The sequence below is a fragment of the Pseudopodoces humilis genome, chromosome 19 (assembly GCF_049639895.1).
Source record: "Pseudopodoces humilis isolate 2021_Gansu_Grassland_sample_001 chromosome 19, ASM4963989v1, whole genome shotgun sequence".
Taxonomy (NCBI): domain Eukaryota; kingdom Metazoa; phylum Chordata; class Aves; order Passeriformes; family Paridae; genus Pseudopodoces; species Pseudopodoces humilis.
Window position 1 is genome coordinate 1775931 of NC_142218.1, and position 62414 is coordinate 1838344.

Sequence of the window (62414 nt, forward strand, 5' to 3'; positions counted from 1 at the left end):
AATCTTTCTCCAGAACTCTTAGAAGAGGAACACAACTTGGGTCCTCCCCATGCTGAGAGAAAGGGATGGATGTCTTCCCCACAGCTCTCTTTTCTGCAAAGGTGAAACAAGACTCATAAACTTCAGATGGCAAAGAAGTCATTAACTCATAGGGTTGGTGACTGGGTTACAGGAACCCAGCTAGGGAGGATTAAAGGGCTAAAGGCAGTGAGGGGAGAAGCAGGAGGAGGTGCTCTAAGGGAATGTGGCCTGGGAGAGAGGAACTGGGGACAAGTGGCTCTCAGGGGGACACAGGCAGCCCCCACAGCAGCAGGGGCTTTCACGACTGGGTGAAAGACTGAATAATAAGGTGGAGCAAATGCAGGAGCAACTGTGAAGGGGATGCACCTCCAAGTGTACACAAGCTGGGTGGGTGGCAGTGCTGCTGGGGGAGCAGACACATCCCAGGTGAGAAACACCAGGACAAGAGGACACAGACTCAAGGTGCCCCAGGGGAGGTTCAGATTGGCCAACAGGAAGAATTTCTTCACAGAAGGAGTTGTCACGCATTGGCAGGGGCTGCCCAGATAGATGGTGGTGTCACCATCCCTGGAGGTGTTGAAGAAACAACTGGATGTGACAGTGCTGTGCTTCAGTTGACAAGGTAGTGATCAGTCAAAGGTTGGACTCAATGATCTCAGATGTCCATTCCAACTTAAATGATTCTATGATTCTTTCTATGTGTCTACAAGAAAAAAACCCATTATTGGTGCAAGTAATTCTTTCTTAGCACTTTGCCTGTCCTTCTCATGCTAGAGGCTTCCAGGGCTTTCCTGAGAGCTCTAGCCCAGAAGCTGCTGAAGGTTTAGAGCATGAACAGGCTCAGGGATCATATAATCATTAGGGTTCGAAAAGACCTCCAAGATCATGGAGTCCAGCCCTCAACCCAGGATTACCAGGTTTACCACTAACCCATGTCCCCAGGTGCCAGATCCACACGTTTTTGAGCACCTCCAGGGACAGTGACTCCACCACAGCCATGGGCAGCCTGTTCAATGACTGACCACCCTTTCCATGAAAAAATTGACCTCAATATCCAACCTAAACCTCCTCTGGCATAACTTGAGGCTGTTTTCTCTTGTCCTGACACTTGTTATCTGGTTGAAGAGACCAACCCCCACTGGGCAACAATTTCCTTCCCTCCTTAGTCTCCTTTTCTCCAGGCTGAGCCCACCCAGCTCTCTCAGCTTCTTCTCATGACACCCGTGCTCCAGACCCTTCCCCAGCTTCACTGCCCTTCTCTGGACGCTCCAGCCCCTCTATGTCTTTCTTGTCATGAAGGACCCAGAACTGGGTCCCAGGATTCAAGGTGCAGCCTCACCAGTGCCCATCACCAGAGGATGATCCCTGCCCTGGTCCTGCTGGCTGCATTTTCCTGGTACAATACTTCAGAAGCTCAGCAGAGGCAAATAACTTCTGACAGTGGCTTTGAACCGACAGGAACAGCAGTAACTTTTCCACAACACTGACTGTGGCCATGTGTGCTGTTGTTGGAGTCCAAACCAACAGAGGTTAGAAACCTGAGCCTGGATGATGAGGGACTTTCATTTATGAGACTTTCAGGTGGATCACAGATGTCATTGCTGGGCCCCAGGAACAAGCAGTTTATCTTCTCCTAGCCATGTGCAGCCTGGGGTTAAAGGTAGCTCTGGACTTTACAAACTGCTTAACTTTGGCATTTTTGTGCTTTTCTCAGCAGCCCTTGACTCCAGCAGCTGATTAAGAGCACTAAAGTAAGCAGCTTTCCCAACAGCAAGAGTGAATAGCCAGGGCCTGGGAGAGTGAGCTGAAGTGTCTGTGCTGAGCAGGAGCTGGTGAGTGACACCAGGCGTGGTGTCCCAAATGAGCCTCCTGGCTGGGGACAGGTACCGGTATTTGGGTTCCTCTGTCCTGTTGAGATTCGGCTGCAGGCATGAGAGGATTGTACTGTCCAGGAAAAAAAGGGAGTGGACAGGCTCCTATTAAACCCAGAAATACCTGGGTTTGTTGGGAGGTTTTTTTACTTGCCAAGGTGATGAGAGCTTGGGCCCAGTTCTTTTTCCCTGCTGCACTTCTCCCTGGCTGGAGGCACCAGGAGGGGGAGCTCCCCATGTCTCCTACTGCTGCTGGGAAAGTCACATTCCTGCCTGTGCCCCACAAGCATGAAGCTGGACAGATTGCACAGCAGGGGTGAGACAGACACCTAACCCTGCACACTGCCTGGGGAATAGCTGATCTGATCTCGAGGAAGGACTTAAAGCACATGTTCCCAAATTTGATTGATTCTTCCTGTGTTCTCAGATAAACAGCTGGTTACAGACAACCTGGTGGTTCAGGAGCATTGTGAGAACAGCTGCTGGATCAGTCAAGAGACAGGCGAGAAGCACTGAGTGTGAGGAAGGAGACAGGGGAGAAAAAAAGGACTTGAGGAACTGGCATAATAATATTTGATCAGTAAGCTCCAGAAAATAAAAGATGGAATCTTTTAGTGGTACACAAATTTTAAACACAAATTGATTATTTGGAATTCTAGAAAAATTACCTGCTCTTTATCTCAAAACACACTGGGGCTATCTGTCTCTCAAAACATTATATTTTTGGTAAGAGAAAAAGCCGTAAGAAATAATTCACTTCTTGCAACAGTAATGAAATATTCCCCATGCCATTAAGAAAAGAAAGTGATGAGGAGCATGTGCTGGCATTGTCAGAGTTTTAAATCATTTAACCTGTACCAGTAAGCCTACTGATTTTTAATAAATCTTGGGATTTGGAGGAAATTCCAGATGTCTGGGAATCTCAAGAGAAAAGGAACTCAATTCAGTACTTTAAAGGGTGACTGTTCTGAACTGGCAATCATAAGCAAATTATAGGGCTGTTGATGCTGACTGAATCTAATAATGTGGTTGAAGGATGGCAATTTAATTTGCAGGCGATAAGGACAAGAAGAACAATGAGGACCATTTGGCCTGATGAGCTCAGCTTACCACAGGTGAAAAATTTTATTTCTCAGTCCCTGAAGTGTCTGTTCAGTTTTTACAGCAATCAAGGAAGCAAAAATAACTTTAGGAATGACTGAGAGGGAAATAGAGAATAAATGAGAAGACAATATGCAGCCACTACACACTGAAACACTTTGGGATACAAAAGATCTGGAGAAGGGCAGTAAGAAGGATAGCAAGTATGGAACAGTACTTCTGTAAGAGAAGTAATGAGACTGGAGACCTTCAGTGAAAGGTGACTGGGGCAAGAGAGAAAAGTGGTGAGGACTAAGAATGTGAACTGGGAACAAGCAGTATACCAAATGATAGTGGCTCAGGACAGGCTTGAAGGAAGCAGAAACACACTGATACCATCAGGGTAGCCCAGCTGCAGAACTCCTGAGCACACCCTGGTTGGGGTGCTAAAATTTATATACTTTTTAAAAAAAAAAAAAAAAAAAAAAAGGAAGAAAAATCCATGAAAAGCTGCTGACCATGAGTCCATGGGACTTTCTGAGTCCCTGGCAGCTGGAAGTTCAAAAGCTCTGCCAAAAACCCCTTGCTGCACATTTGTCCTGTCTTTATTTTCTTTATAGGGATCTGCTGTTCCCTATAGAAGATGAGTTCCATGGGGTCCATGGTCTAACTCTGCAAAACTATTCTTCCATATGAAGCCCAAAACTTGGAGTAAACTGGTAGAATGGGACATCATGGCTCAAACCAGTACTTACCAGGGGTTGGCCACTGTCCTGTTAGAGGAGCATGGCTGTCTGATGTGGTGTCTCTTTTCCCATCTATTTTTTTTAAAAAGCCTATTTTTAGAGTTCTGTGGAATTAAATGACGCTATATAATAGCTGGGTATTACATATTTGGAAAGAGAGACCCAGGATTGATTTAAGGACCTAAAGTTTTAAAAAGCTCACCACATTCAGCTCTAAGCTAATTCTGGGAATATTAGCACTTCATTTTTTAATAAGCAGCTATTTCTACTTACTGTCCAGTTTCCACTTTGAATTACTGAATTGGCTTCTTTGTCTGCAGCATGAAAAAACTTACTCCCATGGGCATGGTTCTACCTGTGCAGACTGTGATGAATGTTTTTCTCCTAATTTCTGTAGAAGAGGTAGATTGACTTTGTTCTGCTTTTGCTGTGCACCTCTGTTACCAGATTTTCTCTTCTTGGGTTTTTTTCCTTTAAGCTCTCACTTCTCCAAATACTTTTAGTATGTAAACACCAGAACTCATTTAATGTTGCAGTAACAGTCTCATCAATGCCACAGAGGCGCTACTAATTTTATACTTTTACTGGATTTTGACCTTTACAGTCTGGGCACCATCTTTCCCTCTCAGCTCCAGCATCACATTAGCAGTTCAGAATCAGCTTTCTATTATGACCAACCCTGCTTTTCCATAATCACTGCTTTCTAATGAAAAGCTTTCCATTTTATAAGTTCTTGCCTCAGAGTTGAAAATTCTTGTTTACAGCTGAGTTAAAATCAGTTCAGTGCCACTAAAAAGGCTCTGCTTAACATGACTTATGTAATTCCTGTTATTCATTATGAAGTAAAAGTTAATTTGCTTTTCAGGGTGAGGTGTTGGGACGAGTGAAGGTGGGACCTTATGAGCCCCGTCAGTGCTAGGCTCCAGATCAGAGCTCAAGGTCCCAGGCTGGAGGGGTCGCCACCATCCCATGCCTCCAGGAGGAGCAAACTCCTCAAGAAGTCATAGAAGAAGGATGCTGGCAGCAATATGTGCTTCTGGAATGGTGAGGTGCTGGGCTTCAAGAGCTGGGCAGGGGACTGACAAACCCTCTGCTGCTCACACATAGTCACACATATTCCCTTTGTCCCAGAACATTCTCCAGACATCCCAAAGATGTGAAAATCAAGCTGTGCTCTCTTTGGCATGCATTTAAAATTTGCTTGAAAGCTGCTCTGGACCAGATACCTGATTCCTACACATTTTGTTCTGCTGTGAGCCCTGGGAAGCACACACTCTCAGATCACTGGAGGAGGTTTGCACCTCTTGCTTTGAGTCCATAGGGCACCTCTGAAACCTGCTTGTAACCTGCTCGTAACCTGTTTGTAGCCCCTTATTCCTGGCAGGGGGTACATGCCATGCCAGAGCTCTCACCAATGCCATGCTCTCCCAGCACAGTGCCAGCTGTCTTGAGGAGGTTTAAATTCTGGATACTGGGTGGTTGGGTGGTGCCCACTGCAGCCAGTACAGAAACCCCAGAGCAGCATTTGTTCCAGCAGCCCAGGAGGAGCTGTTCAGGCACCTCAAGGGCTCCTGGGCTGCTCTGGCTCACCGGCCTCTGGGAAGCTGTAGGAGTGCACTGCTGGACACAGCCCCTGTGTGTGCTGAGGCTGGGCCTTTTCCTTGTTTTTCTGGGATACAGGCAGCACACTGGCACTGCACGAGCCATCCGGTAGCTTCGTCCCTCAAGATTCTCCGGAGCAGCAGGAGCCTCTCCCTGCCACTGCATGCACTATTTACAGCATGGGGCTCTTGTTAGGAGCCACGTGAAGGGAGGGAAGAAGGAATGACTGCTGGAAGATGGAGGGGTGGGGGATGGTGGGGACATTTCTCAGTTAGAATTGCTCAGTCTTTGCTAGGAAGGACTGACAGCATGTCTCTGGTAGATTATCCCGAATACCCAGACCTTGCCCCATATTATATGGTTTTCATCACAAACATAAAAGTACTTGGTATAAAACAGAAGGTCAGGAAGGTTTAAGACATGGTATATGAGAAAACATTTTCCAGATTTCAGCTTCCTCCAAGGTAATATGCAAGTGTAATTAAAACAGAACCTGGAAATATAGAGTACAGTACCCTATTGAAAGTGTGTTGTATGAGCTGAACTCCCTTCATTGATAGTTTTCCAAAACACACAGCTGCAATAATCTTTATCCAGGAGAAGGGAATAAATTAAGTCTGAACACCTCTGCATATAGTACAGTACAGTGTATAGCCCTGCACCCCATATAACCTCGGAGAGGTAATGGAAAGCTGAAGGACGCGCAAGTGGAAAACCTCTCTGACCAGCAAATACTTTCTTCTTCTGAAAGCAGACAGATGGGAAGAAAAGCTCATGAAACAGAGGCAGTTTAAGTATTGGGATGTCTCGTTTCTGCTCAAGTCATTGAGGCTCTGCAGTGGCAGGGTGCCAAAGCACACTCCAGATTTGACAGGTGGGGAGGGGAATGTCCTGGGCTTGCCCAGCAAACAGGGAGTATTGATGGCCGGCTAACGTGAACAAATAGGAGTTTATCATATTTAACAGTGGCAGCAGCCACTAGGATATAAAAGCCTGGAAAAAGTAACTAGGTCCTACTTCTACTCCCCCTGAACAGTTCAGCCATGGAGTTCTGGTTGTGCTTGCCAGGCTTCACCAAACTCAGTGAGGTGCAGCACTGAGCAGCCTGTTCTGCTTCACGTCTGCTTTTCCTCCTTCAGCACTGGTGCAGAAGAGGGGTAACTCCCTTCTGGAGACCAGAGTAAGGACTGCTTTGCACCTCTAGCCAAGGAATTCCAGATCAGGGAATTATCTCCATACTTGCCAAACATTTCAAGGTCCAGAGTGAATTGTAAGGATTGTATTTTCATTGAAAAATACATCTTAATTTCATATTTTTAAATAGCATTTTTCTTGCGAAATAGAAATAGGAAAATGTATGCACACTGACACCACAAACTGAGTCTTATGGGAAGGACTAGGCACCTTTATGCTGCTAAAATATAATTTTCTTCCATTAAAAGTCCTTTTTCAGCTTGTAATGTATTCCTAAGGGTGGACTTGGCCTCAAAGTGTTCGGATTTACTCCATATGAAAAGGAGAAAAATTTTGCAAGAGTGAAGTATGACTAATTTGTTTATGAACTACCAGTTCAAGCTTAGAAATGCCCTTTTCCTTCAGCAACAGCCAGGGGCAGGAATCCAATGAACCTGGGTTTCCCCGTGCGGTCAGATGGCCCCTCACCACTCTGCTGGAACTCAGAGTTCTGCTAAGAGCAGTGCAGACATATCCAGGAAAGCTCTGGAAGAAGTCAATCCACATATACCAGTGCTCCAAGGTATATGTTATCACTGATCTGCACTTCCAGTCCTAAAGGAGTGCATGAGACAGGATGCAGTGCCAGATCCACACTGGCTCCAGTGGTACATACAAAGCCCTTTCAGAACCTGGAGCACCGGGAAAGACACTCACATAGCTGTGGGGGCCAGCTGGCACTTCTGCACTATTGGCACAGAACCAGAATTAATAAGACCTGCTGGACTTGAACTGAGTTTTTCTATTGGGTTTCTCTTTATCATGATCTCCAGAGTGTCCTGGAATACCTATATGGACTATTTTCCCTCTTGTTAGCTAGAATGTCCCAGTCCTGCTTGTCCCAGGTAACATGGACTGATCCTCTTTCCTCACATGACCATGAGGTTCCTTTGACTTTACTTCTGCAGAAGCCGGAACAGGTGGTTTAGAAGGGAAATTAATACAATTTTAAATTTTTACTTAGACAGGAATTCAAGAATAAGCAGAGGAAAGATTGAAGTTGAAAAATTTGTACTTTTGCCCTGGTCTAAAGCTCTGTTTGTTTTTCAGAAGGAGGGAGCTTCCCCCAGAAAATGTTGGCTTAACAATTGCCTTATCAAGTTGATTTTGATTATTCACGTTTCCAAGAGAAAAATACAAGATGCTGTTATGGGACTTTATTTCAAGGTGGTCAGTTAACCTGCTTATTTAACATTTTAAAATATAAAAGCACAGGCCTTAATAAAAATGATCAGTCTGCTTTTCTGGATGAAAAATGGAAGAGCATGTGCTATGATATTCAAAAGAAAATTATGTGCTGATGGGGAATGAGGAGGACAGGAAGATCAAATGTTTAAATGTCTTTGTTTAAAAATTATTTATCATTCCTTGTTAGTAAGGACAAAAAGGAAAGAGAATTGTAGTAATGACCACTGAACTAGCCTGTGAGAGGTTAAAGAGAAGACAGGATGGAGGCCAAATCAGGAGGCCCATTAAATATAATGTATTAGTAAACGTTATTATTATTATTATTATTATTATCATTATCATTATTATCACCATTATCATTATTATTATTAATAATGATAATAATAATAATAATAAAATATTTTACAATTCATTATATACATGAAACATCATCATATCTTTTCTGATGCCTCTTTCCTGTTCAGCCACATGAACACCTGAGGCCATTGTTGATGTTCCCCAACATGCTTCAGAAAACATGTGACAGCAAGATTCTCAGCCTCTTTAGTGGCCTCAAGTGACAATCTCCCAGGAAGAGGAGAATCTTCCTCATGGAAGATTTGTTATCTCAGATGTAATTCCTACACAGCTGTGGAGCTGCCCACTGAGCAGGGCTGAGTGAAGGAGGTTGAGGACAGCAAAAATTAATGTAAAGGGGAATAAATTGCCAGTGCTCTGACTGAGGGAATCCCTTCAGAACTGAAACTAAAAATGAAACTCAGATCCATACCCAACTCTTCTGGCTTCATGTCCCATCAGAGACTGTACTGTTCTGTTCCCTCTGGGAGCTGTGTTCAGACAGACTGACAGGGAAAGGGCTTGGTGCTTCATGGAGCAGTGACAGGCAGAGGAATATTAGGTGGGACAGTAACTTTCTCCAACTGAAGTGTGCCAGAATCTTTCTGTGCATCATTAGGTAGGACTAACAAACCCAGGTAACTGTCAATATTTATCAGACACATCTCTGAGTTGGAAAGTGTCCGCTGTGGTGGACAGACCATGTCACATCACTTAGAGACACTGCTGGTGGCAAGACCTTTTTTTCTGCATGACTACACAATTTAGGGCCTCTGGAGCATCATCATTTTTAATGGCTGTAACTCATTAGTGGCAAAGAGGGTTCAGAAAAATGTAATCACTCCTCTCCATCGCCTTTCCACATGAAATTTGCTGTTAACAGTGGTATTTAATATTGGTTTGAGTGTAATGCACAAAGAGCAACTAAGCAAATAGAAAGCAACAAAACCAGCTTTAACCTTCCTGCTTGGAACTTGCCACAGGGACAAGAACAAAATGAAATGTAGCATTTCCCCAACAGATATCCCACAGTTCCCTGCATTGTTCAACATCCTGCCTCGTGTCAGAGCAACTTGTTCACTAAACACCTTGTCAGACACAGTTAAACCCCTTTCAGCAGATAGCTGTGGGGAGTCAGAACATCTCGGGAAAGACAGGCTGCAAGCACAGGGATCTGGGATGCCTGTGGATAGGAAGTCCAGGCAGGTGATTCCATTGGCCCCCTGAGGCCTGATATTTAAGAACATATGAAAGATTTCTAAGGACTACTGTGAAGTTTCAGGGCCATTAAAGCAGCTGCTACTGCCCTCTTGAGAAGCTGACATCCCAGTTAACGTGCTGGGAAAGAGAGGAGGAGAACATTATAGTTCCCTAAGCCCTCTAAGCCAGTGCTGCTGCCGGCAGCGCAGTCTCGCCTCCTGCCCCAGCTGCTGCCGCTCACATCTGCACTGGCATTTGTGAGGTGATGTGGATGTGATCCAGATTCAGTCTAACCTGACAAAACAAGCCAGCTTGCTTCACCCCGTTGGATCACTGCTCAGGCTCACTCTGTGGCCTCGTGAAAGTTGGTGCCAGCAGCAGCCAGGAGCAGGGAACATGCAACAGGGACAGGTGGGATGGCTCTTGGCAGGGAATATGCAGCAGGGGCAGGCGGGATGGCTCCTGGCAGCAAGCTGCTGGCTCTGGGGGACTCTGGGTGAGGGACTCTGCCATGTTCTGGTACTATCCCAGGGTCCCACTGATGCTTGGGGCAGCCAGGGTGGCCTGACAAATCTCAGTCATGGGAGCTATGGCTGCTGTCCCGGGGCAGAGCCACCATCCCCGAGGACATGGCTGACAACAGTGGGCAGGCATGGATCTGCCACCTCTGAACCTTCCAAACCAAACCTCAGCACAGACCTGGAGCCTCCCATGCTGTTGCAAAAATGTGGAATGTATCAAGATTATCTTAAGTCAGTGTAAAGAGTAAAACGTGACTTCCTGATCATTATACAAAGATGTTGACTCAGTTGAATTTTATTACTGGAAAGGGCCTTCTTTGTTAAATACCTTATGCCTAATATTGTTGTGACAGCCTTCTTTGTTAAATGCCACCTTGCCTTGTACCCGTGCCCTTTTCTGTACCTGCACTGCCTCTGCTGCTCCCTGCACACCTCTAATGGCAACCGATGACACCACCCAGCATGCAAATGAGAGAACTCCCACGGGGGTTAGCACCCAGTGGAAGTGGAATTAACACTAAAGACCTCTAGAAACAGGGAGCCATTGCTCAAACTGGACTCCAAACTATGGTCAAGGAGCAAGGAAGAATGTCAAGCCACTTACTGATGTTCTGGGCCTCATCTCCATACTTGCTCTGCATGACTACCCTGGATTTTCAATGAGCCAGTGTCTTCCCAGGGACTCTCACGAGGATGGAAGTCCCAGCTCTGCCCTGCAGCAAAGCTGAACACGTCCTCCTCTGTGCTGTCCATTGGGAGCAGCGGCAGTGTGCACGACCCATGGGGCCCCCACCTAGAGCTGACCTCAGTAAAGGCATTAAAAAGCAGCAGGTCTCCTTGCCCATTCTTTTCAGTCAGGATATTATTTGGCTTAAGGTCTTTGTATACTTTCAAGGCTAATGATCAAGAAAGGAGATCCCATCAGTGGAACAGAGAGCAGGACCCTACCCATGGACATCCTTTATCTAACAAGTTTTAATGATGTAGTAAATCAAGATGTTGATGTATCTGTATGTCTACATTGCTAACCTGGCAAAATATTCAAGGTCCATATATCCCAAAGGTGAACTATGTTCATTGTAATACCTACATCATGCCTACAGGTCAAAAAGGCTCCTGGGTTACATAGCTGTATGGAAACTACTAACCAATCCTAATAGAGGGGCTGTACTTGGGAAGTTACGAACTCTGAATTTCTGTGTCTAAAAAATGCTGTGCAAAGTCTGCTAGGCCACACTGGATTTGTTGAACATCACCAAGCACCCAGGCTTGCACAACTCTGAAATAAATAATCTTGCTGACCTTTATTTCCATTGGGCAGATGATCACCTGCAGCACCAACAGGAGGAACAGGTGTTTTGTCACTCTCTGGACCCGACCTCTGCAATTTGGTTGCAAAATTTGATCCAAAACTGAACAGAACCAGGGATTGCACCTACACAAGATGTGAGAGGTCAGAAAGCTGTTGCTAGGCTTTACTATTGAGAAATAAATCGGATCCAGGTAACTCGGCCTGCAAACTGCAGACTGAGGTGCAGACTGAAATGCAGATTGAGCTCTGGGTGGGAGCCATGAGCTGCCAAGCTCTGGTTAACGGAGGGCACAAAGACAGGTCCAGGTGATGACACTGAGAAACACAGCAGGAGCCAGGAATGTGGATAGACACAGAGAGGAGGACAGGAGCCAAAGATTCATGCAGAAGAGCTGAGACTTTGCCATGCTCGGACTGTGAAGGTGTAACAGCCCAGGGGTTCAAGGTCCCTCCCTGAGGACATCGAACTGTTTCTGGGTTCCTGCGCTGTGAATAAATTGTTTTGTAGAATGAGACATGTGAGACTACTGTGGGAAGCCTGATCTGACTGTGTGAGAGTGGGGAATGCAGGGACACCCTTCAGCTCACTTGAGCACCACACTGTGATGGGTCTTCAGTTCCAGCAGTGAAAGCCTTTGACCTTTGGCGGTGTGTGAAACGGAATGGAAAACTTCCTTAACATTTACCTCCCATGGGCAGCCTATAACCTGCGATTTAAACACTGGGGAAAGGTGCTCTCCTTCCTATGAAGGCACAGTTACAAAATTACTCCCTCGAGCGTGCCATTACCGGCCTGTTGCACGCCGCTGAAGGCTCCAGATGCCGTGGGACAGCACCACGCTGCCTGCCCGCCTCACGCCGCCATCCCGCCCGGCGCTTCCCGCGGAAGGGGCAGGGCCGCGCCGGCGGAAGCGGTGCCGGGCACTGATGGCGGCGCTGGCGCGGGCCCTGGTGAGTAAAGGGAGGAGGGAGGGAAAGAAGGAGGGGAGAGAACGCTGGTGCTGAAGGGGCGAGTGGCGTGTGGAGCCGGGGCTGTCCCCGTGCCGCCCCTGTGGAGGCCTCCCCCCGCAGCCCGAGGGGTGTCAGCGGGGTTGCTCCCGCTTCCCGCCTTGTGGCCTCGCACCCGATGTCTGGCGAAGCAGCGGGGCGAGCTTTTCCCGCGGAGTTTGTGTTTGCAGAAGGGTTAGTGAGGGGTAGGAGTGTATTTAGGGATGGGAACGGAGGTGGGGAAGGGGCTAGGGTATCAAGAGCGGCTGAGGGAGCTGGGGGGGCTCAGCCTGGAGAAAAGGAGGCTATGGGGTATCTTCTGGTTCTGCACAACTCCCTGGCAGGAGGCTGCAGACAGGTGGGGTTCGGACTCTGCTCCCAGGGAATAAGGGACAGGATGAGAGGAAACAGCTTCAAACTGTGCCAGAGGAGGTTCAGCTTGAACATCGGGAGGAATTTCTTCACTGGTGGTCAGTCATTGGAAGGGGCTGCCCAGGCAGGTGGTGGAGGTGTTTAAGGGATTCAGTGCCATGGTCTAGTTGACATGGTGGTGTTGAGGTCATAGGTTGAATTCGATGATCTCAGAGGTCTTTTCCAACGGAATTGATTCTGTGATTCTGTTGTGTACGGGTTTGGGCTCCTGGTGGGGACTGGAGACAGTGTCTGCCAGTGGAACTCCTCTGCTGGGCTCAGTGTGTGCCCTGGGGGGTGGGCATTGCCCTTATGGGACATCCTCCTCTCACTCTGGAGCTGTTTGGTAGCCAGGATAGTGTAAAGATTCCAATTCTTGTGTTACTGGTCAGGCACTGGCACCGCCACAGGGCAGTGCTGGAGTTACCATCCCTGGAAGGGTTCAAACACCGTGTGGATGTGACACTTGCTGAGATGGTTTAGTAATGAACCCAGCAGTGCTGGGTTAATGGGTGGACTTGATCATCTTAGAGGGCTTTTCCAGCCCTAGTGGTTCTGTGATTCAGATTGGAAGGGTTTGGGTTCCTGTGAAAGTGTGGGTTTCCGATGACTCCAATCCTTTCTTCTTTCCCATTCATTTGTGTGCATTTTTTCTTTCTATTAGACTTTGAAGCATCTGCAGCAGAGTTACTCTTTTTTAGCGTATTGTCTAGAAAATACAATTTTGTACCTGGATATGATCTAACATCACCACACAGGGTGGCCAGCACTACTTAGTAGGGACAGATTTCCCAGGAACAGGAAAGGCCTTTGGTATGGGGGCAATATCCACTTCTGAAATTAGTCCCCCCAGGTACTCCTAGCGATGGCTCAGGGTGTGGTTTCCCCAAGCAAGGCGAGCCCTGCCCTTTCCAATCTCAGGCTGAAAGCTGCCAAGCACAAACCTGCCCTAGAGCAGCTGAAATGCAGCGACCTTGAGTTCCTGCTTTATCCTTCCACCCCCGCCCTTTCTCTGTGCTTTGTCCTTGCTCTGTTGCCTGCCTTTTTCTTGGTCCCTGTGATCCAAGTGCTGGAGCAGCAGAACAGTGACAACAGGTTCTACAGTTTGAAAGCATTAAAGAGGCAATGGTCAGCAGACAGGGAGGGGGGAGCCAGGCAGGAAGGGAGCAGGGAGAGCAGTAGGGAAGCAGTGAGGCACCAGAAGGGCTCAGCTGTCTGTGGAGCTTCATCCCTAGGGCAGGGTTTGCAATCAAAACTGCTTCTGAGGGGGAATGATTTGCCTCCTGGGCTTACCTGTCCCTGGGCAGCTCTTCAGCCAGCTGCTGCTGGCATTCATGTGGCAAAGTAAGCTGATTTGATTTTTCAGCCTGACCAGAAAGGTTTCTACTTAGAGAGGAGATGATATAGTTATCTGCCATTTTTGTGATCTGAAGTATGCTCGACTTCAGCTCAGGAATTGCTCCTCCCTGGCATTTCACAGTGCCTGTTTCTGCATTAGAATTTAGTGGTTGCCTAATGGTATGAAAACGAGTCTTAAAACTTTCTGTATTTCTTCTACTGGAAATAAGGAAAATTTGATTTTTGTCTGACTTTGAGCTCCTGGTATATGACACAGTCATGACATTTTAGCTCTGCTCCTTAATACTGGCATTATTATAAATCTGGCTTTTGTCCAAGATACCTTGATAAATAGCTTGTCTGCTACCTAAGACTTTCCTTAAGGTTGCCAAGAGGATTTAGAAGACTAGTGATATTCTTTCATCTCTGTCTTGACAAGGCAGCTGTCTGCAGACTATTCCTGAGTAATCCTGTTCAGTCTAGGCTTGGTGCATTTTCTTTCAGCCAAGGGGAGAAGCAAAAGTAGCACTTGTAATATGAAAGGAAGGCTGTGTTCTGCAGAGTGATTCTGGCTTACAGAAAATTCCTTAGCTCCTCATATTCCCTGCTATCTTCTGGTGTCTGTTTTCTTCATTACTGGATTGTTTATCACATCTCAGCTTTTAAGTGTGCTTATGCTTATTTTTTTTTCATATGTTTCTGTCCAGTTTGGTTGCATTTGTGCTTTTCAACCTCAGTATGTTCAAGCTCTAAGCCATATCCCAACCTGGGCATGTTAATCAGAAAAAAGTTCTGTCAGATCCTTGGAATCTTGTAGCAATTGCTCACAATAAAAGGTTACTTCTTTCTCACTGCAGTGTTTGTTAAACTGTTTGTGTCAGAACTCTAGATTATCTCAAAAAGTACTTTGTAGGACTCAGCTGAATTTTTTTTTAATAGAAACATATAATTTTCATAATACCATTTGCTGATGGTGATGTTATATCCAAAGATCAAAAGCCTGAGTAGTCTTGCTACAGTAGAAGCAGGAGGGTGTAGTAGCAGTGAACACAAACCACATTTGTCATGGGACAGATGTCTCCCTTTGCAGTTTTTAAAACCTTAAATCAGTTCCTTAATAGCTTCAAAGTGCAGCTCTAGGAGGAGTTGAGGGACAGCCTGCAAGGCCCATGGCCACACCTGAGGGACAGCTGGTGACTGTGCAGTTCACAGGAGGGGAACAGGAACTCAGGTTGGTTTGTGTTGGTTCCTCTGGATAGATGTGCTGCTCTTGTGGTTGTCCTTTCACTGGGCACCACCAGGGAGAGTCTGACTGCCCACCCCACCAGATATGAATACAAATTGATAAGATTTCCCTGAAGTCTTCTTTTCTGGAAACTAATCCTCTCCTCCTATGTTGGATGCTTCAGTCTCTTAATCATCTTTGTGGCCAACCAAAAATGAAGCAATTTTTATTAGAAAATGGCATCTCCATCCTAATAAGATACACATTATTTCCAGTATTAATGTAGTGCGTGTATGAAGGAGGCAAATATTGTATTAACTTGAATATTGTAGAAAGTGAAAGGTGCAAAGAAAGTGCAGGCAAAAAAGGCCCCACTTCTTCTTTGTACTGCTGACACTTTCATGACAAAAAGTAATTATCTTCACTGAAGTTTATTGGGATATAATGTGCTTTTGGAATACGAAAATTCTTAGCTGTACCTGAGTAAAGTAAGGGAATGACACATAAAAGCTGAGTTGGATGAGGGCTTTTTATAGCTTACTCAGTCAATTGAAGAATGCTTCTTAAGCATTTGAATTTATTGTATAGACAGAGAAGTTGTGGTGTGGTTTTATGATGTAGACAGCCCACCATTTCATTCCATTCGTCTGTTTCTGCCATCAGACTTGGATTGGATACTTGTACTGGGAGGCAAAATATTTTTATAATCAAAATTTATACTCCTGTCAAGTACAGGTTGGGAGTTGAATCTGAGGATTGGTAGAATCATGGAATATCCTGAGCTGGAAGGGACCCACAAGGATCATTGGGTCCAATGCCCAGTCCTGCACAGACACCCCAACAGTCCCAGTCTGTGCCTGGGAGTGTTCAAACGCTCCTGGAGCTCTGGCAGCCTCGGGGCCGTGCCCAGCACACTCTGGGAAAGAACCTTTCCCTGATCTCCAGCCTGACCCTTCTCCCCGCCCCCCTGACACAGCTCCATCTTGTTCTTGTCGTATGAATGAATAAAACCTGTGGAAACAGTGAGAAAGTTGAACTATTTCTGCGTATTAGTGTCCTTTTCTTCATTGCTCATCTCCTCATTGCAGAGCTGCCAGACTGGAGTAACCCAATGGACGGCAGGATGCAGTGGATTGCTACAGACTGCCGCAGGCCCGGGCCGGTGTAGGCGGATGTTCTGCAGTATTTTCCAGGTATGACATCAGAGCATGTTCAAGTGTGTGAAAAATGGCATGATCTTAAATTACCAAGAAAAAGTAATGCTTTTTCAATAAAGAGGCTTCCAGAAGTGATGTCTTTACTGTGTATTGTCAAAATACCAAGGCAAGTCAAGAGCTCCCTGCTGCTGCAAGAGTGAGCTCCCACTCTTGTTACATGTCCAGGTGTGTCTTTTAATAGACTCTAATGATCTGTCATGAGAAAATTAAATGCAGAAGTCCAAATGGAGGTGTTACTTTTCCAAATGAGCTATTACAAGCCAGTCACGTTTGCATGCTGTTTCCAGCATTTTATTTTAGAGAACATTTTATAGAACATCTCCACTGTACAGTGGCTTTGGACTTCCTACAACTGATGGATATTTACCTTGCACAGCACATTTAGTGTTCCAGTGTTTGGCTCACAGTTTTGGGACAGCCAGCATAGTGCCAGAGTGTGTCTGTGCAGAGTAAATCAACTAGAGCATCATGTAATAGCAGTTAATGATAAAGGGGTGAAAAATATGTAGGAAATGGGAATAGATGCCTACTATTAAAGCAAGAGTTCACACCAGTAGCACATGATGTTGGGACTAGAGGTGGAAATGAGCAGTTGTGAAGTTATTAATGAAATTTGGCTTACTCTACATTCAGTATACATCTGGGGATGACTGCTCTGAACAGCATATTTACTTTGTCTGAATTAATTGATAAAGTACTGCTAAGTTGGGTGTGCTGGGAGGCTGTGAGAGTGCTCTGTTCAGTCTGCAGCTTCTTTCCCAGGGATCCCACTTGCTCCTACTTGAGAGTTTTCTTTGTTGTGCACTACCTCTGTGATTGAAGTTATGTGCTCTGAAGTCATAGGATCTGTAGTGGTAGCTTTTACGCTGCAATTTGTGTTTTCTCAAGTCCTGGACACAAAGACAGTTGAATGGGCTATAAAGTTGTAGATAAAAATAGCTGTTTGTCTGCTAAGTCAGAAAAAACAATTATTCTTTATTAAGACACAAACCCCATAATTAGAAGTAGTGTGAGAGTCAAAGCAGAGAGCCTGTGGCTTTTGAGTACAGTGTTCTGCCAGTCCATTCCATCAGTACATTTATGGAACACTGGAAAATGTGGTGTGGAGCATTAAGCATAGACAGCCATTTTTTCATAACAGTTATAATAAGTTTGTGCTTTTTGTGATACAGAGTTTTTCAGGATTAGCCAGAATTAATTGACTTGGAAGCAAACTACTGGTGGCTGATGTAAAGTTAAGTCAGTGGTCTCTTAATTTTTCTTCTTTTCTTTTATCATTTCTACTAGAGACACAAGGCTGGTCCCTTCCAAATCTCTAAATTCTGTGGTGGATTGATTCAAGCCAATGGAGCCATCATAAAGCAAAACAGATCCTTTAACAATATAAATAAGGTGAGAAGAGTTGGGTAGTTTTATTGTTGGAGGGTGCATGTGCTAGGGATTCTGCAGAAACAGGTGGCAAAACACTTCTCAGAACACAGAGGTTCAACCTTTCTCTAAGATGTTTTAGTGTAATGTGAACAATGGAACTGGTAATTTGAGAAGGAATTCTGTTCCTTTTCAGAAAATGAAGGGCTGGCATAGGAAGATGCAGTTATAGTTGGGTTATCAGGGTGACAGTTGGCATTGACAAGGCTGAGGTCTTCCTTCCAGTGAGGAAAGAAGTTAAATCAGGGTGTTGGGGGCAGATGTTCCTTCCACATATATTAGAAGTGACAAGATGTTTCCTGATTCTTTAGTTTGGAAATAAAGTGTGGTGACAGTTTTGCTATCTTCTAAACACTGAAAATTGTCATGCAGTCTCATAACAGCTAATTATTGTGTAATAATTCACTGTTCATCTGTACTATTTTGTTAATCTGTGGTCTGTGTGTCTTGTACATGCATTGTCTTTTGTTTTAGAGTGGAAGTTTTCTGAGGCATGAATCAACTCCATAAGATCAATTTACCACTTAAACTAAGGATGTTAGCATCTCTCAACTAATAAATATTCTGATGTTGCTCTTGATAATCCAGTGTGAAGAAAATGGCAAAATGGAATGCATGGATGAGAAATGAGAGGACAGAAGGAAAAAGAGTTAGGGACTGATGAATAAAACTTACATGAAAATAATAATCACAATTTGCTATCTAGATAATAGTGCCTTTTGCTGGTATGGAGTTAGAGGTACATACTAAGAAGGAATTTAAATTGGTTACTTTGACATGGACAGTAAAAATGACGTAAAAGCAGAAGTCTGCAAGGGAGGAACCCCTGCCTGCTCATTGCATTTAATTCTTAACTAGGGGTTTTCCTTCTTATAGTAAATTTTTCAGTGTTTTTCAGCTGTTAAGATAAAGCAAACATTTTGCATGCAGAGATTGAAGCATTTACAAAGGGGTTGCACAATTTATCACAGCTAGAGTTGTAAAGTTGTAATCCAGACTCCCAAACATGGTTCATGCCCCTAGTCCCCATTCCTGCCTGCACTGCTCTGAGACAGCACTTGCAGAGCAGATCTGGGAGAGCAGTGGGTGATAAGACAGTAGATCAAACAAACCACAGGAGTGCCATGAAGATCTTCAAGGCAGGACTCAAGATTTGCTTTTTGTGCTTTGGAAAGGGCAAGGGGAGGGGTACAAGGGTTGAAAGATGGATGGGGAAACTTCCCAGTTAAAATAGCCATGGTATAAGAAGTCAGGCAGGATTTATGACCAGAGAGGAAGCAGTTTACAGCACTGTAGGTTTGAGGTGGGTTTTTGGACTGCAACTTCATTATTTTGAATAGAGAAGTACTTACTCGTCTTTGAAATGTGAACTTGACTATGCAATCCTGGTGGGAAAGTGATTTGGAATTAATGGTGAGCTCCAGATGTTTCAGTTTATGTTTGGTGTCAAAATTAAAATGATTCTTTGCTTTAAGCACTGCATTTCAGGTATTGAGCAGGAAAGGCAGCCTGAGGTAGGCTTATGTCCCTTGCACAGTGTCTTGATGAGCTTGTTTTGAGTGAGTTATAAAATACATTTTTTAAGTTCTCTCTCTCTCTCTCTCTCTGAGTTGTGGTTTCAGCCCAGCTGGCAACTAAGCACTGCACAGCTTCCCACCTCCTCACCCCAGTATTTCCTAGATCTGATTTTACAGACAGTTATAGGATTGTTTAATTGCATTTGGCTGCAGTCCTGGCATTGGCAGGATGAGCTTCAGGCCTCTATCCATAGGTTGAACCAAGCACTCTCTGCTTAAATCCTTCACCATCTCCTGAGTTAGTCCAGGCTGCCTTGCAGAAGAATGAAGCAAGAAACACGGCATCTCGTAGAAAAACCTGCTTGTTGGTTAGCCATTGTTTCAGTGATGAGATAATAACAGATGAATTGAGATAATTTTGGTTTTTAACTTTCTCTTCATTGTGAAAAACCTGTACAGAGTGATATTTCATGTGCATTTGTAGATAAGACGCATGTGGTGAGGTTCTGCCTGGGTTCACTAGAGGTTCCATGTGATTTGAATTCCTGTGGAGGAGATGAATGTCGACTTAGTGAGCGTGGCAGTGGTTATTGGATACAAGTTCTGCCTTGAGTAGTTCCTGTTATTGCCTGTCTGGAGGGGGATTATGGAGTTCTGATAGAAGGTTAGGAACCATTTGTAGTGTAGCAGGGAGTATTGCATCACATAATCCTGAAGAGAAGATACTAAAAATTGGTTTAAATACCCACGTACGTGTCAATGGCATCACTGGATCCATCACGTGCGGCAGAGGGTGGGATGTGCCTCTGCACACATTGGTAAGAGGGGATGTGGTAAACATGGTTAATGACCAACATTCAGGGGTGGAAATGAGTATCACAGGAAGTCCTGGGCAGTGTTACACTGTCTGGGTGGTTGACAGATACTAAAATGGTGCTGAGTGTGTTTCTCCCCATTTACCTGAATGCTAGGCATGGCAGGATTCAAGCCATTGGCAGCAATCCATGGACAGTGCACAAGTGCAGAGTGTTTTATCTCAAGTGCTCAGGCCTCGGTGTGGATATACACAGAATCACTCACAGAATCACTAGGTTGGAAGAGACCTTCAAGATCAAGTCCAGCCCAGCCCTAACACCTCAACTAGACAATCCATCACAGGGCTGGATTCTGTCTCAGAGCTATAATTTTTGTCACCTTTACTGTTAGTTTTTAATTAAGTACAGCAACTTCTGTAGAGTACTGATCTGTATTTTAGTCTGTATCTTAATATGTATTTACTTGCCATTCATGCCATTTCAAAAATTACTATAATAGTGCTAGGAAGTCTATAGAGAATGATCAGAAAGGGGAAAAGCTTTCAATATGAGAATAGTCTATTTTAGGACCCTTCTAAACTAGGGAGTGTATGTATTATACTGGCCTATAAAAGTAATAAAAGTTACTGGGAAGTGGGATAGGAAATGGTTGTTTGCAGTTTCTTATGGGAAAATTGGGAGCATCCAAGTATCATGGAATAGTTTGGGTTGGAAGGGACTTTTAAAGTCCCATGTAGTCCAAATTACAAGGTTGTATTTAGAAAAGCCACAAGGAATTGCTTTTTGTACACAATTAAACTGTGAAACCAAACACACCACAACTTTGTATTACTGAGGTTAAATAGTTTCAAAGGCCAGGATGCTGAAGGTGTATCCAGTTGGACCTGACAAAAAAAAAATAAAATTAATAGCTCCGTTTTCTTATGCAGGAATGTCTGTCAAAAGCTGGACAGGTACATCCCAGAAGGCTGGGGCCATGTGTGCTGTATTTCTCTGCTTTTGTGTCTTCCCCAAGGATCTGCTCCTGATCTTTGCTGGAGTTGGCATCCTTGTCTCATTACTTTCACAGATTATAATGGCTCTCAGCTGTATTTCCTCAAGTGTATGTAGGAGATTAATGTGCAATGGATAGGTTTGAAGTAATTTCTTGTTAGCAAAAAGTCTATACTACATACTTATAATATATATAATGAAATTATATAATAATTATACTACATACTTATAATCTATATATATAATATAATATATAATACATATAATAACTTATATAATAACTTCATGGAAATTATTTGCTGGAGTACCTGTGGTGATCACAGCTGGCTGATGGCTGCTGCTGCAGTGCTTAGAGGCAGAATGCCATAAAGTTTTCTTACCAGTTGTGCTGCTTTGGGTTAGGGAAGAGTAAATTTTCTTCTCAGTAGCTGGTATGGGCTGTGGTTTGGATTTGTGCTGGACACAGCCCTGATAGTCCAGGCATGTTTTAGTTACTGAGCAGGGCTGACACAAGATTGAGGCCTTTCCTGCTCCTTACCCCACCAGTGGAGTAGCTGGGGGTGCTCAAGGAGTTGTGGGGACACAGCAGGGACACAATAGGGTCAGCAGCTGATCCCAGGGGCAGTCCAGACCATCCAGCATCATTCTCACACATAAAGTTTGGGAAGAAGGGGGGAGTGGGGAGCTTTGGTGTCATGTTACTCTGATAGAGCCCAGCTGTCCTGGAGGTGGCTTAGCACCTGCATGCCCTGGGGAAGTGGGGAATGAATTCCCCCTTTGGCTTTGCTTGTGTCTATGGCTTTTGTTTTACTGATTAAACTGCCCTTATCTCAAGCCCAGAATTTTCCCACTTTTACCCTTCCAAATCTCTCCCCTATCCCCACCACAGCATCAGCTCAAGGGTGTTTAAGGTGTGTAGTGAGTCTAGAAGAGAACATTTATCTTCATGTTTACAGACACTGCAAATCATTCCTGACTAAGTACTTCGCTGATCTGAATTTTCTGCAAGTATGTAGATTAACTGTAAGGGGAATTACAGATTAACAGTCTGGGGGAGCTCTTGGGTAAGAATGGTGGGTTCATGTTATCTTCATTAGTTTTAAAACAGAGCTGATTGGTTTGTATAATGTATAATTACTGTAGAATGCCTGTGAGAAGAAGGGGTGGAATGTGAAAGGTTAGCTTTATTTTCTCTGTTTCTGTGATTTCTTTGCTCATTTTATCTGCCAAAGATTGAAGCCCAAGTAAGGACACGTAGAATTAATACAGGGGTCTAGGATAGGAGCCATATTCTGGAAAGCAGGTTTCTGTAACTATTTGAATATGAGCTACCAACGGGATGTGGTTATCACAATGGTTATGCAATGTTTGTATTCATAAACAGAGGAATGGCACATATGAAAACCAGTGGAATATTTTCAGGAGATACCTAAACAGTGCTTAGTTTTGTTGAACAAAGAAAGCAAGCAAAAAATCCCTAAAATCCTCTGTTACATTTGTAACTTTGCTAAGTAAAATATGTCAGATTTAAGTGCTGAGACTGAAATATGTGCTATTTCAATTTTACAGCATCTTTCTGCAAAGGATTCCTTGCAGCCATCTGAAGAAAAAGTGGGTGCTTTTACAAGGATAATAGAAGCAATGGGGTTCACAGGACCACTCAAGTACAGCAGATGGGTAAAGTAGTATTTTAATAATTCTTCTGGTTGTTTGATAGTTCTAACAAGCAGACCAAAAATACTCCACATTTTTTTCTTATGATAGGAACAGTACTTAATGGAAAGGGTTTAATGTAAATTCCTGTTTTCTGATGTGAGGAATTAATAATCCAGATCTTGAACCTCCATTATGTATTGCCATCATTGACATATGCAACAATACTGTATTTGGTTTGTAGAGTCTAAATCCTTCTTGAATTTCTTCAGATATCTGATTTTCACTTCATTTGTGCACCAAAGAACAGAGTAAGAGCCTTACCAGGAGGGTCTGCTGAGCAGTCAGTGGTGAGATGTGGTTGCTGCTCAAATCACTGCTCAAATTCAGTGGTAGCTGACTAGGCCAGAGTCACAAATAGGTCCTTCTCTTTCTCTTTTTCATTTTTAATAGCCCTTTCATAAAATGGTTGTTAACATCAACTAAGTGAGAGCAGCTCTGTGAGAGATGCTCTTGGTTCCTTATGTGGAAGAAAAAAGATGAAACTCATAATTTCTGTTCTCTGAACTAAGGAAGAGTACAAAAGAATGAGACGAAAAGGCAGCTTGAAGGAAGGACTGAGCCAAATTGTGTTGAAATTAAAACAAGTTACTTGAATAAAAAGATTAGAAATAATAGAAGTTTTAAGGGGCTTTGAATATCTGCAAGGCAGAGTGCACCTCTTCAGAGACTGATTGAAACTGTTGCTGATTGCAGGCTGCTCCTCAGAAAGTGTAAAGCAAAGATAAATGCAGGCTTAGTTATTTTGGTTAAAATCAGTTGCTTTAATCAGGTGATGCTAAACCTCTTGAGAGTGTAGTTTCTCTCCCATGTGCTTGTGTACATATTGTTGTAATAAAGATTCTTGTTAGCTCTAAGTGTTGATTTCAGAGTTCTCCTTAATTGCTGCTCTTTACTGCCTGCTTTTGGCTGGGGAACCTGGGTTGGGAGAGAGTTATTTTGTGGTTAGGGCCCAGGAGACCTGAGTTCATTTTTGGCTTTGCCCGTGCTCTCTAGGAGATCTTTGAGAAGTTTCTTAATATTTCTCTTGCTTTTTTCTGTTTTATTCTCCCTTCCCCCACATTTCTTCTATACCCTAAAACTTCCATGATTAAATTTCATCAGTTTCTCCTTTGTTACCTGCATTATTTAAGGGCTGGATTGTGGGGACTGTTTTTTACAATATGTTTTTAATGTCTAGTAATGCCTGCTCTGGGGCAGTGACACTCACCAGGGAGATCTCTGCTCACAGGCCAGGCAGTGTTTCCTTTAAAAGGGAAACCTTCAGAACTCCTGTAAGCAATGTAAATCATTTTACTTCAAGAACTTTAGATGTATGTTTGATTTTTGACAGAAGCCTGAGATTACTGAATAAGAAAATTAATGGGCTCCTGTGGTTCCTCAGCAATCAGTTGCAACTTCTTTATTTTCCTTTTGGTTGGAGGAGACACAAATAACTACTTTGGTGATTTGAACTGCCATTTAGCAGGCAGGGTGCTCATCCCTGCAGTATGGTGATCACTGGCATATGTCACTAGAAAAAACAAAAAACCAAACCAGAGCAATCCAAACCCAGTGCCATTTCTCTTTAAGATTTTTGCTATTAGTTATTGTGTTCTTTGAAGCTTCAGCACACGTGTCTGTGTTGTAGATGATGGACTGGAGGTGTTTTGGGTGCAGTGGCAGACCAGGAACAAAATGAGAAGTGCCAAGGCACCTAGGAATACCTTGTGTTGTTCATCATTTAAGATTCCTTTCTCACTTTTATAGTCAGTCAAGTGTCACTTTTCTAGGAAAAAAAAAAGCTATTTTTAGGACATGTCTGGTATGTGACTTCTTTAATATTTAAATCTTAAATTACACAAAACAATCTTAGTGGTATACATCACTCTTTCTGTAGTTATATCAAGTATTTTAACACACTAGATTTAGAAGGATATTCAGGGAGACAATTTTTTTTCCTTCAAGGCAAAATTAATTATACTCATGCCATTACTGGCAGATCTAATAGTTTAACGTGCTTCCGAAAATCTCAAGTGATGGTGATTCTCAAAAGAAGTGTTTTCAGAAAATGGCAGTGTGTGGAACAAAGCCAGTAGTGTTCACCAGCTCTGGTGATGAATGCTTCAAGTGTTGTCTTTTCTTTTTGTTTAGAAGATCAAGGTGGCAGCGCTGCGCATGTACACGTGCTGTGTGGAGAAAACTGACTATGAGGAGTTCTTTAACAGTAAGTGGTGGACTGATGGTATTTGAACTGCTTCCCTGGTAAGAGAACTTACAGTGGAATTAGGCCACTGGATATATTTATGCCAATTAATGCAACAACAAAAAGACTAGTCAGACCCTACCAGGGCATAGTCAGCTGGAAGGAGACTGTTCTGCAGCATTCCCTTAAGCTCTGGAGTGACAGGGGTGCAAGGGCAGGCTCTGGAGTCTGGCATTGTTACATTTTGCCTGCTGCAGTGGGGAACGGGAACAGGGGTGGAATGGGTAAAACTCAGAATGTCCTGGACATTCAAAGGATATTGCCATTTTTTATTACAAGGGGTGAGCTAAACTAAGAATCCAAATACCTCTTCCCTTTTTATGGTGGTCAGATGGTCTCTGTGTCCTACCCTGTGCCATCCCCAGTATAACTGTGGTGCAGGTAAAGGAGTCACTCCCATCCACTACTGCACAACTTTTTTATGATACAAGGTCAGTTAGATCACAGGGATCACCTGTCTCTATCACCTTACAACTTAAGAGACTTTCTACATTTTTTTGCTACCCCCAACAGCATTAAATCAGGACACATCTCTTGACTGGGTAGAGTATGACTAAAACAGAGATACAAGTCTCTCCTATAAGTATGTAGGTATATTAGTGGCTTGGATGGGGATGTTTTTATTGATGTTGTACACAGTGCTTTTTTGCTATTAGCTAAAAAATCTGTTAAACTTTGAATAGTTTCAAATCTGGCTGTGAAGGGAGAAGATGTACTTTTGAGACTTATGTAGCTTTTTTCAGATTTTTTTCCTACTTGAATTATTTCCCATGTCAGTGTGATTTAGCTGGTAGTAAACCCATTAGCTGGATCTGGCCTGTAACCTGGATTCCTGAGCTACCAGATGCTTTCTTAGAGCACAGGTTGGGGCTGCTGCCTCAGATCAGCTGAAGGGACACCTTCATTCAGTGCAGAGCTTATTGAGCGTGGTTTGTTACATGGTGTTGCTACTGCAAAATTTTCAAGTGTTTTTCAAAAGATTTTCCAAACCTGTGATGTGGCTTTGGCGGTTTCAGGAGTGAGAGAACTCTGTTAGCAGTAGCATTCATCACTAGTGATCAAAACTTGAGAACCTCGTTTTCCCTGTGCACACCCTCTCCCAGCTGTGTGCCCTCCCAGGCTTGCTCAGATAGGGTCTCCTCTGTTTGTGGTATTTACCTCTAAGACAAGGGCTTTGCTGTCTTTAACTGGTGTTTCACTATCCCTGTTTAATTGTACAAAGACCTATAAATGTTGCCCTAGCTTAAAATTTAAAGGAATTTCTAAACATATCTGTGGAAAAAATACTGGCATATATTTTCAGGTTCAATACAGAGTAAAATAGCTTCAGTTGTGTTTTTGATGTTGGCTTACTGTCTTGAAAAGAAAACATGTATTTTAAAGAGTAGGACATGTTTGCATGGACTTGAGAAAGTTGTTGCCTAAGGAACAAGACAGAGATTGATGGAGTGCATGATGCACCCGCTAGTGGTGTAAGAACACCTGTGGTGTGGGGATCAGTGCTTCTGGTTCCAAATAAATCATTGTTTTCATATCAAAACAGGTAAAAAAAGTTTCTTTTACTTCTGTCTACATAGAAATGCAGCTGTTTTGGGGGATTAGCTCAAAAATTTAACAGGCTTGTGATCCATGTTAAAAAGTAGTTCCCCTAAAATGCAGGCATTGTGAGATGGGCAGGAAGCTTTTAACATGATTTTGCCATGGAGAAGCTTTAGGCTGTGGTTCCATGGCAACTGAGTTGAAGTAGCAGCCAAAGAGGAAAGTCTCAAAGTCTCATGTCTTCATCTTCCTGTGCCCCTGTTCTGGGCTGCAGAGTTATATCCTTGGTGAACATTCAGGTCACTGAAAGAGAACAGCCCAGTTTACTGACATTCTGGTTTGCTGTATTGGTGAGCTAAAGTGGCACATGGAAGGATCTGGTGGAGAGCAGCCGTGGCACAAAGCAGCTGCTAGGGAGTGAATAACTGAGAGGGGAACATGGCATGGAGCAAGATACCAAACTTTCACTTGAGTTTACCATGTCTTCATCAAACTGTGTCAGGTGTGAGCTGTTTTCTTCCTTTTGCAGCTAAAGATGGACATTACTTAAGCCCATTGCTCACTACTGAAGGAGCAGCCTGAGGGACTGGTAGGAAGAAAAGCTGTGAACTGTGCCATGGTGCTGCAGCAGCAGAGCAGTGCCCAAGCCTGTGCCCTGTGGGTGCTGTGGCCCTCCTGATGCCCACAGGGAGCTCCAGGGCAGGACGGTGCTGTCTGAGCCACAGCCGTGTCCTGACCTGAGCAATGTTTGTGCTCCGCCCCCCACACTTCTGGCTCTAGCTGGAAGGTGTTGATACCCAGGTGAACTGCTCAGAGTCAGCTTTGCTCTCTGGAGAGCTTATTAGCTCCTTCCCGGCCGTGTGTGAGCCCTGTTAACCTGCTGAGCTGCCTTGGGAAACCTGCAGCCATTCAAGTGTGAAACCACTTGTGGGCTTGTTAACCTGAGTGAGCAGAACCTGCTCTTCACAGAGCCCTCCTCAGTGTTTTCTGGATGTGCTTTTGTGGTGTGGCTGTGTTGTGGCATAAGGAACAACTGCACTGTGATTGGTGTGTGGAGTTTGAAGGGTAGGTCTCTTACAGAGTTGACAGTGTAAAGAGTGGATAGTGTGGTGGTGAGGACTAGGACAGTGATAGCATTTCATGTCTTATGGGACTTTTTGTGGCACAGTATGAGAGCCCTGTGAACTGCCTGTCTCTGCATATGCCTTGGAACAGCAGTTCCCAAAATACAAACTGTGGGTATGCAAGTCATGAGGCCACTGTAGGATATAAATAAGGTGTTTTAATTCAGACTCTTGAGTATGAAACTGCAGTCAGTTTTATTATGCTTGCCATCCCTTTGTCTCTTCATACATGATCACTCATGGACAAAACTTTGGGAACTCTGCTTTAGAGCCCATATCCCAAATATCTGCACTGTGCTGCTTATGTGGAAAGTGGAGCTATTTTAGGATGTCAGCTGTTACTTGTTTAAAGGAGAAGAGAGAAGCAGCAGAGGGAATAGCAAAGTTGCTGGTGCCAGGTTTGGCACAGAGCTTGGGTAGTTCCGATACAACAGAGGAGGCAGCCTGTGAGGAAGAGTTTCATGCCTGACCTCAGACTTGAAAGGTCAAAAGAACTTTTAGGATCAGGCACGTAATTCTCAGGGCTGAACTGGAGTTTGGCTGATGAATATTGACTGTTGGGTTACCTTGAATTCAGCTTGAACTATTAATTCTCTAGAATGAGGCAGCTGCAGCAGTAGAAAGCTTGTCCTACCAAATCAGCCTTTTGGATGTTTCCTCGGGGGGCTCAGCACAGCTCAAAAAGGCTGGAAGTTACAGGAGTCTTGATTGTTGTGTCTCCCATACCCCACCCAGTGCCTTCCAGGCTCCTGCTGTTGCCTGCCACACTCAGGGAGCCCTGAGACAGCACACCTGTTCTTTTGCAGGACGTTTGGATATTATCACATTGTGTCCTTCCTAAAGTTCTGGTAGTGGCAAAGATGATCCTTCATGAAAATGTCCACAGTCAAGTTTTGCCTCTCTTACTTGATGAGTTTAAAGTGCAGAGTATGACTGCAGGAAAACACATGTCCACATAATTCTGAGCAGTTTTGTCTCTTATGGCTTCAGACTTGTGGCCAGGATGGGTTCTGTGCCTAGAACAGGTTTATTCCCCAACTGATAATATCACAGTAATTTCATAGGTAGGTTTATTATCAGGCATTTTTTTCTTTATCTAGTTTTATTCTGAGGAGAATGGTCCATCCTATAATAAAACAGAAAATTATTCTCCCCACATAGTTTACCAGAATAAGGTGTTCCAACCCCAAAAATTTTAGAATTCCATTCTTTTTACAAAGCTGATAGGTGAGGGCAAGCTTCTTGCTTTAAAGGAACCACTCTTCCTTTAAATCTACCATGCAGACAGTCCAAATATAGAAGTTAAAAATGATTTATAAAAATAGAATTGCAACTCTTGGAAAGTTAGAGAAAAAATTCTTGCCTCTTGGGTACTGAATAGGTCTTTAAAAACTTTCCATATTTCCAGGAGTGGAAGTGTGAGCTTTGCTTTCCACTGCAGAGTGATTTCTGTGGTGGGGACTGATCCATGGGAGCTCCTACTGGAGAAACCTCGGTCTGAACTGTTTGACTCCTGCTTGTGGAACCATCATTCACTGAGATGGTTTGGTTAATGCAGGCATTGTGTGCTCCTGCCCTAGTTAGAGATGCCTTGGCGTGGCTTTAGGTCAAAGTAGTCATTTCTAGGCACAGGAATTATTTCTAATAGGAATGAGAGAGCCAAAAGGGTAGAAGGGTGAGGGAGACTTGTATTTAATCTCCAAACATGGACTGTTAGTGTCTTTGTACTGTTTTAGAGGTTATGTATGAGCAGTTGTGCTGAAGCTTGGCACCTCCTAGGGCTGATGGAGTCATCTCTCTGGGGAGGGAGGAATAGTGGTGATCTGTTTGGTTCTTCTGACCAGAGCTGGCATATAAAAAGAAAGGCTGTGAAAGTATTACTTCATGATCTGGGTGAATCTCCTTTGTAATATTTGACAGCCAAGAGGCATAGGAGCAAGGAAGGAATCTAATCAGCACAGAGAAGATGATGTTGACTTCCCTAGGGCACGTCTGACTGTAGAGTCACTTTCTGAAGGCTCTTTGGCCTTCTTCCAGCTGGGTTTGAACAGCTCAGAGGAGAACACCAAGTGCTGGGTAGGCCAAGGTGATTGTCTCAGATCTTTCTCATTAGAGATTTGCCTTAAAAACTTCTTCAGGAAACAGATGCAGAGGTGTGCCTGGGAGGAAGGTTTGAGATTGACAGGAACTGAAGGACTTGGCATGCACAGAGCCCACAGATTCATTTTTTTCAAGCACGAGGAAGAGGAATATGTTTTTTGTGCCACGTGGCCTAAACCTCTGGCCTCACATTGTAACAGCACATGGGAATCCATCATGTGAACACACATATGGACAAGCCATCTCTGGGAAAACAGTGGCTGTGGGAGTAGAGCTGAATCCGGAAACAGGTTGTTTCTGTGGTTGGTTGATGGGTTTAATCCTAATGTAGCCTGGCTGGAACACTCAGAGTGCTGTGGGCTGTGCAGCCATGGAGTGAATCCAAACAGTGGAGTGGGAGCAGAGATCCAGGTAACAGAGTTCTGTCCCTGGCAGAAGACAGCAGCACATAGGAAGGAAGAGTAAAAATGGAGAAAAGCATCCATTGATTCCTCTGTGTTACTCACTGATGCTTTGGGACTCTCCAAGCTAGAAGCCACATGTTTGTCTCATTCTCCATTGTGGAATTTTTCTCCCCTGTATAAGTTATCCAAGTGAGCTATAAACAGCTGAAATCTTTCAGAATCCACAGTATCCTGTGGCTGCATGTTCTAGAGTTTAAGCACAAACGTGACAGTAAATGATGTTTGCTTCCAGTATGTATGTACTGTTATTGCTGAAAATAAATTATTAAAATGCTTTTAGATTTTGGTGCAGCGAATTTTTGTTATGCACAAAATATGATTAAGTTCATTTTAATGTTTTGTTTTGGTTTTGTGTTGTTTTGTTTTTTTTCCCTTCCATCAAGGGTGCCAAATGCCTGATACTTTGAATTCATGGTTTCTGGTAGCCCAGCTTCATGTCTGGTAAGTGAAAAACAAAATAGTAATACAATTATTTTCAAGAAATGGAGTTGTATACAACTTAATGTGTGAAAAAGTAGAGCCTTCTATCCATGGTTGATAATGGAGGTTGTATTCATTTTACTGGTGACTGAATTTCAGCAGTTTTCTCCTGAAGAACAAAACGTCCCATAGAGAAGCTGACATCTCTTACATCTCAAAATTCCTTACTAGTGGAATGATCTTTGCCATGAGTTTTTCTAAAAGCTTTACTCAGGCTATGTGGAAAAATCCTACTTGGGTGTTTTGGGAAATTTATGTAAAAGTCATTTAAATTGGGAGAATTGTGGTGATGAGAAGCATTTAACACATTATAGCACTGGCATTTATTCTTTCATTTCTGAAAGGTACGTGCAGGGTGGTGAATGCCAGCTTGGCTGGATGTAAAAATATTTAGCACCTTAAATGTGAAGTTTTTCCCTTTTTCGTTTGTGAAAATAGTAGCCAAAAAAATCAGGTTTTCATCTAGCATTACATACTTATAAAGGTCAGAGGATGCACAGGGGAGTACAGTAATATTTTAAATGCCAGATCTTTCAGGGAAATGAAGTCCATAGATTTGGGTTCAGCTGTCCAAAGGCTGAAAGGAAGTTTGTACTGAAATAGCTGCACTTAAGGTCCCTTGTTTCCTTGCCTCCTCCTTTTTCCCTTCCCTCCTTTTAATTTCCTGACTCCTCAATATAGTGAAAGATGGGGCATCTCATTACACTAAAGAGTGAATAAATGAGCAGAATCATTGAAATTATAATCAGTTAATGAAATCAGTGGCACCAAGTAAGGAAGACACTTGAAATCTGCAGTTTATTTATTTCCTACTGTTCCCTGTGGGAAAAAGGCTTTAAAAATTAATTGATCAGCTGATAATTCATATAGGTATTTTGAAAACTAGTGCAATAAATGTTAAAAACCAGACTGTTTGTAAGTATCTGGGAAAACCAAAGAGAGTTAAGATGAATCTGCAGGGAACACACTTTTTGTCTTGATTTCTCATTGACAGGACAATATATCCTGTGATTAATACATAGCATCAAATTGAAGATTAATTATAAAAATAAGCAAGAGAACTTTGACAGAGATTAAACTGGTATAGGATAGGCACACTATCCTATACCAACAAATCTACACTGGCTTCTTTTGGAGGTGGCCAAGAGCTGGTGGTGTTATGGAGAGATTTGCTGAGGAGAATTGAAATACTCTTACATGTGAGATATGGTGGACAGCTTGACAGCAATATCCTGCACAAGCAGGAAAATCCCTCTGCTTTGTTGTGACAGCAGTGAAAATTCAAGTGTGGAGGTTAGCACAAGAGGTTAATTTTTCTATGAGCCTGGTTTCTCTGTGTTCCTGGCAGCTTCACCATCATTCTGTACCACAAATGGGAGATCTGGTTTGATATTCCAGGACACAGAGAAGCCTGTGACAGGCCTGCTCACCACCTGGGTCGTTTGGAAATGCTGTAGGCTTTGCTTGTGATGAGATCAGTGACCAGCATCCTGCCATGACATGCTTTCCTTACCCAGGCAGGTTTGTTGCTGTGTTCTCTGGGTTTCTCTTCCTTTAGGCAGTTTGACCTCAGAAAAGTGGGAGCAGGAGCTTCTGCTGGCTTTGACAAGGTCAAGGACATCTGACCCCTGTCTGAAGGCTCTAGTTCTCTGTCTTTCCTGCTGGACCATTTGCCTCAGGGGCTAGAAATCTTCCTGATCTAGTGGCCAACAACCTGCCAGGAGATTCTGATCACCATCTGCTCCTGTTCCCCCTAGCAGAGCAGTCTGCATGACTTTCTTATGTGCTTACTTCTTACTGTCTTCCTTCTTCAGCTGCTTAGTTTCAACTGATTTAGAGTGTCTTCTGGGGCCAGAGAAGATGAGAATTTTCCCTTCTTTAGTAAACTTTGTCTCCTTTTCTTACTGTTGCCATTGCCCAGCATATTTTAGTCAATTTCCCCGTGTTTTTTCATCCCAGCTTTTACAGACTTAAGGTGCTTGTCAGGGCACATTGTTGTGTTATACATTCTGGTGGGTTCTCTTTGAATCTTTGGCCCTTACTTCTTCTTGTCTGTGAATAGAATGTTCCTACTGACCCCACTCAAAAATAGAGGAATTCAGGCTCCCATGTTTAGCCTCTGCTTCTGCAAACTTCTTTCAAGATAATGTTCCTTTAGAAACACTCCAGTGCCTTCCAATGCAGTGCTAAAATCATGCTTTAAAAAGTCAACCCATCAATATTACTTAGAAAACCAACCCATGATTATTCTTTGCTGAGTGTCATGTTTTTGTAGGCTGATTCTGTTACTTCACACCTCTGATGTCAGGAGGACTCTTGATTTATATTTAGAAATCCAGACCTTTAGAAAAGCTCTTTCTTTCTTCTTCTGGGTTTGTATTTTTGCATACATCTAAATGGAGTATTGACTGAATCCAGTGAATGAGTCCATGAATTGAGCTACTACCAAACCACCAAAGAAATTACTTGGGTGACTGCTGAGGAATGTCTTGGTTCAGTATTTGTCATGTAGATACCTAGAGCTCCCTTCATATTTTTGCCAGACCAAGCATGGTGACATCTCTGAAGTATTTAGGATCAAATAGAGTGATGCTACAATTCCTGTTCTGAAATACTCTGAGACTGTTGCAAAAGTTCATCTAAGCATTGTTTTTCTGAAGGAAAACTGCACTTAGGAAGGTTTTGATCAGCCTGAGAAGGTCCAGAGGAGAATAAGAGCCACCAAGTGTATGTAGAAAACAGTTCCTGGGAAAGATTTGTCTGATTTGCACAGAGAATCCTCAGGATACAGTACCATTTTGAAATGTGGTGCTTCAGAAGAAAGGGAATAAATTCTGGTTTATGACTTAATTGCATCAGAATACTTTTGCTTGAGAGAGATTTTAAGAATAAGTTTATTTGAAATGTCTCCAGCATTTAGCTGATCCTGCCTTAACATGAGGGAATGGGCTACAACAGCCTAAACAAAGGCCTGAGGGGAGAGGAGGCTGCACAGCCAGGCTGGGTTTTGTCTGCTGGACAGAGCAGTGGTGGGGAGCTGGCCAGGCTGGAGCACAGGAGAACATGCAAACCTAATTAGGATCTGTTCAGAATTCTGCTGGTAATCATCATTCACTGAAGTGTAATGAAACAACAGAACTGATGTGAAAAGTCAGTTCAGGTGTCTACTGCCATCTCCCAACCTGGTAGCTGTTCATGAGTGGGTTAAACAGAATAAAAAGCCTTCCAAAAAGGCTGTTGATACTTGTGTTGTTAAGCTAGAGTAGTTTCTTTGAACAGCTATAGCAAAGCTGCAGAAATAGCTGCTCTGGAGCAACTCAGGAAGCAGGAATGAGAGGCCAGGTACAAGAAGGTCTTAGTAGGCTTTACCTTAGTGGGCTCATCACACCTTGATGCCTGGCACAGGACACCTCACAGCTCAGGCCAGTCTGGCACTCTGGGAACACTGACAGAAAAAGTTGTAGCTGAGACTGTTTTAAGAAACTACAACATCTCAGCTGACATGGGTTGAGTTACAGATGCTCCTGATCCTTTTCAGTTATCCTTTCGTATAATTTTCTTCTAAAATAATCTCTCTGCATAACTTAAATACAGCAAAAATTATCCAACCCAACTAGTGTGAGGTAGACAGTTTACAAAAGATAGTTTGGAGTAATTTTCCTTTCAGGGTTTGATGAAGATGAGTCAGTATTTGACTAAACTACAGAACAGACTGTGCAGAGAAATGATGAAATGTTTCACACCCTGGTGATCTAGTTAAGAGGTTTATAGACTTTTAAGAGTCTTTATCACCTCAGACAGCAGGTTGAGTAACAAATTACCAAACTTTCAAATAAGCTGCAAAATTCCATGATCTCACTCATGGTGCTGCAGAAACAGCTTTTTGACAGCACTGTGCACCCAAACACAGAGCTCCCTTTTAGGGTCCATGAGTAGCAGGTTTTCCTCTGCACACCAGTCTGGTCCAGCTCATCACTGACCAGTTGTTGCCTGTTGGTCTCTGCACTGCTCTCTCCTCCTGCTTCTCCACCACTGGAGGCACACAGGATAGGATACTATATGCACTGTGCTCAGGGGGAGCTTTTCTTGCCCTTGAGTTTTTCACCCCGGAGTTCAGCTATTCAGCAAGAGAAGCATAAAAATGCTTTTCTTAGTGCAAAATTAGTCTTTTAAACTGAGTCTTTTTCTCTTTGACTTGTTAAGAGTGAGTAAGATTTTTCAATTCAGTAATTCACTTCTTTGTACAGTTCAATTATGTAAATGCACAAGAGGAACAAAGGTTTTGAAACTGGTAGAAGTAAACAAAGTTCTGAGCTCTTTTTGCATTTGTTATGTGGAAGGTCTGGTACCTGGACAGCTGTTATCTGACAGCTGTTCTCTGACCACTGTTTGAAAAGAAAGTTTTGTCATCCTTCTGTGAGAAAATGAGGATTTGGTTTTGGTACCATCTTAATTGCTTTTGTGGACAGTGGTTCTGACTAGCAAGAAGAATAGAAGACTGCTGCATGTTTTGCTGCCTTCTGTTTTTGTCTCTGACTGTCCCTGGCAGTAAGTTTTACTTCTTTCACAGGTTAAAAAATAGTTTCCTTTACTAACCCATACACAAGTTGGAACCCATAATAAAGATGGACATCTTTCCTTTGACAGGTCATCTCAGCACACTTCAGGTATTTGTGATTTTCCCTGTGGAGGTGGCATTCATGGGTCACCAAATACTTTTAATGCCTGTAGATCTTATATTCACTAAAGAAATTCGCCTACTAACAAACAAATAATATTCTTTTCCTTTTGGCTTTTGTAGCACATTCACCATTGTTAGTGTGCACCAGATCCACAGTGTCTTGGTTTTACAGGAACTGGGAGCACTTTTCTTCCTAGCATGTCTGTGAAAAGCTGTGGCTTCTCTCAGCTCCAGTGTTTGGGCATCACCTCGTCTACTCAGTCAGTCCTGGACAGGCACTTCATTCTTTCAGCACAGGAGTTGCTGAATGAGATAGAGAAGATGGGACAGATGACAGGACTGTTCTCAGCCCAGTGAGGATTCAGCCTGGACTTCAGTTTGTGCTCTTTACAGATGTTTTATGAGGGGCAAAATAAAATGATTGTTTTTATTTTGTAGACAGAACAGCAGCAATAAAGTTCATGTGGTTTTGATGCTTAAAAAAAAAAAGTAAAACAATTCAATCTGATATTCTCATTAAGATCTCACAGTGCACTTAAAAACCTTTGAGCTGGTCTTGCATATGGAGGTTTTGCCAGGTGGCAGGACATGTGTCCAAATACCCCTGCAGTTGAAATAATTTAGGACATTGCTAATGTGGATTGGTTGAAGTCTGTAACTTGCTTAAGCTTTCCCAGCTTGGCTAGTTGGGCTCTTCCAGCACTTGAGTGCACCAAACTGGGCTACAGCTGGCTCAGAGCCTGGGATTAGACTAGCCATGTGTTCCTGCTCTAGGGGGTGAGGTGTTCTTAAGGCTGAAGAATTTAGGTTGCAGTAGTGTTTAACTAGATTGCAGTACTGTCAACAAGAATAGAGTCTACTGTCACTCTTCCATGGCTGGATTGGCCAAAATCCAGTGGACACCGGTCCTGAGTACAGAATGGAAATGTGTGTGATGGTTTCTTGAAAAAAAAAAAAAAAATCAGTGTGTATTTTTCTCCTGATCACAAACGTAAGAAAAATCACCGTAAGAAAAATCTTAAATGAGCTGGAATGTATTTAATTTACTCTCTCTTTTTTAAGAAAAGCCCAGGAGCTCTGACTGGTGTGTGCTCTTGCAGGATGTGCCTGGTGCGGCTGAAGCAGGAGGGCCGCACAGGGAAGTACATGTGCCGCTACATCGTTCACTGCATGTGGGAGGATGTGGAACAGCGTGGGAAGGTGATGGGGGTAAGTCCTCTCTGGTGATGTTAATCCTGATGGTTCCCATCTTTCAGTGTCTTCTTGGGTTTAAATATCGTAGAAAAATGCCTGAGAATCAACCTGGTTGATTACTTTGCTAACATAAGCTGGTACCTGCAGCCCTCACTCCTGACCATTCCCTCAGCTGCTGTGTTGAGCCACTGACCTTGTTTCTGAAAGTGCCTTGTGGCCTGGATAAAGGTATTGATTGGTCTGAAATTAATTCATTTCCTACATGATTTGCCATGTGATTGCAGAAAAGGATGCTGCTAGAACAGAATGGGGATAGGAATAAGCAGCTGGGGTAGGGAGGAATTTGACTGGTGCCAAATCTATAGCTACAACTTCAGTAATTCCAGCAGAGCTCTGAGCTTTCGCTGTATCTAAAGTGGTAAAATGAAAATTAATCAACAAGGGTTTTTTGTCAGGTTCCTGCACATGACTATAGCTAATCCTTAGTGTATTTTTCATTTTGGATTCTCACTATACCTGACACAAAAAACAAAAAACCCAAAAAAAACTACCAATCCCCCCCCGCCCCAAAACAAGAACCTTCTAAGGAGAGAGTAGTTTGAAGGAGAGTTCATTTGAAAGTTTGAAGGAAGAGGAAGGTTGGATCATTCTGGCCTATTCTGAGGAATGTTGTGGTAGTTGGTGGTAATAGTAATTTCTGTACTTTAAGTATGAAAATGTGTTTCTCCAGCCCTGTGTTGGTGATTGCCTGAAGAGAAGGCATTGCAGGGGCAGTGATAAAGGTGAGGCTGCCTGTGTTCAGGGCACTTCTGTGGGAGAACAAGGCTGGCAAAGATCTTCTGTGTTGTCAAAAAGGAAGAGAACTGTTCAGTGATTAAATAGAGGTTAGTCTATGAGAAAAATTAATTATGCTGTTAGAGAAGTGACAGTTTTCATATAGCAGTAATTAATGGCGTATTGTCAAGCTTTAGTTGTCAGTTCTATTAGAGAAGCTGCCAAGGTGTTTCTGATGGTGCCAGACAAGGGAATTAATCAGTGAGTTAGGGTTTTGGGATGTGACCACATTAGTAATTCAAGAAGTTTCTCTCTGATTCTTTTGTTTGTATGTGGTTTTAGAAGGTGTTCTGGTATAACTTCAATTAGTCCTTTAGCAGTAGGGTTTGTTCCTGGTTGTTGGGAATTCCACAGGTTTTCTTTGTTACATGTTGCTTTTAAAGACGACATCCTGTTAATCTTCTTTTGAATTAAATCTAAATTTTTATATCTGAGAATTTTTCTCTATATTAATGTGCTTAGATAAATTCCATTGAGGGAACTCTGGTATCTCTTTCTGGTAGGGCAGTGTGAGTGAGGAGGAAAAGACTGAATGAAAGAGCTTCTGCATTTTTGTCCTTATCCAATGCCTTCCATATCATACTGCTGGTTGATTCTGCTTTCTCTAGGAACTATACACAGCTCAGTTATTTACTCTGGGTGTAAATTTAAGGTTCTTCTTGAAAAGCAAAGACCCCCCCAAACCCGAAACAAACCCCAGCTAAACATGTCACCTTCCAAAGCACCTGAAAGTATCTGTCTGATTCCATGGACAAAATGAACCTTTGGAACAGAAAATGATTTGTCTTTTTATTTTGACCCTAATTTTGTCTTCCATGAACAAAGTGCTAGCTTGTAGTTTTCTCTGCAGGGTTGGAAGCAGCAGACGGCAAAGAGGAGCAAAGCTGGCTGTTTGCTGCCCTTCCTAGTAATACAGGGCTCCAAACTGAAGAATGCTGCAAGTTAGGCCTGTATTGAGAGCTTTACAGTAAACCTTAGGGGAAAAAAGATAGTGCTTACAGTCAGTTCTTTCTACAGGGATGCACAGGGTTTCCTTTTATGCAAACTGAACTATTCCATTGCTCCACAAAATTCCCTGAAGTATAAAAAACCCATCAGTGTCTATATTTTCATCCAGTCTGTACCCTGAAGTGTTCATACATGCATTTTGCAGTAGTATGGTTGCTGTGTGATGCAACTGCAAGAAGCTCTGAAGTTGCTGGAATGCTGTTCATTCCCTGCCTTGTCAGGTTAGGCATCTGGTCAGTTTATCCTTGAATTTAAATTGTGCAGTCTTTGTAGGAATGACTGTGCAGTGGAATTTCCAGTCTGCACGGCTTGCAGTACTGTGATTCCTATAATACACCAGACTGGTGCTAACACAGCCTTTATGTGGCCATAGCAGATGCTCAGAGGAAGAACCTGCACATTTCAGGGATTAATCTGCAATGCAGTTACACCTGTGTATATTTAGTACAGCTGAGCTGCACAGATGCCCTTTGGTTTAATCAGCCTCCTTGAGTGAGAAGTGAACTCTGAGCAGGCATTGAGGGGGTGAGAGCAGAGTGCACTCTCCTGTGGCTAAATTTGGAAATGAGGGCTATTCTTTTCACTGTAGTCTTAGTGAGGGCTTTCATTATCTTGCAGTAGTTTGTTTTGGTTTGGATTTTTTTAATCTTTTATTTATTAATGATCAGTCATTATTCATAGTCAGTCCCCTGTGGTGACAGGCTGAGAAAGCTGGGGCTGTTGAGGCTGGAGGAGGTTGTGTGGAGACCTCCCAGCACCTGTCCAGAATCTGAAGAGGATACAAGGAAGCCAGAGAGGGACCCTTCGTCAGGAACTGCAGTGCCAGGACAAAGGGGGATGGCTTCACATTGAAAGGGAGGGAATTTAGGTTAGCATACAGAAGGAAGTTTTCCCTCTCAGGGTGGGCAGGCCCTGGCACAGGGTGCCCAGAGAAGGTGTGGCTGCCCCATCCCTGGAAGTGTCCAAGGGCAGGCTGGACTGGGCTTGGAGCAGCCTGGGCTATTGGAAGGTGACCCTGCCCATGGCAGGGGGTGGAAGGACATGAGCTTTGAGGTACCTTCAACCCAAAATTTCTAGGATTTTGTTGAGATGAACAAACTTCTTAATCTATTCTGGTAATATTTATTGTATGTTAGATGAAAATTATCTATGCACTGATGTTTGAAAATGTTACCAGTTCCCTTGCTCCTTATCACTGCTTTATTTTCCTTCATCAGTGCCAGTGATTCTGGCTTCATATCCCACTTCACTCATGCCCCTGAATAGGCAGTTTCTGTTTTTTCCATGCTTGTTCACTCTTCTCCACTCACCTTCCTTCCCTTCACAGAGCTGTACCCTGACTGAAATCTTTCTCACTTCTCACCTTTAGCAATTGCTAAGTTTTGAGTTTTGCTAAGAAGTTTTGGGTGACCAATAAAGGGCAGTTTCCCAAGTTCTACATTTGTTTTATTAATCTTCACCTCTTTATCCCTAATGATTTTTTTAAACTGAAGCTGAGGTAAGGACAGAGGGTTTGTGGCCTGATGGAGGGATATGTGTAACAGCAATTTATTTTCAAGTAATGTAGTACTGCAATCAGTAAATATTCTATCTCCAAAAGAAGGTGGTCAAATGCATCAAGAATAGTAGATAAAAAGGAGATGACATTAATGCTCCTGTGTTGATGCTTTTAAATTTCAGAATCTGAGTCTTTCTCAGAAGTAAGGTACATGAACTTTACTGAATACGTTCAGAGAACTAAATTGTCATCTGCATAGATCCTAGGAGGCTGGGAAATTCCATTCTTTGCCTTTTCTCTCATGCAGTGTATCAAAGGTCAAGATTTAACTCTGATTCCTGTATTGTGGTACAAGTGAGCACCTGGATGGAATTGCAGGCTGGATGCAATTAGTTCAACTTGCTGACATACAAAGTTGCAGGTTTTTAGCTTACTTCCAATCTAGCAACAATGCCAGCACTTGATGCAGAAAATGGACACTGTATTACTGAAGTGATGCTGATGGTTTATTGAAATGTGCCATCTGCTCTTAAGTGGTTCATTGGAGCTGAAAGGGGTAGAATGTAAAGCATTTTAATTGCAAATTTACATCAGCTCCAGCTCCAAATTGAGTTTGTATTATTTCAAAACCTGGTTGTTAAAACTGCTGAGATCTAAATCTCTGCTACAAAGTTTTGGGACCTGTTAGCCTGAGCTCCTTCAGCACTCCTGAATGTCGGCAAGAGTCAGAAACCCAAACTTGATGCAGCTGTAAAAACACAGAGAGAGTCTGTGGCCTCAGCAAATTCTACTGGTGCAGGCATATTTCAGATATAAATTTTACTCTGCTGTCCCTAGTACTAATGAAGTCAGTCTCTTTTGGTGGGTTTGCAGCCAGGTGTGTCCAGTTCTGTGGCTAACCAGTGCTCTTTACTTAATTTTTCCACTAGTGACATTTCTATCAAACTTTAAAAACAAACAGAAAAATTGGCTTGATGCAATGGCTCCAAGTGTTAATAGTAACATTAGGCTGGGTAAAAGACTTCCTTTGGATCCTGCTTTGCCAGAGATCTCCACCTTGTGGCTTGCAGGGAATAGATTTATACTGTGCAAGCCGGCAGCTGCCTCATCAGTCTGGAAAGGGAATTCTCTCATGACCAGACATTGCTGCTGTTTTCTCCCTCAGGGAGTTCTGGAGCCACCTGGGAATTCACCTGTCTGATCTCCATATTGTGCTTTAGTAACTGGATTTAAAAGTTGTTATAAATGTTTAAGTGTGTTTTAATGCCCTTAGATGAAGCTACAGAGTTGATAGGAAGGACATGTACGTGTTCCCCGGAACAGGATTTCAGCTGGCAACAGGACAAGAGATATGAGGGTAAAATAAAAAAAAAGAATAAAAAAAAGACTTTCAACCATTCAAAAAATCCCAAACCAAAAAACCCCCAACTCCCTTTCTCCCTCCTCCAAGCATCCCACACTAATACTTTTGGGTGCAAATCCTATGGTGTCTCAGGAAGATCCATCAGGCTTTATTCTAGTACTTGTAACTGGTTGTAGGCTCACTTTACCTGCCTTGGTCGTGTATTTTGTGGTGGCATTCTGCTGCTGAAATTAATTAAAGTTGTTTTCAGTGCAAAATGACAATTCATTTTATAATGAATAAATGTTCTAAAAGAGATAGTACTAGGAGGGGCTGTCCAGCCCAGTGTCCCAAACCTGTTTTAATTTATCATAATCTCACTTTCCTGTGTTCCCACCAGACCACTTAGACTCCTACCCTCTTTTTTTTTTTTTTTTTTTTTTTCCCAGGAACATATCTAGGTGTCTTTTGAAATCGTTTATTGGCTCTGCTGTGTGTAGCACAATACAGTCTTTGTTGCACTTTTAGCTAGAGCTGTTTATACCCAGTGACCCATAATTTGCTCTCAATTACACTCATGTACATCTGAAGTAACAGAATCAGAATCAATAAATGTAAGTGAGAGATGAATTTGGCTCTGGGAACTTGAACACCATTTTCTGTCTTGGTACTCTTTCCACAATTAGAAAATATCAGTTGATTAAAAATGCCAATTTACCTTACAGAAGCTACAGAATTTCTTAAACTCAGCTTAATTCTGCTTAAATTATTCTTATTGCGGAGAACAAAATGTTTGACCCTTGTAACTAAAGACTCAGAAGGCATTGTCAGGGTGAGACCAGCAAGTTGTAGAATGGCTTTAGAGGATGAGAGGACAGGGTGTAAGATGGATACAATTTTAAAACAGAACTTGATCTTTGTCTGAATTGAAGTGGGAAGCTGCTGTACTGAGGTGTTCAGGGCTCCTCTCCAGCCTGCCTCTAAAATCTGATGGGAAATCATGAAGTTGATTTTGGATGCACAGGAGTGAAACTACATTTTTGAGAGAGAATGGGGCAGAAGGAAAGTGGGTGCAGTATTTTGGGGCTGGAATGGGGAGTTGGGATGAAGGGAATGTACTGAAGCAAATCATGGCAGAGAAGGTACTGATTTTGTTTTGGGGAAATGGACTGGGATATGAGACAGAGGATAGCGTTCAGTACAGTTGAAAAGGTTTTTAAAAACGTATAAAACTAAAGAAGAGAAGTTTGAGTTTTAAATTATCTATGTATATTTTGAAATGCTTTACTAGGACATTTTAAGGACAAAAATGTTATGATTTTTGATGACCACTTGGAACATATAAAATTTCTCCAATTTCTCGTGTTTACTTAAAAAAAATCAAATAAATGAAACCCTTGCCAAAATAGTGAAATCCAAAATTGTTCTTTATATTTTTTGTGGGTTTTTTTAATAGGATACCAGATATTGTATGATTAGTTTTACCTGAAGTTATTGTTTCAAGAACATCACAAAAAGAAAGTTCATCAACCCTTGATCTTTTCTCAAGGAACTTGAAAGTTCACATAAAGTTTCCAGTGCTTTTTCATTTCATAAATAAATAATAGTAGGTACTTTCCCAGAGAAAATTCAGTAAATTTGATTCTGGAAATCTTAATAACTTAAATATGTAGGATACTGCACATGTATGGAATGTTACCTTGAATTATCTCAATTGTAATGATGTCTGGAACAAACTGGAATGATGCAAATGTAGCTTTACCAGCACATGGAGCTTTGAAGTATGGGTCTCTTTCTCAGGTTGTTTGTGATGGAGTTGTTCTAGAGACAGCATCTGTGGAACCAGCACACCTGGGTGAAATGTTTGGGCCATGCTGAGGATACCTGGTATTGAAATCAAGGTATAATAAATGCTTGGGTTCTTTTCAGCTGGCCTGCGCCAGTTTTCTGGCATAAAAAAAATAATTTTGGCACAAAAAAATCAATTTAAATTTCCCAGATGTGTTGGATCCTGTTACTGTAAGGTGGTGTTGTTGGCCTGTTCTGTGCCTTGCTTGAGTGCGTGCAGGAATTGTGCTGGAAGCTGCCTTGTGGCACCTTTTCCAGAGATACCTTTTTTTCAGTATTATGTATTTTTCAGTATTATATTATTCTATGTCCATTATATAGGGAAAGGTTCTTCCCTAGAAAGTGCTTTTAAGCTCCTTCATGAAAACAGAAATAATACAAAGACCAGAGTCTGTTCTAAATCAAACCACACAAACCATTGAGAGCTTCTCTGTTGTTCCCATACATTTTAATCACATTATTGCTTGTGCTTTCCTCTGCATTTAGAAAGTCACTGATATCTTCTGCTTCCACTTCGAGAGTGAGTCTTGTATTTCTTGTTAGAGCATGGTTTATTTTTTGCTTCCATTTTCTGAATTCTCTGGCCCATTTTATCCATTTACAGAACTGGCAGCTCTTTGAAACTTTTTTTATTTTTTTAACTGCTTTTGCTAACTGCTTCCGTGGGAGAACAGAAGATAATGCTCAGGGTGTGCAATCCCTGCAGTAATCAGAGTGCCTGCTTCCACACTTGCTGGCTCCTCTGCTTTTACAACCCTAGTAAAGCAGCAGCATAGGATACTTCTGTACACATCTAGGGAAACTGAGGTGCTTTTCAGTTTTCCAGTCTGGTCTGGTAACCTCAGTGGATTATATTCCTTTTTCTGTCCTCGGTCTTTCTCTTCTCTTTCTGGTCTTACACAGCATTTTCTTTATCTCTAATAATTAGTTAATTAATTAGTTAATTACCATTACACTTCTGTAAGAGCCTGAATATTTTTATTTCATTCAAAGGTCAGGAAATAATGCCAAAGCTTAAAATACCAACATGTCTAATCTTGGAGATCTCAGTTTGTCAATAGGAAAGTGTTCATCATGTTGATTTTCAAGTTAGTCAGGAGGCCTTGAGGCCAGGAGAATAAGTGCACATAAAAGGGACAGTTTTATGGTTGGGATGTCGTGGATGGGAGATGGGGTCAGTAGAGCTTTGGTCAATGTGAAATGAGCAACACTGGTCTAAATGGATTGTCACAGGGCTTGGGCATCCAGAAGGATCTGGCAGGGACCAGCAGGCAGGCCTGTGGGTGAGCAGGGGCTTCAGGGGTGTCTCCTGAACTTTGGAGTCATTTGTCTCATTGATGCTGAGTATCAGAAATTCTGTTTGGAGATGCTGTTTGAACACTTCATTTTTTAAAAGTGGGGAAGTGCCAAAGCCCCTGTAATTGGTGGAAATACAGGGCTAAAGCCCCAGAGGACAAAGCCAGGTACCAAGAGCTTAAAAATAATGTGTCTCCTTGAGAGCATCCTAAATTTGCCCTTTTGTATTTCCTGTTTTATTATGTCCTTGCAAGAGGGAAGATAACCCATATATAAGTTTAATACATGTTATTCAGGAAACTGTGTAAGGAAGATTTTGTCTTCTTAAAATCCTTGCCCATGCTTTTGGGATCTTCTGGAAGTTTATTTATTCACAGCAGCATTGAATCTGAATGAAATGCAGAAGTAAGATGGAAAACTCACAGTATCTTACCATGCAGCATTTTCATGGTTCACTTTCCTCCTTTGCCTTTTACTTGAGGGCAGAACTAGGGTAGAGAAATAATTTTTGTTCTCTTCTGAAAGGTTACAGTAATAAAGAAACTCTTGTTAACATCAGAGTATATGGCAGGCAGGAGTTTTCACAGTCTGGCATTGTTTATTTTACCAGCAATTTGGAACCTTCTGCACTCTTAAAATATTGGCAAGAAAATATTTAACTGTTAACTGTTCTGTGGCCTGTGTGTGTTTGAAGCCCTGGGGAGGAGGAATGCTTGGGGAAATCGGGTTTTTCTCAGCTTATGATTGAAACCAGAAGGTGCAGAATATTGGTAGAAGGTGAAAGCAATGTGACTTCAAATTAGAATTTACCCAAATGTGGAACTGATGGGAGAATGTCAAACAGGTCACGTACAAGCAGGGCCCTACTAGGAGGGAGTGGGGAGGCTGATGGAGCAAACACAAATCAGCCAGTCTGCCAGGCACAACAGAAATGAATTTGAAAAGGTGATAGTAATTGTGAGTATTTGCATTTATCCTCTGTCACTCGATAAAGGTTGTAGCACTAAGGATTAGGCTGGTTAATTGCTGACTAATTGTATGGACTCCAGCAGTTGTCACTGCATTTTACATGAAATAAACTTTTTTATTGACAGGTTTTTTTAGGAGAGGAAATGGGTGCCTTTCTGCTCCCCTCTAACAGAAACTTGTTCTGGTCCAAATTCTGGAGAAAGAATGTTTTTTTGTGTTCTTACTCTTTTTCCCCTAGGGGAGGATGACCTGTTTGGTATGAGCAGGATCATTCTTGCTCATATTACTACATAAAATGTAGCCTCTTCCCATGAGGGTATTAAAGGCTATGGTAAAGGGAGCAGGTTTTTTAATAGCACTAGCACTTTTCAGGTGAAATCCCTGCCAAGTCAGCAAAGTGACCTGATGTCTGATGTCCAGGATCATCTAATGAGCTGTGCCTGTCCTGCTGGAAGTCAGGGCAGGAAAGCACAGAGACCCAGACAGGAGAGATACCAGCAAATATCTGCAAAGGTCAGCAAAAAATGGACAAAGCTGAACATGCTCAGGATTCCTTCTCCTGTCAGATGAAGATCCAGTGTGTGCTGTGGCTGCCAATGGCCAGAGATATTTGGGATAAAGGATAAGAAACAGAGCTGTGGGTCAGTTCCTTCTGGTACATTCTCCTGGCATTCACTAACGAGTAACCTGAGAGCGGCACGGGGACTGCCAGTTTGGGATCACTGACAAAAATCCTCCAGGAATGTGCAGCCCTTTGTTACCTCTTCCATATTTTTTGCTCTTTAATGCCCTGTGGCAATGACTTCTGCCACTTAAATGCATTGCAAGAGAAAACACCTACATTTTAAAATATTATTTGGTCATTTCTTTAGATACTTTTCCACATCCTTTTTAATGAGAAACAGTGGACAATAATTCCTTGTTTATCTGCTTGATAAACATTCGTGATTTTACCTCTCCACCATCTTCCTCATTTCATCCTGAAAAGTTTCCTCAGTGTTTCCTTATATGTCTCATCGTGTCATCATGGTCTTTCCTGTGTGTTTTCTACTACCTTTAGATCTGCTCAGAGATAAAAAGGTAACAATAATGGACAGCATTTTATATGCAGTACACTATGGATTTATGCAGAATAGGATTCATCTTTTGGTTTATATTCCTTTCATAATAATTCCTAACATTTACTTATCTTTTTCTTCACTATTGAATTATTGAACTTATTTTTTTTCTCTTAAAGACCCATTTCCAAACTGTAGCTGCCAAATTGTGTGCATATTGTTAAACAGCTTTTATGGACTTTTTTTTAACACCTCCTACTAGTACCTTTATCACTGAATATCACTGGTCATAATTATCTGTAATTTTTATTTTCATTTACTGTATTTTTTACTAATTTGTACTTGCCTGTTTCTGCTGAAAGACTTTTCAGAACAGATGCCACCTTTCCTATCTCTGCAGCCCTGGTAATGTTAACTGAGATGTTACATTTAGTTTAGTACTTTATGATCCCTGGAATTTTGTTGCTCTTGACTTTTATTAAGTTACTGCAAGCTTTTCTCTATTGGTGGATTATATCACCTGGGATATGATGGATGGGGAGTGTCCAAGGCCAGGGTAGACAGGGCTTGGAGCAGCCTGGTCTGGTGGAAGGTGACCTTACCCATGGCGGGGGCTAAAAATGGATGGCCTCGAAGGTCCCTTCCAACCCAAACCATGCTGGGATCATTCTCTGACTCACAAAATCCTGAGTGCTGTGAGAAGGTGATGGAGCATCAGTATTCACTGCCTGATCCCGTGGAAAGACTGGGCCAGCAGAGGAAGCCAGCAGGAGCCAGTTTCAGGGGGAACCCACAGGAGGAGATGGATCTCCTTGGGGGTAGCAGACCAGGGTGCTTCTTGCTGATGCACGTGGTGAGTGCAGAAAGCTCCCTGGACAAGCTGGTGGACATAGAGACCTTTTGGAGATTACTCTGTAAACAAATAGCAAGGGAAAGTGTTCTTAGTTGAAATTGGTTGGGGGAATCTTTGGAGGAAGCCTATATCAGCTCTTGTAGGGTTGGGGATTCTGGCTGCTGTTGAAGACAGGATGCCCTGGGAGGTGGCCCCTTGGTCTGAACAGTGTTCCTGGTGTGTGACACTTTCTGGCAGTCCCTGAGGTTTGTCTCCTTGAGGAGCTGAAGCTTTACAGGATCTCTTTGAGTGCTCATGGTGCATATTTACCTTAATGATTTATCTACCTTTATACTGTTTTTTTCAAGTGCTTCTTTCAAACTTAGTTCTGAAATTTCCTTTATCAGTGCCAAAGGCTGAATTCCTGATTCTGGTGTGTTCAGAAACACATTGGTGATTAGCTTTAGGCTTTTAGCAACTAGCTTTTTCAAGAGGCATTACAGGAAAATCCCTTGACAACTGCTCACCTTACAGAGAATCAGCACAACTGGACAGAGCACAGCAATTTGAACTCTTTTCCCTGATCCCTCTCTTGAGAGGTTGTCAGTGAGCTCTGCCAGCCACGTTCTGCAGGGAAGCGGGAATTTGAAATAAGCCATTGAATACAGTTCAGAATTACTGTGATCTCCCCTGCATCTGTAACTGTGACCATGGCAGAGCTTCCAAATTAATAAACTGCAAGATAGGAACAAACCTCATTTTCTGTGTAGCAGAAACGTAGAGTTGAGCATCTGTTTTTGCTGAAAGATGTATGTGATATTGTAAAACTTGCTTTTCTGTGTCTTTCTTGGAATAAACTTGCTCTGAGGAGCCTTATTGATGATTGCACAATTGTTGTGAAGGTACAGCACACACAGCTTTTTCCATTAATGGATTGTTTTTATGGATGGAAGATTCTGGCAGGAGCTGGTTCTGCTACAATCCAACATTTAGCTTTTGTCTAGGTTAAAATAATATTGGAGTAGGTTATCACTGAATATTGAAGAAGGCTTTAAAAATTGTTCTCTGAAGTTAATGATTATGGAGGTGCATTACAAAATTACTTCTAATTAAAACAAATAGAGAATTTATCAGAAGAGTTAATGTTTAAAGCATACTCTTTAAGACATACAGGACTCAAGCTGTGGCTAATTACAAGCAGTGATCTGCTTTTTAGACAAAGTAGCAGAGCAGTTAATAAAAGGCTCAAAAATGAAGATTGGGAAAATAATTTCTTCAATATCTTTGTCATTTCACAAGTATGTGCCTGAAAGAACTGCCTTTTCTTTATGGCCCCTTGCTACAGAAGTCTTCCTAATCTTTTTTTATTAATTTAATCTTTTTGATCCCAGCTACAGTCTCAGTCATGTCAAAATTACTGTCCTGCAATCTGTAGTGATGTTTTAGGATGAAATAAAAGGGCTGCATTTGCCCATTTAATGTCATGGGTGTTTTAACACAGTGTTTTAAGCAAACACTCAAAAACCCCATTTATAAGTGCATATGTATTATTTATAAATAACATAAACCATATTACAAGTAATTCTGTCCAATTGCAACTTGAGAGAGGGGGCATAAAAAAGCCTAAATATTTGTGGAGTGATATTTTTTACCATGAAAGATCAGTCCTGTGTCTCCTTCAGGAACTTTTGCTGATATTCCTGCTCCAGCAGTCAGAAGTGTCAGTGAGAGAGGTTGATGTTTATGGCAGTGGGGCTGCAGGAGTCCCTAGAGTGGACTCAGCCATGACAAGATGAGTGCACTCAGATCTTTGGAACTTGTTTAGCACAAGGGATGGATTAGTTTTTACTGTATCAGCATAAACCATTACTTTGCTGTTGCAACTTTGATGACTCCAGGAGTGTGCTGCTGGTGTGGTGTGACAGTGCACCTGGAAGAGCCCAGTCCTGGTTTGGAAAGATTACTCTGCTGACACATCCATTGTGTACAGGTACAGGAGCAAACACATTGTACAGAAGAGGCTATTTATTCTAGCAGGAGTGGTGTAATGAGAATGAGGGGGTGGAAACCCAAGCCAGAAAATTCAAATATGAAATGAGATACACATGTTCAACTGTGAGGGTGATATGCTTTAGCCAAACACAACTTAGTGAGCTTAGTACAGAGGGAACTTAGTGAAATGTAATGGTCTGTGATATGCAGAGGGTCAGGTTCTATGATCTAATCATTTCTTCTGGCTGAAATCTCTTCATAAAAAAGTCTAGTTCAAGCATAACTTACAGCCTAAAGAGAGGAATTGCTGCCTGGAATTCAATGACTAGTGCTTGTATGAGGCAGTTAGAAGTGCCCCTTCTGGCTTTATAGTCTATGGAAGGATTAATGTGTTAAAGTAGCTTAAGGGTGCAACACATGCTGGCAAAAGCTGAGGAGAAAGAAACTGCAACTCATGTTGCAGTGCTCTCAGACAGTGCAGCCCGTGGCTATCCCAGCTGGGGCAGCACTGGCAGGACACAGGTGTGTAGTGACACTGCCAGGGATCCCATTCCTGCTCCGAGGGGATGGGCTGCACCTCGGCACCTGGCCTTATCCCTGGGCTGATGGCTCTGAGCAGGCAGAACACATCAGAGTCCATGGAATTGCTAAGATTGGAAAACACCATTCAGATCCTCCAGTCACCATCAGTCAATGCAACACCACCTTCATGTTCACCTTTAAACCACGTCCTCAACTGCCACATCCACACGTTTTTTGAACCAGGGATGGTGACTGATCACTGCAGCCTGTGCCAATGTTTTAAAAGAAATGTTATTTCTTTTCCCTCGTGTCCAACCTGAACTTCTTCTGGCACAACTTGAAGCCATTCCTCTTGCCCTGTCATTTGTTACCTTCCAGTCTGTGCACACTGATCCTACTCAGCACCGTGAGCCAAAGCACATGGGGGAGGAGGAGGAGATTCATTACCAGAGGAAGCTCTTGGTCCATCACAGGACATTGATATGGACTGATTGTAGAGCATCATTCACTTTAAATACCATGTCCACATGTTAGGTCTTTTGCTAGGTGTCCAGCAAGTACAGGAGATCACTGCTCCTACTTCCCTAGAAATCTTCTTAGAATACAAAACCTTCTGTGAGACTTGTCTGCTGCACAGTCACCCTCAGCACGTGGCTGTTGGATGATGCACATGAACTCCCTGAGGCTGAAGATGGTTTCTTCACTGTGACATGGAAAATCCAGCAGCTGCTTGCTGCAGCTGTCCCAAAGGCAGAATGTGGGCTCATGGAGCCTTTCAGAAGAGAGTTGTGATCTGTAGCAGGAAGATAATGTTAGCTGTACATTTCCTTGTTTCAGAGGTCTTGTAAAGGTGAGATGTGTACCAAAAATGGGCTCCTTGTTTTGAACTAACACAGTCCCATGTCACTCAGCACATAAATCTGTCCAGTGACAGCTCTGCACTGGGCTATTCCAAGGAAGGCAAAGGGGCAAAGTCCCAAGAAGAGCTCCAGATGTTACTGATTTTTTCCTTGTTATTAGCAATTACTGACTTGGAATTCTCTAGCAGTTTTTCTTCTTTATAACAATCTGTGGAAGAGTCAGCAGAATTATGACCAACCAGATCCTGAAACTGGCCAGTGGTAAGAACTTGTACAAGCTTTGAAAGAGAAAGCGCTTCCAGCAAACACTGCTTTCGATTTGCTCGTTATTCTTGAATTATAAAGGATTTTTTTTTCCCTCAGTGTTTGTACTTGACTGATGCCAGTTGTATTCTTCAGAAACTTCAATATTCCTTTAAATATCATTTCATTGCCTAAAATATGGCTCCATCCTCAAACTCAGAATTTGTATCTGAAACTGTCTTTTAAGATGTATTTATTGCTATGTTTATTTAACTTGGTTATCTCCTTCATCGATCCGTTTCTTGCAAACTTAAAGCTGCTGCTCTTTGGTTTTAGTAGGGAAAGCTGCTTCCCCAGGGATGTATAGTCCAGGACTTGTCTCTGTAATGGGACTGTTTGTTTTCTTTGCCCCTTGCAGTTGCCTGCTGTAACATTTGTAGTATGTGTTAAGTAATCCTTGAGGTAACATTTTTATTATGTCATAAAAAGTGCGTGGCAAATATATAATAACTCATGGAATTTGTTTGTTTAAAATGGAAGGATAATTTATTGAGTGTGTTACATGAGACCTGCTCCCCCTTATTAGAGCTGTAGAAGTGCAGCTTATTTAGAAGTATGTTCTATTGAGAAAAACCACGATCTCTGACATGCATAGAAGGTTTGAGCATGGTTGGGTAGAAATGACATCATAGTTTATGTACTCAATAAAAATTTAATTAAGTCATTACAGAAGTTGCAGTCATCATTTAACCCTCTGATTTCTTATGTTTAGTTCTTTTTTTAAACATTCAGTAATAAGCAGTCTCCAAATCTTGATAGCCTATAAAATATCTGCATGAATTTTAATAGTTTATATTAATGGAAAAATATGAGTAACTGACATAAAAGGAATTTTCCTTGTGTTTGCACTATGTGCATTGCTATAAAAATCAACAGATGAAAAAAGACAGTGGTTTAAGGGAAGAGTATATTAACTGGAAATCTGTTCACTTGGCAGAAACTAACTCATATTTTGATAGAAAAGCTGTTGTGTAATTGCCAAGGTGAATACTTGTAAGGATACTGAGAGAGAATTCAGGACAAAAAGTTCCCAGTGTGGTGGGTGTGATGGGCTGGTGTCTCTTGTGTGTAAATCCTGTCTCTGTAAAGTGCAGTGTCACACCTGAGTGTCCTGCTGGTGTGCAGGGCTGATGGGCCTTGCCATTTGTACTTCTGGAGTGTGTGACAGCTGTAGAAAATAAATGCTTTGTGTCTCTTGGATCCCTCATGGGAGTCAGTACAAAGAAGAAGCTTTACCAAAGTGTAGCTGAGCCCTTGGGAGAGGAACTGCATCACTTTGTTGGTAGAGGTAATGAGAAGAGGCAGGAGGGACAGACAGTGTAGATGAGGGAGATGCACAGGAGGCATTTCAGCCATCCCTCTGCACCCATCAGCTGGTCCAGTCCCATTTCAAGCTCACATGGGGTCAGTTCTCATGCCAACCCAGCAAATACTTCAGCAGTTATTAAATTTAGTTAAAGGTCAGTGTGGAACTTGGACTGAGTCACACTTAGAGCATGGGGGAAGTTGCTGTGTCATCATAGACTCTGAAAGAAGTTTAATCGTAGTCAAAAATTTGTGAGTCTGAGCTGCTAGAGATGCTGGAGAGGCAGAATTCTTGTTCTTGCTGGCTGAGAGTCAGTCTGGACAGTACAGGAGGAGCAGTGACAGGGTGGTGTCTCTGTCTTTAGCATTCCAGTACTGCCACTGTAGTAGCACATCCACCCCTGCAGTCTGTGCTTTGGGGGAAAAAAAAGTTGAAAAACCTTTGAGTTTCTATGGATGAATGAAGATCTGGAATAGCTGCTCAATAGTTAAGCTACAGAAGGGTCTCCCTGCTCTTGGTCTGTGCTGCCACTGCAAGAGCAGCCTTGCTCCACGCTCCCCCATCAGCATTTTCTCTCCACTTCTGCAGCTGGTGGCAGAGCTGGTGGCTGGGATGTTCCTGCCAGTTGTGTTGAGTAACACCAACCTCAGCTGTGTCAGAATGAACAGAGCTGTGCCACGGGGAGTTCCAGAGTGACTACTCTTGCTTGCAGCCAAATCTCAGTGGGAATATTTTCTCCTCACCTCTTCCTTAGAGCCTGCACTGATGGTTTCCTGGGTTGTTTTTCAGATTAATTCTACTGTTCTAAAAGAAGACTTGAAAAGGATGGTAGAAAATTTCTATGCAGCTCTGTTTGGATACGATGAGGTAAGAGGGAATGTACAACAAGTAGACCATCAAATTCCTGAAAACAGAATAGTCCAGATGGGTGAAACATTCACTGTCCATTTCTTTGGAGAAAGGAAAGCAGCCTTGAATGAAAGTTCTTGGAAGAAAACAGCACAGAGCATATGGATGTAAACCATGGGGTGTGGAAGGTAGGGTGTTCTTGCTGCTTCACCATTCCTTCCTGGCCACCACAAAATCATTTCCTCTGTCTGAATCCTGTTGTACTCAGCTGTACTTTGAAAGCAAAGAGAGGATTTATAGAGTTTTTATAGGGAGTACCTAATAATACAGGGAGGCAAAAGCACCACTCTGCACAAGTGTCTGCAGGACTTCCAAGAGGAAAATACAATTACATCATTTTTTTTGCTCTAGTGAATATTGCACTTCAGATGCTCTAATTTACATTGTGATATTATTTTCTTTGCACAGTGATTTGCATTATTAATACATTGTAAATGTAACCTCATAGAATTGTGGACAATGTTACAATTGCAAGGTTTAATCTGTTTTAAATATAGCCAGGATGTGTCTGCTTGTGCTTTGTTGACAATCTTTTTGGAAACAAAATGTTTGCTTTGATTGAAGACAAATGTTGACTTTTTTTTTTTATTTTTAACTCAATATTTTAAAGTCTTTTGCCTTTGGCAAATGTGTCAGCAGAAGACAGGAGTTATGAGCCTGTGGTGACACCACCACATAATCTAAAAAGACAATAAAAGTTTAAAAGAATTTGGACAAATAACATTAATGGATGTGGTTCTTGTATAAACCAAAGCTAATATTAGATTTAGATAGTTCTTGATGAGCAGGATTTCTCTGTCATTCGGAAAGAAAAGTAAAAAAGTAAAGAAAAATATCAAACTCCAGACTACAGTTCTGCAACACTGGATTAAATATCCTTTACTTTTTATTTTTAAAGTGTCATAGGTTTCTTACATTCCCATGAGGTGATGATGCCTTCTCTGTAAGATCACCATTTTTATGGTAAAATTTCATAACACAGAAATGCAGTTATCAGCTCTGACATTAGGAATACCCTAACTCAGGTTTTTTCCAAATTAGCTTGCCAGAAAATTGGTTACAGGCTGCTCTGTAAATTAATTTAAGACCAGGGCTGTTTTTCCATTCTGGGAAAGAGTGATGTTGCTGCCTTTCCACGTGCAGAGCTGTGGGCTCTGGGACAGGTGCTGTGGCCAGGGGCCAGGTACACAAATGGGGGTGTCTTGTGTTCAGACCTTCTTCACGTGCAGTTTTTAATCCCTCTCTGTATTTCCCTTTAGGGAATCTTGTCTGATGATCGTGTTCTGGCAGCAGCTCTTTGGAGAAACCTTTTTAACAGGAACTGTGATGACCCTCGGCACCTGGAGCTGCTGGTGGAGTACGTGCGCAAACAGGTACGGCCCCACTCTCCTCAGCCTCTGCTTCAGGATGGGGAGAGCTTGCTTTTATTGCTTGCATATGCCACTCACTTCTCATAAATAAATCTGATGTTGATAGTCAGTGATCATTTTTAAGGAGAAGAAGATAAATATCTGAAAACTGGATGGTATTTATTACAGTCATGGAATATCCTGAGCTAAGAGAGACCCCCAGGATCCCCCAGCCCAGCCCTGGCCCTGCCCAGACCCCCCAACAACCCCACCCTGGGCATCCCTGGCAGCGCTGTCCAAACGCTCCTGGAGCTCTGGCAGCCTCGGGGCCGTGCCCATTCCCTGGGGAGCCTGGGCAGTGCCAGCACCTCAGAACCTTTCCCTGACATCCAGCCTGATCCTGCCCTGGAACAGCTCCAGCTGTTCCCTCTGTCCCTGGTCACCAGAGAGAATAGATCATTACTGTAGTCTGATGACAAATGGCTGCAGAGAAATTAATGGAATATTGAAAACAATCCTGCTCACCTATTTCTGGACCCATGCTATGGAGGGTCTTGACACAATGTGCCAAAAATAGGCTGCAACTTGGAGAATTTTTATTAATATTAAAGAGTTGGGGTTCTCCTCATAGTGAAACAGCATATAGAGCTTGAAAGTCTCTTGGTGACCTTTGAGGAAAAGAAACAAACAAGTATGCTTTCCAGAATTATTACTGTTTCTTTCAGTTATTACCTGGAGGAGACAACACTGAGTAGTGTTTGTCCTCTCAGCCCTGAGGAGGTTTGTGAACCAGATCTCTAGGAAATGTTGGTAGGATAAAGTCCATGTGATCACCAAAGAAAAGGTGTGAAAGAGGTTATGGAGGAAAAATAGAGGGTGTTGGACAGGAAATTGAAGACCAGAACTTCCACAACATCATTCTCTGTAATGTTTCCAGTACCATATTCAGCATCAGATAGAGGTATGGAGAGACAGTACTTAAGTGTGTGTCAAAAAAGGGAAATAAAGGGCTGAGCTTCCTAAGGACACTTAGGGAATGCCAGAGAGTTCTTGGGAGAGACTCTTAATTAAATGCTGAAGGTTGCTGATTCTCAATGGTGAAGCTGTAGGAAAGTTTGCTGAGGAAAAACACATATAAAAATTACGTAATTTGGGATATTTTTTTGCCAGATGGGGAATTTGTTGCACTGCTGAATATTCAAGAAAATGATAGGTCTGAAGCAATTTGCAGTTGCATAAGAAAGAGTGATCAGGCAGGAAAATGTGGCACATTGGGGAGGAATGAGCACAGGTTCTGTGCAGACAGGTCATTCCTGCAGACAAAAGGTGCACCTGAGGAAAACATTATTCCCAGCTTTACATAGGTACCAATGAGCTCTGAACTGTTACCACACAGGAATGAGGCCTTGAGATTACAGTTGTTTTATCAAAATGTCAGCTCAGCTCTCCATAGTGTTTAAAAAATATAAAACAAATGCTCAGAACTACTAGGGAAGAAATAGAGGATAAAATATTGCTGTGGTGCCAGTTTTAGCTCTTTGGTACCATTGTGAGCTAGAATAATGTCTCTGGTTTGGGTGCTGACCACCAGGACAGATAAAACATTAAATGAAGAAGGCTCAGAGAGGAGTGCTAAGGGTGACAGTGAAACTGCTCCTTTATTAGCAATGAGTAGAATCCTCTGCCCGAAAAAAGAATGGGGAAATAAAATGAGGGACATCTCTGGGAAGTCCTGAAGGCATGTGAAAGGTGAGCAAGGAAAGGCGTTCAGGGACACAGAAATGTGGGGACAGAATGTTGCCACAGTTGGTCTGGGTGCTGCAATTGCACATGGGTTCTAAAGCCACTGGCAAGGTTTTTGGAAGAAAAGTTTACACAGGCCAATTAAATCCACAACCATTTCAGACTAAAAATCCATGAATGAACAGATTTTGAGAGGGAGGGAAAATGAACAAGGAAAAGAGCATTGTGTGCTGTATTTAACTCCTCCTGGGGAGGCTGCTGGTGGTGACTGTCAGGAGCAGGACATTGTGCTTAGGTGGCTTTCCAGTGTGACCCTCTGTGGCCATGGGTACATTGTACATTCATTCCCCTGTTGAGAAACTCCTTGTCCAATTATCCCTTGTTTCCAGTAACACTGTGTACCAGGTTGTCCCCACAGTTTCTTGTGGATCCTGTATTTAACAGTGGCTGTTAGTGGATGCCAGAGGAGAACGTACAAATAGGACAACATGTACTGTGCCTCTGGTCAGCTCTCCCAGTCTTCCTGAGCTAATGGTGGTGGGTTTGTCTTTGACTGATCCTTGAGCAACTTTTATCTTTTTTTTTCCCCATTTCCCATATCCAGGGTGACCAGTGACCCTCTGCTGTATGATGAGAGGGTTTTGGTTTTTTTCAGTTTTTCTTACATTGCACCTTAAAATTACATTAAATCACAACTATCTTTCCCAGAGAGGTTGTGGATGCCCCATCCCTGGAAGTGTTCAAGGCCAGGCTGGACAGGGCTTGGAACAGCCTGGTCTAGTGGAAAGTGTCCCTGCCCATGGCAGGGGTTGGGACTGGATGGGCTTTAAGGTCACTTCCAAACCAAACCATTCAGGGATTTCTTCTGTTGTGAGGATGAGTATTCATTGCATGTTCACCTCTTCCAGCTCATGTACTTTTATGTGATAAACCCCAGGTGTTCCCTGCTAGTCAGGCTGCTTTTCTGTAGCTAAAGCCTGGTTTGTGTGCAGGATGGGAGCTCTCCATGGGGTGCTGGTCTGGGCAGTGTCCCCTGCAGTAACCACCAGGAGGATGGAGTGACTCATGGCAGCTTTGCATGGCTCCTCTTTGCCCTGTTGCCAAACCTTCAGAGGAGGCATTAGCTAACGCAGGTAACTCCAGAGCATCTGCAGATCCTTATCCTGGCCTTTCCACGACGCTTCACACTCAGAAGTGAACTTTTTTAGGTCTACCTCACACAAATGGCAGAGTAGGCTGAAATCTCCCTGTTGTGCTTGCTTTTTGGAAAGACAAGTGTTTGTGTAGCTGCTGAGGGAGCTGGCTGGGCGATGGGACATGGCAGTGACTTGCTGTGCTTGCAGGTGCAGCACCTGGACGCTCTGAGTGGGGAGGACCTGCTGCTCACAGGCGAGGTGAGCTGGCGGCCGCTGGTGGAGAGCAACGCGCGCAGCATCCTCAAGCCCCTGTCCCCCGTTTACAACGACGAAGGACTCTGAGATCCACGTGCCAGAACAGCTTGGGGAGCATGCCTGGAGTGGGACAGGGCTGAGCCTGTGTGGTCAGGAAGAACAGTCTGCTGTTGGAACTGAAACATTTCATTAGCTATCCCATCTGTGGTGCCTCAGTAGCCTCCTGGACAGCCGTACTCCCGAACCTTCACCTGTAAATAAATGCTTATTGTTTTAAGAACCTCTGTCCTTTTTATGGCCCCAAGTGGCCCTTGCTGACAAATGGACAGAGCTGCCTTCTGTCTTTAGGAAACCAGGTCTTCACCATGACATAGAGTTCTCTCAAAAAGACATTTCTGTCCCTTGCCTCCTTTAAAGAGCTGCTACTCGGAGACACAGTGGTGTTCTCTGCTCCCTGAAAGGTTGTGAGTATAAACTTGACCTTTGCATATTTAGAGACTAAGTATATATTTTAAATGCCTGATATCAAGATGGAGTGGTCCATCTTTAGTGGAGTTAAGAATTGCTTTAACAGATTCTGAAGGGTTTTCTGTGAAAATCCATTTTAGGAACTCTCCACTTTGTTGCACAAGGATAACAGAATTCAAAGAATAATGCACAGTCCCCAGCAATCCTCTGTGACTTTAGCTGTCTTAGGGAGATTAAAGCCCCAATTGTGGCTGGGCTGGCACTCAAAGCTGCCTCAGTACTTGATGTTTCAGTCTGCCTTGCTGATACTTCCATGTTCTTTGTAGAATTGTGCTCTAGGAATTCCTTTATGGAAAGAACATCCCTGCTGTGTCCCTGGGACAGGACTCTGCTGTCCTCCATCCCCCAAAGCAGCGGTCCAGGGCTTTTTAGCAAGATCCTTCAACACCAGTGAAAACTTTCTATGGCTGTGTAGGCAAATGGAGCCAGCACAGTAATTAGGGGAGCAGGAGCTGCACTGATGGAATCAGCAGAGGCTGAGGTGCTCTGTGTGGGTAGATGGTTCACCAGGCTGTTTCCAGGTCAGTGGCAAAAACAGTTTTCATTTCTCTCCTGTCCAAAATCTGAGTCAATAATAAATGTCAGTCTGGGTTAAATTGCTGTGTGTTTGTTTTCTGTGCCATGTGTGCTTTTGATAAGAATAAACCCTATAAAATCAGGATTTATTCCTAATAAAAGTATTCAGCAAAAGTAGAAGGTGATAATCCTTAATTTGTGAATTTAATCCTTAATTTGTGATCCTTAGTCTGGTGAAAGTGTAACTGTGCCTGGCTATGACTATTTGTCCTTCTCAAGTTGCTTTCTCCATAGTGTGTGTGTTGGAGAATATTTGCCATCCCTTCCCCATGTAAAAAGCAGTGGGGATGCAGCAGACAGGCTCCCAAACGCTGCCTTGTGGGTGTTGTTTCTTTTTTTAATCTTTTAGGGAGCCTTCTGTGTATAAAAAAGGCATTTTGTTATTTTTTTTTTTCCAGGGCAAGCTTCCTCAGTTTAACTTGTTATAAAATGAGTCATGTAAAGAGCCCCTCTCTCTGTGTGAGGTGTATCCCTTCTCTGTGAAAACATTACAGCCCAAACAACTTGCTTGCAGTTTATTTAAGATGCTTTTGTTGAAAGCTGAGCTAAGCAGAGAAACCTCTTATGTGTGAAGTATTATACAGTGTGTGTGAGATAATAACACCTTGTAATTCATTACAGCTGGCTTGTATTTACATAAAAGAAGGCTGAGCTGTGTAGGAATTTGCTGATTAATTTATTTTTAATGAGAGTGAAGTATACCAAGTACCAAAATAAACTTTACTTTGTGTATCTTACTGCTCCTGAAATAGGTGGAAAAATTAATGGTGGATATTTTGGCTCAAAGCTACATACATTAATTCATATACAAAACAGTTATTTAAACTTTAACCCCTTTCCTGCTGTGTAATTTAAACCTGGGCTCATGTTCTCCATGCCCTGGGAACACGGGGCTGGGAGCACACCTTCAACCAGCCCAGGGACCTGGCTGCAGGGAGGCTGGAGAGCTGCTGGAATTCTTGGCTGGCCAGCCTGGAGGGGAGAGCACCTTTGTGCTCTGAATGTGGGACAGCATGTGGTCAAACTGAAGCCTCCCCTGTGTTTATGGGCAGGAGGCTCCACAAGTGATGGTGCCAGATTTGAGTCACTGGCATCTGCCCTTGTACCTTTTATTAGGGTGAGAATAAAGGCCTGTAATCACAGCTCTGGCTGGGCCTTGAAATGCCTTCACTCACCCGCTGCAAGGGCTGAGCCAGCAATGGGGTGTGCTTGGGCGTGTGGGGCCTGGTGAAAAAGCAAGGCAGGTACTCTCTCTGAATTAAAAGGGTGATTTGTCAGAGAGGCAAAATCCACTGGAGGCTACACAGGACCAGGGAAGACTTTGCTTCCCAGTCATTAGTTACCCAGAAAAAGGATCCTACAATATTACGTTGGGTACCAGGAAGAAATTCTTCCCTGCCAGGGTGGTGAGGCCCTGGCACAGGTTGCCCAGAGAAGCCGTGGCTGCCCTGGAAGTGTCCAAGGCCAGGTTGGACAGGGCTTGGAGCTACCTGGGCTAGTGGAAGGTGTATGGCATGGCAAGGGGTGGAATGAGATGAACTTTATTTCAAGTTCCTTCCAAGCCAAACCATTCTGGGATTCTAATGTGACCCCTATTGCTCTCAAAAGGTGAGGAAAGGTGAGCTGGAAAACTTCCATTGCCAGTATCTTCCATAAGACACCTCTCCAGGCAGAAGGAAAGACAGTACATTTCCCATTGCAAGTGTTCCAGCAGCAGAGATTGGCAGGTGAGTGATTCCTATGCACAGCTCTGCTTCAAGGGCAGCAGAACAGAGGGGGGTTAACCAAACATTGTAAAGCCCATCTTTACATATTTTCAAAGTTTTCCAAAGGGAATGACTAAAGATATCTCACTTATGGACAGTTCTTTGTTTATGCTGTTGGGTTTTTGGAAAGTGGTCTCAGACCATCAGCTTGGAGACACTGTATTTAAATGAACATATCTGTGTGAATTTCTTCTGGAAGGAACCACTTTATCATCTAGCCTGATCTCTTATCTCATATTCAGCATTTGGACATCACTTAGGATTCCAAAGGACTTACTCTTCAACTCTTGTGGGAATCTTAAAATTAAGAGACATGAGCCCCTAGGAAGCACTCATGATTTCAGCTGGATCCTGGGTTCCTCTCTGTGGGTAGAAGGATCAGCACTCAGTGTCCTCCTTATCTTCTGTTCTGCACCATGGAAGAGTAGGGGCATGTTTTACCTCACAGGGTCAAACCTGGGAAGTCTGTTGCTTAAGGCTGGTGTTTTTGAGATGTTTTGGAGTAGGGGGGAATCATCTGATGCTCTTTAATGCCCACTCTATTTTAGGTGGTTAAATGTTTTCCTGTGTCACCTTGGCTGCTGGGCTCACACCACCCTTGGGTGTTGAACTGTTTTCTCCTGCATCTTCAATGTGCTGCAGTGCTGAGAGCACAGGAATCCTCAATGATCTCCACATTTCCTGTGCTATCCAGTGCTTAAGCCCTGTTGAAGTGCAGTTGCCACTTCCCAGATTTGTGACTCCTGTCCTCACCTGCCACAAAGTATTTTCAGTTGTGTCTCTGCCCCACTGAGCCCTCAGGTCAGAACTGCTGCTCCTGACCTGACAGTCAGAATTAACCACTGTCCTCTCTCCCTGCCCTTGGCTCAGCAAATGTGGGAAGCAGAAACTGGACACTAAGAACAAATTTTTCCACCAGAGTTTTCAATTAGATGAATGCAGAGTAGGTAAAGCTGGGAGGGTGGGGCTGGTTGTGCAAGCTTGGTCCCTGTGAAATGTACCAGTGGCACTGCATGGCACCACTCTGAGGAGCAGTGGGACCCATGCCCTACCCTGTGACCCACTTGTATTTTCCATTCTCCTACTTGTTACAGAATGGTTTAATCCTGGTGGTTGTCTGCATCCCAGAGATGTGCTGAGGTACTGCTTGAGTATTTGGAGAGGTTTGCTGATACCCAATGTGTGCTGAATGAGGCATCGAGCTCCAAAGCTGCACTGGGTGCTTCCTTCCAGGAAGAGGAAAGTCCCAGTATAAGGAATTGTGTTTGAGTTAATCCATACCTAGAAACTGCTGTGTCTTCCTAATTCTTCTGCTCAGAGAGCTGTGCCACAAATGCAGAGGTTACTCCAGGCCCCAGTGCGGGGTTTGGTCATGGCCACAGCCTTGTACATGAGGTTTTTTCTTGGGTGATGCTGGTGGCAGCTAATTTAGAATCATGGAATATCCTGACCTGGAAGAGACCCATCAGGATCACTGAGTCCAGCTCCTGGCTCTGCACAGGACCCCAAGCATCCCACCCTGTGCCTGAGAGCATTGTCCATGTTTCCTAGTGGAGATGTCCCTGTATGGGCTCCTCCTCTCCCCATCTGCCTCTTCACATCTCCCCTGCTTGTCTGATCTCTGTGATCTAAATGAGCTCCAAACAAGGCTTCTTTGCTCTTTTCTCTGCAAGAGGCTGTGATGAATCTGTATCCTGTCCTTCTCACTGACCTGCACTGTGTCCAGCTCTCCCAGGCTGGATGGACAGCTGTCCCAGCTCTCTGGGTGATGGTGTTCCTGTGCTGCAGGGAACAGGATCTCCATCTTTGGCCTCATTGTGTCTGCACAGCCTGGCCCTCAGCATGCTCCATGTTTTCCTGAAGGTCTGAGAAGGCAAGGAGAGGGTGGCAGCTTATGTGAGAG

The 62414-nt window shown here is 43.0% G+C and overlaps 1 protein-coding gene across 1 annotated transcript; it reads left to right on the top strand.

The window, feature by feature from the left end:
• Positions 1-11987: 11987 nt before the first annotated feature.
• On the top strand, positions 11988-58765 carry UQCC1 (ubiquinol-cytochrome c reductase complex assembly factor 1). Its single transcript, XM_005533285.3, has 10 exons — positions 11988-12061; positions 16160-16264; positions 17576-17680; positions 22611-22718; positions 24888-24960; positions 30610-30667; positions 36488-36596; positions 53039-53116; positions 54418-54531; positions 57594-58765. Exons 1-10 carry the CDS (start codon positions 12038-12040, stop codon positions 57726-57728), a joined length of 909 nt encoding a protein of 302 aa, XP_005533342.1. The 5' UTR covers positions 11988-12037; the 3' UTR covers positions 57729-58765.
• The last annotated feature ends 3649 nt before the right edge of the window (positions 58766-62414 follow it).

Excerpts from the sequence above, each read along its gene's own strand:
- UQCC1 (XM_005533285.3), top strand. The coding sequence starts at position 12,038 with ATGGCGGCGCTGGCGCGGGCCCTG. Across the intron at positions 36,597-53,038 it reads AGCGTGGGAAGGTGATGGGG|ATTAATTCTACTGTTCTAAA; the intron begins GTAAGTCCTCTC and ends GTTGTTTTTCAG. Across the intron at positions 53,117-54,417 it reads CTCTGTTTGGATACGATGAG|GGAATCTTGTCTGATGATCG; the intron begins GTAAGAGGGAAT and ends ATTTCCCTTTAG.